The sequence below is a fragment of the Peromyscus eremicus genome, chromosome 4 (assembly GCF_949786415.1).
Source record: "Peromyscus eremicus chromosome 4, PerEre_H2_v1, whole genome shotgun sequence".
Lineage (NCBI taxonomy): Eukaryota > Metazoa > Chordata > Mammalia > Rodentia > Cricetidae > Peromyscus > Peromyscus eremicus.
This window is the reverse complement of record NC_081419.1, coordinates 83,586,012-83,658,100: the sequence shown is the minus strand read 5'-3', so window position 1 is coordinate 83,658,100 and position 72,089 is coordinate 83,586,012. Positions and strand designations below refer to the sequence as shown.

At 38.7% G+C, this 72,089-nt stretch overlaps 2 long non-coding RNA genes across 2 annotated transcripts; one reads left to right on the top strand and one right to left on the bottom strand.

Moving 5' to 3' along the window:
* The first annotated feature begins 23,379 nt into the window (after positions 1 to 23,379).
* Positions 23,380 to 44,722, top strand: LOC131908426 (uncharacterized). Its single transcript, XR_009378592.1, has 3 exons — positions 23,380 to 23,698; positions 44,204 to 44,421; positions 44,583 to 44,722. It is a non-coding gene; the product is annotated as an uncharacterized LOC131908426 (long non-coding RNA).
* LOC131908425 (uncharacterized) lies at positions 37,482 to 49,382 on the bottom strand. The gene is made up of 3 exons (XR_009378591.1): positions 49,257 to 49,382; positions 44,339 to 44,419; positions 37,482 to 37,683 (listed from the first exon to the last, which is right to left on the bottom strand). It is a non-coding gene; the product is annotated as an uncharacterized LOC131908425 (long non-coding RNA).
* Positions 49,383 to 72,089: the final 22,707 nt, after the last annotated feature.

Sequence of the window (72,089 nt, the reverse complement as noted above, 5' to 3'; positions counted from 1 at the left end):
TGGAGCCCCATTACTGACAATCACTGCTTAATTCCTCAGCATCTTTTAACATCACCCATTCGCTACAAAGTGTGATGGATTGATTTGGATTGTAAAGCACAATGTTTTCTCATTATTTCTCTCACTGTCCTGGTTGCTCCTTCACTGTCACCATTGCCCAGTTCACTAGCATCAAAGTGAAATCAACATCTGTTCCTCTTCTATTTCCTATCTACATAATCTTTGTTGTGATCTGATCAAGGTCCTTGGCCTGAATTTGATCTCAAAGCAGGTGGCTCTCAATTTTATATCTACAACCCTGACCTCTCCAACAAACTTGAGCCCTATATCCAATAGCCATTCAAGTGGTGACATTTAAGGAAACATACTCAGTTTCTAAGCCTTGGTCTTCATGTATCCAAACATGCTCCTGATAAAAGACCCATAACAGAAAAAGGCATTTTCCATTTATTAAGTCAAATGACTCAAGAGTATTCTTTTTGTTTTAATTTAAAATATTTAACATTAACTTTTATTTATTTATTTATATTTATTTATTTATTTATTTATTTATTTGTTTATTTAGTGTGTGTGTGTGTGTGTGTGTGTGTGTGTGTGTGTATGTGTGTGTGCATGCATGCATGCACCATAGCACATGTGTGGAGGAGATTGAGGACAACTTTAGGAGTTAGATCTCCTTTCCACCATGTGGCTTGAACCTAAGTTGTCAGGCTTAGTGGCATGTGCCTTTACTGAAACATCATCTCACCAGCCCATCAAGAATATCATTGGGATCTCCTCTGTTTCCCCTTCCCAAGGTGATCAGTACATCCCTCTTAGGGTCCTCTTTGTTTCCTAGCTGCTCTGGAGCTGTGGGTTGTAGTCTGATTACCCTTTGCTTTACATCTAATATCCACTTATGAGTGAGTACACACCATGTTTGTCCTTCTGAGTCTGGGTTACCTCATTCAGGATGATATTTTCTAGTTCCATCCATTTGCCTGCAATTTCATGATGTCATTGTTTTCTACAGCTGAGTAATACTCCATTGTGTATATGTACCACATTTTCTTTATCTGTCTTTAGTTGAGGGGCATACCTTGCTCACCCCTGATAAAGCAGGGAGGGGCTTGATCCTGCCTCAACTGAATGTACTTAGCTGTCCCCCCATGGGAGAACTTTCCCTGTTGGAGGAGGGGATGAGGGGTCAGGGAAGAGGTGGGAGGAGGAGGAGGGATGAGAGAGGGATCTGTGGTTGGTATGTAAAATGAATAAAAAAATTAAAAAATTAGGTAAGAATTATATAAAAAAGAATATCATTGACTCTACTATTTTCTACTATGTGACAAAGCAATCATGAAGTCTTATCAATGCCACTTATGAGTTTATGGGGGTAATTTTAAACATTTTGGATGTCTTCTGCACTAACAACTGATTCCAACTCATTCCATTCATCTCATTCAGTCCTGCTCTGGGACTGATGTAATATCACATCTCCTGATTCACTACATTGTAATCTGTTCTCCACATAGAATATTGGTGCAATCTAAAATATTAAAGTATTCTTCCAAGATGCAGTCTTCCTTCATAATTATTTTTTATAAACTATGAAATAAAACTATGATATAGTGTTTTCATGCCATTTTAAACTCTTCATAAACATAATTTTAAATGGTTTAATAGTTGTTACATGGGAAGAGGAACTGTTTTTTCTCATCTCCACATGTTCATTTGGACATTTGGCTAATAATTCTAATTATTGTCAAGGAGCACCTTGGTACACAAAACTTCTATTTACCACACTGGGTAGCTATCTAGGGATTTCTGGGTTAAACAGTATACATATCTTGAGGCTATACCTCTGGTTTACCTAAGGTTTCTATTGCTGTGATGAAACATCATGACCAAAAGTAAGTTGGGGGAAGGAAGGGCTTACTTGGCTTACACCTCCATATTGTGGTCAATCACTGAAGGAAGTCAGGACAGGAATTAAAACAGGACAGGACCTGGAGGCAGGAGCTGATGCAGAGGCCATGTAAGGATGCTGCTTACTGGTTTTCTCCTCATGGCTTCCTCAGCTTGCTTTCTTATAGAACCTAGGACCACCAGCCCAGGGATACCACCATTCACGATGGCTTGGACTCTCCTCCTTCAATCACTAGTTAAGAAAATGCCCTACTTCTGGATCTTATGACAGCATTTCCTCAACTGAGGTTCCCTTCTTTCAGATGACTCTAGCTGTGTCAAGTTGACATAAATGTAGCCAAGACAAGCTCCATTCATTTTGCCAAGTAATTTTCAAAAGGAATGTATCAGAATATACTCATATGAATAGTGCCAAAAATAAAATAATTCAAAAAACTTTGTCTAGATAAACTGAATTTTATTAATAACTTTATAAGATATATAAATAATAGATTAATTCAAAGTGGTTTATATTTTCAGAGTTTAACAAGGTGCATAGATTAGACTTTACTTGTTATTGTTAATCATGTTGATGCAGAGATGTCCACAGAATTCAGGGGGCATGGAGTGAAATGGCTTAGAAAATGAGATTTGGAAAGAGACACACAGGTTTGCATATTGGATTGATGGCTTAATTGCTTACTAGCCACGGATTTGTGTAAGTGACTTTCCATTTAGAACCTCATCTATGAAACAGGGATAATAAAGTCTATCATGCAGAAATGTTGTAAAGATTAAATAAGATCATGTATATAAATCATTCAGGATGAGAGTGGTACACATAAATGTTACTTCTTATCCATACTTCCAGAGCAATTTCCTTTTCTAGGTTAATAGTCCCACCATAACATCCACAGAAATACACGATAAGCAGGTCATTTCTCCTGTGGCTTACTGAACTCTTGTGAATACAAGAGAGGGTTTTAAATTCTGCTTTGCTCAGGGCAATTTACCCAGCTGTCATGTCAGGATGTGAACAGCACCAGGCAAGAGTGCCATATGGGGGTCGGGGCTCAGCAACTGGCTGGAGTCCTGATTCTGAAGGGTTCAGGTTAAAGTGTTAAGGGGAGAACAAGGGAGGCGAGCCGAGGGACTGATATAGGACGGTCCCAATGATCAAGTGAGAGCGGGAAGTGAGTGTGTACAGTTTGTGATGATAGATGCAATTTCTTGTCTTCAGGAACAGATGAGAAGGGAAATTTTGAGACTGATAACCGAAGGCACGGTGCAAACATTAAAGTTCAAAGCTTAAAATTATTTGCTTTGAAATGATTAACTATTTGGTAGAAAAGTTTTAAGAATTATATAAAAACTGTAACTCCTTTCTCAGCTTTACCAGTTCTGAATATTTTTCTCATCTGTGATCCATCATTCATGTGTGTTATATTGTTTTTACAGCATTTATTTTACTGGATGGCTCAGTCCATGATTGAGCATTACATTGAATTTTTACAACTCTCAAGCTTCCTTTAATGTGAAATGTCTTGACCTTGCTTTATTTTAATTTTTAAAATTAAAAACCAGTCATTTTGTAACGTGTCCTACAATTTGGGCTTTGGAGAACTAATATTTTGGCTCTGATTTTGAATCACTTGCTTCTCACAAATGATAGCTATTAGTCCCCTCCTGCAGATGTGTGCTGCAGAAGGATTCTAGCAGAGTGGTGGTGGTGGTGGGGGAACATCTGCAGCCTGTGGAGACAAGCAGCCAGTAGACACAGGTGAAGGGTCTAGGGTAGGATGGGATTCTGGTGGCTGAGCCAGGGTTATAAGTCCACATCTACTACCTGGAAGGGACCTTGAGGGGTCACCAAATCCATCTGCTCTGCCCTCAGCAGAAATGCTTTTCCACTCTCCCAGACATGCTTGCCTATTTTTAAAGCCCTCCAGGGAAAGTAATTCTGTGTGTAGCTTCCACACTAGTGCTCTTGTGCTTACAGCATGGTCCTCCTTGTGGCTTAGACAACATCCTTAAAGGACAGGACTTACTTTTTTTCCCATCTTGTTTTTAGGGAGGACTTATGGGACTGAGGCAGGCTTCATTCTGTTTAGGTGATTGTGTTAATATACTCATGCCTCAGGATTCTTTCCTTTAACGTAATCTAACTTAAGAAAAAGTTTAATGTGTACAAATAGAAGTATTGTTACAATATCAACAATGGCAAATAACAAAACAACATTTGATTACTATATATGTACTGTACATTATCATAACAATAATATATTTTCAAATTCAATTTATTTTCCATAGACCTGATTGCCAAGGGAATAATTTAGACAATTTTTTCCGTCACTTAAATTTCCTCTTGTATTACTGTGTATTAAACATTTATTATAGAATACCAACTCAAACATTACTAAAGAATTAAAGAAGGAAAACATCTCCTCCCTCTTTTTACTGTTCTAAAGTCCTCAAATAAAGACCTGGTTTATAATCTTGATTCTGAGAATTTCAAATTTTATATTACTTAAAGCCAAGTATACATTCACACAGATACACATACATATATTCTTCTCACAAAAATTAAACTAGATTTATACTTCAATTTGATGATATTTTTTGAAAGCTAAAACATGTTTCTTATAGAAAGTACCAAAGAACACACAAAAATTTTAAAAACTCTATAACTCCATTGCTCACATCTTGATGTTTGGCAAATTTATTGGACATTTTTTCTACACATATATGTTATCATGTCTCATTAAATTTTTGAATGAGTGCATGTGAATGTGTGTAATATATATATGTATATATGTGTGTGTATATCTATATATGTATGTGTGTTCGTCAGTGTGTGCATAAACATGTGCTCACAGTGGTTAGAAGTCAACATCTACTGTCTTCCTCTATTGATTTCCACATTAATTTCTTTTGGACAAGACCTCCCATTGAAGCTGGAACTCACTGATTCGTTGAGTCTGGCTGGCCCCAAGGATCCGTCTGTTTTGTCCTTCCCAAGGTCTTGGAGTACAGGGATGTGCTACCACACACAGCTTTTTACATAGATGCTGGAGATCTGAACTTGTGTCTTCACACTGTGTGGCAAGCACTTTACTGACTGAGCTGTCCTCTCAGCCCTTACCATCTCTTTTTCACTCTTCTCTTCCTTGAAGTATGGAACATCTCTGCCTGTTATTATTTTTTCTTCTAAATTTGGGCCCAACTGAATGTAGCCCTCCCATCAATTTCTATGTATAAAAAAAGAATAATAGAAAAGGGGTATTGTTTTGGGAAGAACAGCAGATGAACCAGGGCATTTCTGGAGGAAAGAAATACCTTATAGTTGAGAATAACATCATACCCACGAGTTTCTAATGAACAGGGCTTGTTCTGAGGGTCACAGTACAGTGTCTTCCCTGGGAGACACCCAAATCCTCTGCTCATCACTAATGCATCAGATTAAAAGTACTGGTGATAGTGCACTAGATAACCAAAGTACCCACCAGGATTCCTTTTCTTTTCTTCCTTGGGCAGCATTCAGTGGTGATGTCTCTGCATGCCAGAGAAACCAAACAGCTGAACCTCATTAACTTGTGTGCTACTTGAAGATGGGGAATTCTTTTTATCCTCTCTCCTTTAATTTTATGAATCTTCTGATGTAAAACTTACCATGGATAAGTCTTCACACCAGTTCTTTCTGCATTTGGTTTAGAGACTGGATCTTAAATATGTCCTTGTTAATAATAAAAAAAAGTGTTCAGATTGAAAATACTCTGGGAAGCAGAGACTATGGAATGTCCTTCTTTAATTGTCTAGATGGATTATGCCCATTCTCTGCCTCCTCCCTCCACTTACAAACCCACACATACTTTCTTACATTAACTCAGGCACAACACTCAGTTTTTTAATTAGTCCAGTGGAAAAGATGGAGAATTGTGATCTCTAAGTCACTCCTGAGACTTGGGTCTAGTGACTCTCGATCAATGCTGTCTATCATAATTTGGGTCACATTCTCCTCAACTCTGCCTCTATTCCCTTTTCTGTTCATCAGGCTTAGGATCTGAGTTTTCAAATCATGAGATTGTAACATCCCACCTTCTAATTCTCTTTTTTTTCCATTTTCCTCATTTTATCATAGAATAAGGATTTCTGTTAGAATTGTTTCTTTTTATCTGTGACAAGTGGCTGCATCTGACACAGACACTGAAATTATTCACTGCCTGTTTGGCTTGGGCTCAGAAAATGGCCCAGAATTTGTTGGCATGGGTGATATTTTTACTGTATGTTCTTTTGTCATGGTTTTAGAGCTCCCACTGCCCAAAGAGATCCCCAGTAACTGTCCAAGCTTAGTTAGCTTCCTGAATTTTTTTAGGCTAACCCTCACGAGCTCCATTTGTTAAAAATGAACAAGCATTTATTGCACCATTCTGCACAAGGGTTGCTCTAAGTGACAATGACACCAATGAGCAGACAGATTTAGCCCTCCCTTCCCCTGTAGCAGAGTTTACATTCTCGTGAGTTATGCGAGACTGCTACATGGAGTTATTACACCCCACTAGATACCAAGCTGCTCTTCCTCTACCCTCTCTTGGGTTCGTGTTGCAGCCTACTCCAATGATGTATTTTATTAGCTTTCCTGCTCTTGCACATTTTTGGTTTTTTTATATGCTTTCTTTCTAAATCTACCTAAGTTATTAAGCAAATGTTGACACTTATAAAGTAATTTATTTCTCAACATATTTAGCCCTAACTGAAGAGTTTTGTGGGCCATCATGTCCCCACTGCACTTTTTCATCTGATAACTCTAACCTGTTCCTCTTTTTGATTATTTAATGGATAGGAAAAGCCCTAGGTCAATGAAGGAAAGCATAGACATAAATGCTTTGTGACAAGTTGAAATGAACATCATGACACAATGAGAAAAATAATCATGCTGTCTGTGGAAATAATTTAAAATTTAAGAATGATGGTACCTAAAATCAAATGTAAAATTCTGTTACATGTGGAGGTTCCAGAAATTAGTGTTGAGAGTAAATTTCAGTTCTTTTTGGGATTGTCCGGGATGTCCTGTGTTTGTTTGTGCTATTTGTATTACCTTTCTTCTATGCTGTTTCTGGGATCATTGTGCTATTTTAGTTCTTACTTAACCATACTCCCTGTTGAGATGCTAAAATATCTTGAAAGTGGCAGTGCTGAGTTTTTTACATGCCCAGGAGGTGGAAAGTGCAGGGTTGATTTGTAATGACACTTTCCTGTAGAGTAAATTTTTAGCTGTAATGATATTTTGGGCTGCTTGATCCCACTAGATTTGGAGAAGTTTGAATTACCTTAAATAACTTGAACACAAACACTCCTCTGTTACCCCTGAGACACACTCACTGAAGCATGGAAATTAATTCAAATATGCATCTAAGCTTCATTGAATTTTAATCTAAGGGTTTATAGAATTATTTACTGATATTTGGGAAATAAAACTTATTCCATAAGGAAGGTCTGATCAAGGGTGGAAACCAGAGCAAGCCCATAGCTTAATCTTTATGATAATGTTCCCACTGAAGTAGGATCTACTTCTCCACTGCTTGTACCACAGGTCAGGCTGTGTCTGTTTCAATCAATGCAATATGATAGATATGATGCTGTTTAAGTTTTAAATACAGCTCTTTAAAAAATATGTATTGATCTTTATTTTACATGTGTGAGTGTTTGCCTGCATATATGTATGTGCACCATGTGCTTGCCAGGTGCCTAAAGAGGCCAGACAAGGACATCAGGTCCCCTGGAACTTGGGGTATGGATAGTTGTGGACTTACATGTAGGCGCTAGGAACCAATCCCAGGTATTCTGCAGGATCAGTAAGCACTTTTTAACTGGTCCTTAGATGTAACTCTTAAGTGGCTTGAAAGTTCTGTTTCTATGTAAAGGATATGCATTCCTAAATAATCCACTAGATGGACAACATAAGGACTCTGACACAGCATGGAAAGGAAGAAGGGCAAAGCTAAGGCCAACCTTACAGCTGTCTGTCCAGGTACTGGCATGTGACTGAAGAAGTATACCTGCAAATGAGTACTATTACTTTTACTGCAGCTGATGCCAAGTGGTTTGGAGACAAACCATGTATCTGAGTCTTTCTCAAATTCTGTCCCACAAAACTGAAAGGAAAGTCAAGTGGCTGTTTTAAGTCATTAAATTATGGAGTAGTAGATGAAGGAAATGGAAACTCTTGAATTCAATATTCTGCTTTGAAAAACCAAGCCCCTTCAAGGCTTAGGGAGCTCCACTAAAGAGGAGGCAGAAAAAAGCCATAGAGGATGGGTGACTTGAAGGAAACACTCTCTTCCAGACAGAGCAGGACCAAGGTACATTTGAATTCGGAGATTGTGGTAGCATACACAGGGTCTGCACAGGTTCAAGCCAGGTTGGGTCCCAGCCCTGAGAGAAGTGGTCATGAGATCCTACCACTAACCAAGAAGCTATCTCCAGCTGACATCTGCTTACAAAGGAAAAATTGGTTTTCTCAAATGGAATCTCATGGAGTATATTAATGTATGTAAGGTCAGGACACAAGTCCAGCAGTAGATGGCCGACATAAAACAAACTCAATAGTATTTTTGTAGACTTTTGTCTCATATTTGTTTTGTTTGGGCAGTTTTCTTGTCTTGCTGGTCTTTGTCTTGTATATTATGGTTTCTGATATTGTATTTTTATGAGTTTTGTTTGTATACATGTGTGATATGTATGTATTTTTTCTGTTTTCTCTACATTTTTATTCTGCTTTCTTTGTTTTTGTTGTTTGCCTATTTGTTTATTTTCTAAACAGTGAAAGCATGTGGAGTTGGGTGGGTGGGGAGGTGAAGAGGATTTGGGAGGAGTTGAAAGAGGGAAAAGAGTGATCAAAATATATCTTATGAAAAAAATTTCAATTAAAAAATTCCATTATGTAGCCTGGAGGTGGTGGCGCATGCTTTTAATTCCAGCACTTGGGAGGCAGAGGCAGGTGGATCTCTGTGAGTTCAAGGCCAGCCTGGTCTACAGAGTGAGTTTCAGGACAGGTTCCAAATCTATACAGAGAAACCCTGTCTTGAAAAACAAAACAATACAAAAAATACAAAAACAAACAAACAAAAAAAACCAGAAAAAAAGAAAAAATCCACTATGTAAAATAGTATAATACTGACATCATTAAAAAATGGATTGGATTAAAAAAATGTAGTTCTTTGACAATTTCATACTTACATATACTACATTTTGATTACTCTCTCCCCAGCAATCTCCATATCTCCTTCCCAAACTCATCATCCCCTCCTCCATACTAGTTTCTTTTTCATATATGACTTTTGGTCTTGTTTTGTGACCACTGGATTGGGGTTACTTATTGGGGCCTGGTGGAGTCACCAGTGGATACATAGCAGAAGGGGATAAATAGTTCCCTACTCCTCAAATCTATCAGTATTAGATAGTCCAGGTATGAGTGTTTGTACTTTGAGTACCTCCTTCACCTATGCCTTACTCTTGACAGGCTTATGATTCAGGACCATTCTTATATAGCCCCACTGCAGTGGTTGAATGTTTTTGATTTTAGTCACTGTGTCTTGCCTAAAAGCTGACATTTTGTAAAGTTCTCCTCCCTATTTTCCTTCTACCCCTTCTTCAACAATGTTCTCTGAGTCTTAGAGGAGATGGGATAAATGTCTTTTTTAGGTCTGAGCATTCAACCATTACTTTTTCTCGAAACCTTGTGCAGTCACCTCATTTTTGGAAGCTTAAATGATATAGGGAATGTGAAAGCCATTTGTAAGTAGTTATTTTTATAAATAAAGTCTTATTAATCCCCTGCCCCCTGTTTTGGTTTTTCAAGACATGGTTTCTCCATGTCATTTTGGCTGTCCTTGAACTCTCTCTGTAGATCAGACTGGACACAAACTTAGAGATCCACCTGCCTCTGCCTCCTGAGTGCTGGGAATAAAGGCATGTGCCAGTAGTAACAATAACAAAAGAGTTCAGAGATGAAGCAAGTAAATAATATTCCAAGTAAAAATTTGTATGTATTATCATGAATGGTAACCAACTGCAAGAGTTATTAATCTGGTTTAGATTATCTCATCATTAAACTTTAGTGAACACAGAGAAATTCTGAGATTGTAATGCAAAAGTTTGCATGAATACACACATACATATATGCAGATAAATGCATAATCACAGACCAAAGGCTGTCATTATATCAGGGATCTTGAAAGGTAAATAAATACTGTTCTCTATAAAAAGGTTATTGGATTAAATTAAACACTATCTCAGAGATATCAACATTTGGTGATTTTCTCACATTTTATAGATTAGAAATCATGTTGAAGAGGCTGATTCATCCAAGTTTAGTAAATTGGGTATGTACTTCCAGGCTAATTATTCTTGACTCTGAAGGTCTTTCCACCAAAACACGCATGTAAAAGGCCTTAGCTGTAAGCTATAGTAACCAGTTGTTTAAACAAAGAGGAAAGGTTCTATATGACTATGGGAGCTTACAAAATTTCTGCAAAGAACAGAAGACTAAAAATCATGTCCTATGATATCATGGCATGCATTTCCAGAACAAAAGGAAGTTTGTCATGATGGTGCATGCCTGTAATTCCAGAATTTGGGAACCAGAGGATCATGTCTTCAAGGCTGTGTGGTCTATCTGGGCCACTAGGGGTATCTATGAAACTCTTTTACAAAAACAGTTTTAAAACTATGCATTGTATATAATATATTTGTATAGTAACCATTTTGTATAGTACATAAAGAGATACAGGGATAGAGAGAGTTTCAGTGGTTAAGAGCACTGGCTGCTCTTGCAGAAGACCTGGGTTTGCTCCCCCTAGTCACAGGGTGGCTCACAGCCATCCCTAACTCCAGTTTCAGAGGATCTGATGTCCTCTTCTGACCTCCATGGGCACTGCATACACATGGTAGACACACACACAAGCAAGCAAAACACTCATACCCATAAAATACATAAATCTAATACACACACACACACACACACACACACACACACACACACACACACTAACTAGACCCAGCTAGCTTCTGGTCTTTGTTTCTGCTTTTGATTACGAGTGTTACCTGGGATTTCTGGTAACTCTTCACTGCTCACGTTCATTCTATCTTCTTTTCCTTTAGTCAGAGACTCAGTCGACACTTGTGAGATGGAACAAGATTCTTTCATTCTTGGGGGTTGAAACTTTTGACGGTTATGGTTTCTGATATATCAGCTTTGAAAGTCTTTCAAGAAACTGTAGAACATTACATTACACAAAAGGAAGTAGATTAAGAAGGCTCCCTTTTCTCTCACCAAACCCCCATTTGCCCTAATCAGGTAGATGAAGAGGCAGGTCAATGACTTCAGCAAACCTGGTAAGCCCGTGAGCCTACTAATGTTTAATCAACATAATGAAGCATCTGGAACGACCATTTAGCAGTCTCAGCTTCTAGCTGAGTGGAAATACTTGAGGGGACCCCAGTAGGATAACTTCATCTTGTGATACACAAACTTTAAACAGGTAAAGCGGCTAAAGTTATGTAAAGGGAGAAAACAAATATTCTGTGAGATACTTATTTATTTATTTTTAATTTATTTTACATCCCTACCACAATTTCCCCTCCCTCTTCTCCTCTCAATCCATCCCTCCCCCACACCCCTTCTGGCCCATCCCCAATCCTCTCCCCCTCTATTTGTATTCAGAAAAAGAGGCCTTGCATGGATGTCAACAAAACATGGCATATCAAGTTGCAGTAAGACTAAGCACGCCCTCCCCCCAGTATAAAGGCTGGGGGAACCTAACATGGGGAATAGGGCCCCAAACTCCAGCAGAAGAATCAAAGACAGTCCCTGCTCCCACTGTTAAGAGTTCCACAAAAGACCAAGCTATACAACTGTCATATATATGCAGAGGGCCTACCATGCAGGCTATTTGGTTGTCAGTTCAGTCTCTATGAGCCCAGGTTAGTTGATTTCTGTGGATTTTCTTGTAATGTCCTTGACCTCCCTGGCTCCTATAATCCTTCCTCCATCTCTTCAGCAGGATTCCCCAAGTTCATCCTCATGTTTGACTGTGGGTCTCTGCATCTGTTTCCACCAGTTGCTGAGTGAAGCCTCTGTGATTACCATTGGGCTAGTCAACAATCTATGAGAATAGCAGAATATCATTAGACATCATTATATTGACATTTTTTTTCTCCAGTCATGTTCGGTTCTATCCTAGGTCTTTCAGCCATCCAGGTTCTGGATCTTGTTACTCTAGGGAGTGTCAGGGTGGGGTCACTCTCATGGCATGGGTCTGAGGCTGGAACAGTCATTGGTTGGCCACTCCTACAATATCTGTGCCAACCTTACCCCAGCATAACCCATAGGTAGGACAGACTGTAGACAAAGGTTAGGTGACTGGGTTGGTGTCCTGATCCTTCCACTGGAAGTCTTGTCTGGTCACAGGAGATGGCAAGTTAAGGCTAAGTATCCCCTATTGTTTGGAGTATCAGCTGGGGTCATCCTTGTGGATTTCTCAGAGTTTCCCTTGGACCAGATTTTTATCTTGTCCCAAAATGCCTTCGTCCCCACTTCCAGTTGTTTCTTTCAGTACTCTCTTCCTCCACCCCTTCCTATCTGATCCCTAATGTTTCATCCCTACCTGCCCTGACTCCACTCACGGAATCTCTTCTATTTCCCCTTTCCAGGAGATCCAAGCATCTTCTCTTGAGTCCTTCTTGTTACCTAGCCTCTCTGGGTCTATATTGGTCTGTATTGTAATATGGTTATCCTTTACTTTACAGCTAATATCCACTTGTAAGTGAGTACATACCATGTTTGTCTTTCTGGGTCTATGTTACCTCAGGATGATTTTTTTCCTAGTTACATCCATTTGCCTGCCAATCATGATGGCATTGTTTTCAATAGCTGAATAATACTCCACTGTTTAATTGTACCACATTTTCTTTATCTATTCTTTGGTTGAGGGACATCAAAAATCAAGGGTTTGCAATTGCTGGCTATTATAAATAAAGCTGATATGAATGTAAATGAGCAAGTGTCACTGTAATATGATTAAGCATCCTTTTGGGTATATGCCCAAGAGTGGTATAGCTGGGTCTTGGGTGAATTGATTCCCAATTTTCTGAGAAAACACCACATTGATTTCTAAAGTGTTTGTACAAGTTTGCACTCCCACCAGCAACGGAGGAGTATTCGCCTTGCTCCATATCTTCCATATGAGCTGTTGCTTGTGTTTTTGATCTTAGCCATTCTGACAGATGTAAGATGGAATCCCAGAGTAGTTTTGATTTGTATTTTCCTGATGGCTAAGGATGTTGAACATTTCTCAGTATTTCTCAGCCATTTGAGAGTCTTCTGTTGAGAATTCTCTGTTTAGATCTCCATTTTAAAATTGGATTATTATTTTTTTTTTTACTTCTAGTTTCTTGAATTCTTTATATACTTTAGAAATCAGCCCTCTGTCAGATGTGTGGTTGGTGAAGATCTTTTCCTATTCTATAGGCTACCATTTTGTCCCATTGATGGTGTCCTTTGCCTTACTGAAGCTTTTTAGTTTCATGAAGTCCCATTTATTAATTGTTGATCTTAGTGTCTGCACTACTGGTGTTCTATTCAGGAAGTTGTCTCTTATGCCAATGCATTCAAAGCTATTCTCCACTTTCTCTTCAATTAGGTGCAGTATATTTGGATTTATGTTGAGGTCTTTGATCTACTCAGACTTAAGATTTGTGAAGGGTGATATACGTATATTCTTCTAAATGCTGACATCCAGTTATACCAACACCATTTGTTGAAGATGCTTCCTTTATCCCATTGTATAATTTTTTTGTAAAAAAAAAATCAGGTGTCTGTTGGTATGTGGATATACATCTGGGTCTTTTATTTGACTCCATGGATCCACCTGTTTGTTTTTATTGTCAATACCATGATGTTTTTACTATTATAGCTCTGTGGTAGAGCTTGAAATCAGGGATGGTGATACTTCTAGAAGTTTTTTAGTTATACAGGATTATTTTAGCCTTTCTGTTTTTTTGTTTTACCATATGGAGTTGAGTATTGTTCTTTCAAGTTCTGTAAAAAATTGTGCTAGGATTTTAATGGGGATTGGGTTGAATCTGTATATTGCTTTTGGTAAGATGGACATTTTTACTGTGTTAATCCTATTGATTCATGAGCATGGAAGATCTTTCCATTTTTTGATATCTTTTCCTATTTTGTTCTTCGAAGACTTGTATTTCTTGTCATACCAGTCTTTCACTTGCTTGGTTAGAGTTACACCAAGATATTTTATATTATTTATGGCTATTTTGAAGGGTATTATTTCTCTGATTTCTTTCTCTGCTCATTTATTGTGTGTATATAGGAGGGCTACAGATTTTTTTTTTGAGTTAATCTTGTATCCAGCAATTTCACTAAAGATGTTTGTTAGCTTTAGGAGTTCTCTGATAGAATTTTTGGGGTTGCTGATATATATCATTTGTGAATAATGATACTTTGACTCCTGAGATATTTAGAAGAATAATGAATGATGCACTTTGTACTCTTGAGTCTCAGACATGTCTTTCACACAAGAGAAAAATACTTCAGTCATTGTTCTAATGGCATTACCTATTTCCTTCAGGATAATGCCCAGCCTCACTAAAGGAGTTCTTTCAAATGCTATTATAACTTGTCTGAAACTGACTATTCTTTGATTTTAATAGATTAATTACTTTTAGAAGATACAATGTATATCAGGAACAGTAAAACTCAGGGGCAAGAGAAGACTAGTTCATATATAAAAAATTATTTTTTTGATCAGAAACAATGTTCTGTTAGATATCAAAATGGTGTATGAAGTATTAAATAGGACCACATTGTGGTAGTTTGAATGAGAATGCCCCCATAGATTTATATGTTTTAATGTTTGGTCCCCTGTAAATGGAACTATTTGGGAAAGATTAGGATGTGTAGCCTTATTGGAGTGGGTGTGGTCATATTGGAGGTGGTGTGTAATTGTGAGTGGACTTTAAGGTTTTAAATACCCATGCCAGGCCTTGTCTTTCTCTGCCTGGTGCATGCAGATGAAGATGTAAGCTCTTAGCTACTGCTCCAGGACCATACCTGCTTGCTGCCATGCTCCCCACCATGATGGTCATAGTCTACCTTTCTGAAACTGTAAGCAAATCCCCAATAGAATACTTCATTCAAAATCTGCCTTGGTCATGATGTGTGGTCACAGCAGTAGTAACCATAACTAAATTGCATGTGGTGATATGCTTATAAACAGATGGTGGATAGGGACAGAAATTCCAAATCTAGAGGACCTCTCTATTTCAGAAGGAAAATTTGCATAATGTTTATGTAGCTAGATGACATTATTACATTCGTGTTTGTGATGTTTTATCAGGGATACAGGCTCTGTTTCTGTTGCTGCATCCAGTTTAGCCTTGGTGAGGAAAAGCTCTTATAGTTTAGCTTATGTGTAATCTCAGTCACTGCTATTTGAGCACTGTTTTAATGAGCTGAATACATACAGAGTCTTTGGGAAAGCAGGATATTTGGCTTCCACATGTAGTTTGTCTCATTCATTAACTTTTCAAGACCATATTTCTTAGAGTGCGAATTTTTATTGAACATTCATATAAAATCAAGTATCTTATTTGCCTGTTCTAAAAAGTCCATTTACATAGTACTTTGTTGAATCATCCTATTATGAGTTCTTTAAATTCAGCCTTAGAAAATACTCTCTATTTGGTCACACTACTGTTCATGACCCATGACAAAGGGTGGATCTTTACAGCCTTCTTCTTTTCACCTGAGTGAATGAGATATTCCTTTCTTTCAACTTCCATACTCTATGTCCATCCAGAGCCATGGTCATCTACTCACGATTACTGCCACAATATTGTGTAGCGACTTCTGTAAGTCAAACCTTAATCCTTTTCTTACTCAGGCAGTAAATTGTTTATAGACTCCAGCAGTCCCTGACACAAAGGAAATAAAGCTACAATAAAGGAGTTATGCGTAGGAAAGCAGTTGCAAATGGAATCAACAGTTAGTGGTTTGAATCAGTGTCATTCTTTAAGTACCGTCTTCACCCTCAGCCAACACTAAAGAGAGACAAGACTATGTTAAATTCTCTATTCTACATACTTGATGATGGGGCTAGTCTGTAGAATTCCTTCAGCAATGTGCTTTAACCTTAGTTTTATATTTGGGGAAGATGTACATGTTTATATTGAGCCTTTCCACCTTTGATTTATTTATTGTAATGTATTAACACATGTTGAAAAAATTGAGGATTCGTTGTGATTGTTTTATACATATATGCACATATACTTACATATACCATGTGCTTTTGCTGTTCATATTTTCTTCTCTTCATTGCTCTTTTTTAGTTCTTTGCAGTTCTCTTCAATACAGTACTTTCTGTCATAACTTATTATTTTGCTTTTTCATTTCTGCACACAACAGAAAACACACAATACTTATCTTTCTGTATTTGGATTTTGCCAACCATAATGTCCTCAGTTTCATCTCTCTTCCTGTAGATTTGATTTCATTCCTTTTGGTCAAATAGTACTCCATCGTAGATATATGCCAAATGTTCTTTATCAATTGTCTTAGTAAGCACTTAGGTTTCTTCCATATATAAGCTATTATGCATAATGCTGCAATGACTATGGAATCCGTATCTTTTCTGAGTGAGATAAATAGTTTAAGTTTTTGAGTAACCTTATGTGGTTGTTCATTCCCATCTAGGATGTATTTCTAACTGCAAAGATCAGAGAGAGACTGAGAATTACAATATTAGAAACCAGTTGTAACTACATAAACAAGACATTAGGAAATAAGATGTTTGGGGATTACTCTCTTTATTCTGGAAATGACTTTCTGTCAAAATTTGATTAATATACTGACCCAAACACCATTATTTTTCACTCTATGTAAACATTGCAGTAGATACAGACACCCAAATATTGTATCGTTCATTCTAATCCATTGTTAATAACTTCTAAATATTCTACAATTTTCTTTTTAATTTCTCAGTTTACATTTTAATTGTCACAGAGCTCTTAAGAGAAACAGGAAGTGGACTAACACTTTGCTCCATGATTGTGATCTCATCTCTTCTTCATTCTGTGGTTTTTGAAGAGTAAACTTGTCATTGGACAATGCATATTACTATGTTTCAAATCTATCCTCTCATCAATGGACTTAGAATTATTTTGGTTATACCAGTCAAGTAGAATCTATTTCTACTTCAATTAGAGACTTCCAATCAATTCATGTTGTCAATGATACTAGAAGATATAAATTCTTCACATAAACTTTTCAACTCTCTAGACAGAGAGTAATGGTAGCCATATAACTACCACTGATTTTTGAAAGTCACTTAACATCTACCATCTCCAAGATCTTGGAATTAAGAAGCCCATTTCTACTGACATGTTACCCAGTGACATCTTTGGTTTATAGAAAACAGCTGCAAAATCACTTTCAACCATACTGGTATGCTTCTCATTAGTGCATTCTTGTTAATAAGAGGGTGTTTTTTTTTTTTTTTTTTTAGGTCTCTTGTAAAACATGTTGAGGTTTTGTGTATGAGTAATACAGAAAAAATTCATTACAGTATTTGAGTTCCTTATGTTTTTTCAATTATTTCTTCTACATTAAGCCAGCAATATAAGACTTTAAAAAATCGTTTAGCATGGGCCACTGTTGTGTTCAAATTTCAGTATCCTCATCAGTAATTCTATCCTTAGGTGGCTACTGGTGTTAGCACATTTAGACCAGAGCTGTTGGCAAATGCATTGAGACTGAGCAGGAGTGATGCTCTACCTCTGCTTCCATATAGTTCCAGATTCTTTGTTTAACCAATGTTCATTAGTCAAGTGTGGAAATAATCTTGATGTATCTGCTTTGTCTCTTGGTTTGATTTTGTTCTTTCTTTCACTAGAGCATATTGACATATGATTATAAATAAAGGACTGAAGTCACAGAGGTTGTGAACAAAATGGAGCATGAGTAACAGTACTTGTTTCATTCAAGACCACTTCCTCAAGTGGCTTCAGTATTTTATTTTTTATTCTTGATGTTTGTTGAGGGGAGTGGCAAACACATATGTGTCTGTGTGCAGATGTATATGTGAATGAAAGTACACATGCTGGCCAGAGGGAAACCTATGATGTTATTCCTCAGGCACTATCTACTTTGGTTTTGATGACAGGGTCTCTTATCAACCTGAAGCTTAGTAAATAGACTAGATTGACTGGCCAGCAGTTCAGGGATCTGCGTTTGCCTCCACAGCAGTGGAATTAAAGGTGCATGCCAGCACTTCATGTGGGTTCTGGTGATTGACCTCAGGTCCTCTTTGTGATTGTTAGGAAAGCACATGACTAATGAGATATCACCTCTTTGTGGTGATATTGTATCCCCCAATATATTGTGCACCCTAATAAACTTATCTGGGGTCAGAGAATAGAACAACCACTAGAAAATAGACATAGAGGCCAGAAAATGGTGGCACACTCACCTTTAATCTTAGCCTTCTGGAGGCAGAGATCCATCCAGATCTCTGTGAGTTCAAAGCTACACCAGAAACTGCCAGGCAAGGTGACATACACCTTTGATCTCAGGAAGTGATGGCAGAAAGCAGAAAGGTATGTAAGGTGTGAGGACCAGGAACTAGAGTCTTTTTAAGCTTTTAGCTTTTAGCAGCATTTCATCTGAGATCCATTCGGAGGAGGACTCAGAGGCTTTCAGTTTGAGGAAACAGGATCAGCTGAGAAGTTGGTGAGGTCAGCTTAGTGGTGGCTTGTTCTGCTTCTTTGATCTTTCAGCGTTCACCCCAGTACCTGGCTCTGGGTTTGTTTTTACTAATAAGTCCTTTTAGAATTTGTCTACAACTCTTTAATGATTTCAAACTAAGAAGAATTTTTCTTCAAAAAGGTATGTCGGTAGAAAGTGGTCATTCAGAGAGATTGGAAATTGAAAGTACCTGTTGAGTCCTCTAAATTGTCACCTAGACTTCCATTTAGTTTTCAGTATTGTGCCGCTTCCCATTTTGTTCTCTAACATACGAATGCCTTGGCTAAAAGAAAAAATTGACTAATTCCGAGTAATTCCTTGACCAAAAGGATCAACTTGTTATATTCCTTAAGTAAGCAAGAAGATTGTCCTAGTTTGTGACAATAATTCCTGCTCCATCAAACCACCTAGAATGTTTATAACATTTATATTGTTATATGGATAAAGCAATTGATTCAATCTTTTTTTCAGCCAACAATTTATTTCATGTAACCATCAATAACATTAATTAATCAGTGATAAATTAGTTAACATTTCACTGTTGTGCTATGTCGGTAAAAATCTGCTATTTATCAAGACATAACAGTGTTACCAAGACATGGGAGGAAAAAGTTCTTCCTAGCATGAGGTGAACTGTGTAGTAGATATATTTTCTGCACTAAATTGTTTCATATTGTACATGTTTCACTTTGGTGAGACATAAGCATGTGAGGAAGAATTTTGAAATAAATTATAAATATAACAGGACCTCTAGTATGAGAAATGTACTCAGATACTGGGTACCTGGATGATGTTAAGTATTTTACACCATCATGCTGTCTAAACTATATCAATAAAAATATCAAGGTAGACATAATATGAAACATAGTCAAGATCAATGGCAGAAATTCACATGAGAGGTAAGAATTATCTACATAACCTCAATACTCGATTTACTCTGAAGAAAATAATGTGATAGGCATTTTATGGGACCAAAATATTGTAACTTTGAAAACAAATTTCTGATATAAGGTCATGGTATAAATGTTTTATGGATTGTTTGCAGAGAATCCAAATGAGTGAAAACACATACCCACTTTTACTTCTCTTCTTTCGTTTCTATATGTATGGGATACCAATGATATAGCTTACATATACGTAAATATACATATAACCTATAGCACATACTTTTAAATACACAGGCAGACATGACAACGTTCCATACTACTGAGGTCACAAGGCTTTCGCCAGACTTGTTACACTTTGCCCTTCTCAGACACTTATAGGAGACCATTATCTGCACTCCCCCACAGCCTGAGCTTCGCTGCTTAGTTGTTAAGAGATTGGCAAGTGTCATGACCAATCATTAAAACGTAATCTGAAGAGAGGCGGGTTGCTGGCATGTTATGAATTTGTGTTCACTTGGTTGTCAGTTTCAGGTGACAGTTTTTGTGAATATGTATGCCAATTATGTGGGAGTTACTGAGTGGTGGTGTTGGGAATATCACTCAGGGCTTTCCACAACTGGCAGGACCTCACTATGCATGTGGATAGCAGGCTATCACACCTGAGCACATCTCCCATGAAACAGATGGGTGAGTTTCATGAATACACCCAGGGAAATTCCTCCTGTCCTGTTCTCTGGGAGCCTTTTCAGGAAACATGCCCATTGGCCTTACTAATGTAACTGACATTGGACCAGATTCATGCATTAGATTATTTGTTTTTGTCAAGTCTCCTTTTCAGTCCCTTATAGGATTCCTCTTTGTACCAATTACAGAAATGAATCAATGGCTATGTTTTTTTTTTCCTTCCATGTAAAACCATAGCTGTCCCTTATACTTCTATGTACTTATAATAACTTCAGTTGTCACAAACCTCTATGAAGTTGAAATTTAGTCCAGCGGAATTAGATCTTTTACTCTTAGATTAAAAAAAAAAAAAAAAAAAGGTAAGTACCAAACCCATGCTTTTCTAAAACCTGTGGACTTTCCCTAGTCCATCATACAAGGCCAATACAGTAACAAGGGGGCAATTCAACATTTATTAGTTTGCCATTGTTGTTGAATTGCTAATTCCTTTGGAATCAAGTTACTCCCCAAAGCTGAATATGGTGGCTCATGCTTGTAATCATAATACCTGGAAAGCCAAAGTAGGAGGATTACCATGAGTTGGAGGCTAGCCTGTGCAACATGGTCAGTACCGGGGCAGCCAGATAGAATCCGTCTCAGAAAACAAAAACACCCAAAAAAGTTGTTCTTATGATCCATTTTTAGGAATTGGGAAACTGCGTAGGTTGAACAATCTCTTAAACCAATTTTACCATCTAAAGAGAAAATCCCTTTAAAGTAGTTGGAACCTGGCTGAAAACATAACAAAACAAAGCAACAATTTCTATCTATGTTCATGTCAGAAAGGCTTAACTTAGAATAGCTTTTTGAGTGAAATCATTGACCTCATTTTTCTTCTTGTCCTAAACATAACCAGTTGGAGATAAGGATGTTTATCCCCAGTCATTTTTTCTGCTGTCCAGAATGGCATTATGGATCAGCTGCTTCTATGCCCTGTGTGTGCATAGAGGAACTTCCTGTGGCTTCTGTACTGCTAATTTCTACATACCACGCTTGTCAATTGGCATAGTAAAGAATGAAGTTCTCTCTGACTCTGTGGGACCATTTATGCATGTTTATTGAGAGTTTCAGAGATGGAACTTAATTTTCTCAAGGTAAGAAAGGTTTGAATACACAATTTATCTCCCTTTTTCTTTTGTGATGTGTACTACTTGGAGGCTGTTCCCCACTAGACTTTGAACATTCAATGTTGAGTTTGCAAATATGTACCTGTGGGGGCCCTGCCTGGGGCCTGGTTATCTTTTGCCTTCCCCTTAACCTTCTGAATAGGAAGCAAAAGCTTACTGGAGTTTTATTTTTCCATCTTTTGTGGTTTTATTTTTGGAAAGGTGTAGTCATTAATTCATCCAACACCTACTGGTATGTCTACTGCCTGTTGGAAACTGTGGCTGGTGTATTTTCCTCACTTTCAAGGAGTTCAGAGTCTAGTAGGATCCAAAGATGAATTACATATAACCTGATAATGTGCTTGCAGCTCTGTGGCGGCTCAGGGGAAGGAGAGGTCATGTCTTTAAAATGAGTCAATAAGAAAAAAGAGGATATTCTGGTGGAAAAGAGACAGACTTTTCTGTCAAGGGGTGAAATGGACTTGAAAGTGTGAAGACCAAAGATCATTTTGACAATCTGGAAAAGCTGACAGTATTGAGCTTGGATTAAGATGAGAGAGAAGGCAGGAAAGGTAGCCTGGCACCACATATGATCAGGTATGTCCTTGTATGCTAAGACAGGAATTTGGAATTGACTGTAGAGGCAAAAGGGAAGCTAAACAAAAGTGGCCAAGAAATCAAGTGAAAAAGATCTTTTTCATTTTCACATTAAGAGTAGGTACAGATACTATCAAAGAAATACTCACTTTCTGGATGATGAAGGAAGGCAGCAGGTAGAATAGGGCAGGCATCATTAAACCATGCAATGAGAAAGTCAGTTCTTTCTATGTTCTTTAATTTTGATTAGCATTTTATTTCTTTGATTCAAGTTAATTTATTTGAATAATTGCAAGATGGGCCTTTGGATCAATCTTTTCAGGAAGGTAAATAGGAAGCATGGCCATCCATCCATCTTTCTCTTTCTTCTTTTTTTTCTTTCTTTCTTTCTTTCTTTCTTTCTTTCTTTCTTTCTTTCTTTCTTTCTTTCTTTCTTTCTTTCTTTCTTCCCATTAAGCAATTCACTAGTGATTTACCAGAAGTAGGCAAACTACATCCATCTTCAGAATTTCCTGAGGGATTGAATCCTTGTCCTTCATTCATATCAGCAGTCTTATTAAGGATCAGATGTTTTTTTCTTCCTCCAGATGGTCTCAGGAGAAGAAGGAAATCCTATCTGTTATACAAGGTAGTTCATTGCATAATGGGTCATTGCATATTACTGCAAAGATAGAGGCCATGGGAGCTTGGAAGGAGGGAAAAAATGGCATCAAAATGTGATGTGTCAGTGGAAAACAGGGAGGCAGAGAACCATGGAAGAAGTGGGGCAACTATTTTTGCTTTCTACTTCTCAACACTTATTAAGTCTTAACTCTATAAAATGTTAATGGGGATACAATTTTCAAAAAAATGCAGGATCGGAAATTTGAAATGTAGAAAGCAAAAGTAAAATGCATCTTTTGAAGAGAATCCTTTTCTGTCTAGATGTGAGTCAGTTCATTCAATTTGGCAAACACTTGAATTTGTTGAACTTTGCCAACATGTCCTTGAAGACCTCAGCATTTCCTGGAAGAGTTGTACATGTGAATCACTGGCCATTATACCATGTGGTTAAAAAGATGAATCCAGTGCATAAGACAATGTTGCATATTTCCCCGTGTTAAGACCCAGTAAGAGTTTTTAAATACAAATACCTCAATGTTCGAGTTAGGGCTTGGTGATGAACTGAAATTTTCCATGAATGAAGCAAGGGTATTATGGACCTAGGAAACAGAATTGACAAATGGTTGAAGAATGGAAGTGTATGGTAGGGTATAGAAATAATTCTACTTCTTATAATTCTAGAATCTAGGAATTCTAGAACATGCCTGTATGATGACAGAGGTGGGGGAATCAGTTAAATTCTGGCATTACACATGAAAAATACAAATGGAAGACAGTGTACACACACACACACACACACACACACACACACACACACAAACACAATTTATTGGAAGCATGGGTAGTATATTCAGAATCTGGTAATACAAAAGAGCATGAATTCAAGAAAATGAAGCACTGGGGTACCAGAAAATTTTGGTGGACTCTTCAGGCATTCTCATTAAGTAAACGATGTTAATGCATACTCCTAAATGTCAACATTCAAGTCAGTTTCTTATTGATCCAACCTGAATTCCTCTTGTTTAAGAGAGAACAGATTCCCTTAATAGGCAACATCATGTCAAACTGAACTGATAGAGGTAAGTTGAGAGACTCCAAATCAAATGTGGTTGTTTACCAACTACACAGGACAGGTGACAAGTTCCTGATCCAAGTAATAAGTAGAGGGTTTTCTTTTGTAAGCTGAGTCTTTGAAAAATATTTTAGACATAGAATCACCAAGGCTTCATGGAGTCAAAGATAGCTAAGTTTTATCATAGATGAGTATATGGAAAGTAAGTCTTATAATTGAGATAGTGTCAGAGGTGAGTGACAAGTCTATTTTGAGAAGTCTGACAAATATGTATGGTAAAAATGTACTGAGGATATGACTAAATATATCCATATATATATATATATATATATATATATATATATATATATATGACCTTAAAATTGTCTAGAATCTCCCCTGTAAGACTTAGCAAACATAATAATCTATATACATCTCACCCCAAAACAATTAGTCAGTTCAAAAAAAACCCCCACAAGTGGTCAAAATGGATGTTAGGGAAGACCAGTGCTACTTAAATGTTTTAATCACAAATATTTTTCAAAGGCTTCTCTTGGAGACAATTTTTACTTCAAAAGTATTGATTGTAACCCCCAAAATCAGCTTTCTTGGCTTGTAGACTATTAGGAGAAGCAGATTGCTGTGAATGTGAACAGGAAGCCCCTGACAACTGCTTCCAAGGGTAGCCTGACATTGAAGAAGGGGAGAAAACATGAAGAGTCAAAGACTGCAGAGGGTCAGGGCCAGAGGGCACAGCTCAGCAGTAGAAGACTGTCCTGGCCTGTGCAAGGTCCTGGGTTTGATAGCTAACACTGAAGAAACAAAGCAAAACCAAACAAATGAAATTTTAGAGCTCTAAAGACTGTGGATCTGTCATTGCACAGCCTAGAGGAAAGCATTCTTACATAGGTAAACACTCTACAGTACCAAACAATTGGTTAGAATTTTGAAACACAAAACCCAAAAAACTCCACAGACTCAATACCACAAAGATGATTTCTTTTGTAAAGAGTACTAAACTTAGTTGCTGTATATGTCCACTGACCTGGTATGATGATTCATTATGTTAGGATATTATATATTGGTCAATTTTACAGTTATTTGTAGGTAGGTCTCTCTCTTTCTCTCTTTCTCTCTCTCTCTCTCTCTCCTCTCTCTCTCTCTCTCTCTCTCTCTCTCTCTCTCTCTCTCTCTCTCTCTCTCTCTCTCTCTCTCTCACGCACACGCACGCACGCACGCGCGCGCGCACACACACACACACACACACACACACGTGTGCATCTGTAGTACATATTTTGAATCTGACACTTTCATCACTGAATGTCATGTAAGAAAAGCTCTGTACGACCTTACTCTCAATTGAGTGGTTTATCTTAAAGAGGCACACACATGTCTATCACTGGATAGAACTAAACATCCACCCCTATCAAACTACTTCTGATATGTGCCAGAATAATAGTGAGTCCAGATGTGGGGGACCTTCCTGAAAGATATTCCTGTGCTGTAGGCTAGCATAATAATTGAAGTTTACTGCAACTGGCATCATCTCAATAAGGTAAATCACGTTGGCATGTTACTTTCAAAGGAAAGAAAGACCGTAAGGCACTTACAGTATTTATTTTTCTAAGACAGAGAAAGTCTTAGTTCATGTGATGCTATCTGTCTTCACACAACCTTCTAATTAATTTACAAAAATTAAAATAAGTAAGTGTACAAATTAAAAGGAACTTTCTATATGAGCAAAAAGGCTTCTGTTTTGGAGAGCAGGAGTTAGAAACTTGTTCTGAAAAGAGTTATAGAGCAAATATGCTTTTTCAGTCTCTTCTTCCACTATTCAGATGCCACCAGAGTATAACAGCATAGAATTAATGGGTAATACTGTGTGTCACTGACAAAAACAGCTGACACTCATCATTTACCACCCCTTAATCTAGAAAAGGATGGCAGGTTACCATCTTGTCATAGAGAATCTCATTGATGATCAGTTCCTGGAAACTCTGGGGTTTTCCAAAGAAGTCCTAAAAAAACAAAACAAAAAACCTTTTGGAGTAGATGATGTCAGTTCTTTCCAAGTCTAACCTTCTCTTACTTACATGGTGTTACACTTGGTTCCTTTGCCTCCATTTTCTCCCTCCCATTAATATCCTCACATTTCTAAGTTATTTTTATATTTGGGCACCACATGAGGATCTATGACTTCTGTGAAGTTAAGCTTGAATAACCAGTGGTAATTGTTTCTTCTTAAATCAGGTGTTCCTTTGCTTAGATTTTTGTGGGTTTGAGCTCTGGTTCCCACTGGATTTTAAATTTCTAAAGGACAAGAATAGTGTGTATCAGATCTGATGTTATGACCTAATGTATTATATGTCTCCTTTACTCTCTTAATGCAATGTATATTTGCTTTATCCTCTTACTCTCACATAAACTTCCTGGATGATAGAGTCATAGTCTCTCCTACTATTTCTATCTTCTTGATTGTTCATATTTTACTCAGATCTGTGTCTCATCTTCATCATTTTGATTATAGCTAATGACCTCTTTATTGTCAATGAGCCATTAGTATTTTCTTGTCAGAAAGTGCCCATTTGCTGTTTTTATATTGGGATCTTCCAGAAACACTGACACTGATGACCACTCACTCTTTTAAAACACACTCTCTTCTTTTTACACTCCTTTTGTTTTGTTTTGTTTTGTTTTTCGAGACAGGGTTTCTCTGTGTAGCTTTGGTACCTTTCCTGGAACTCACTTTGTGACCCAGGCTGGCCTTGAACTCACAGAGATCCACCTGCCTCTGCCTCCCACGTGCTGGGATTAAAGGCATGAGCCACCACTGCTTTTTACACTCTTGATACCACAGTTTGTTGTATTTTCCCCATCCATTCTTTCTCAACATCCTCACTGAAGTCCACTTCTTGTCCTTAAATACTTTAGTTTTTCAGGGGATCTTGTAGTTTCTTTAGTTTATACTGTGTGCATTCATCCTGATCACTACTGTTATATCTATTTTCATTGAACTCTCAGCTCCTACCCCAAAATCTCTTTTTCTTGCGAACTTACTTTTAAGGGTCATACCTATAAATAAATGCTAAGGAGACATTTTGATAACTTACAACCCTACTCACTGTCTGTAAAAATAAACCTTGCTAGTCTTTCCTCAGTCCTACTCTTTATTCATTTTGTGTTGAGGACAAAGAATCACTATAGACTGATGGCTAAGCCAGAAACTTTGCAGGTAGCCTGTCCGCTTCTGTCCACCTTCCAGATGTCTCCGTGTGTGCTTGCTTTCCTCTGCTTCTCATCTCTTGTTCCTTTTCTGATTCAATGTTTATTATAGAAAGAGTCTCCCATCAGCATATTTTCCTCTTGTGTAGCCATTTTAATTAATTCTATGCTCCTGTTATCTAAAATGAAGATCTAACTCATAAAAATATTCTATGACCATCACAGCTTTAAGATGTTGTTGAACTGATTGCACATTGTATGCTAGGTTCTTGCAACCCTGATCAACAACCCCTAGTTTCTTGCCACCACCCCCCTTTGGATTCTGTCTAAAATTCTCAATGGTCCTCCTGGAATCACACATCCCAGTCTTTACCTGGTTAATTCCTATTTGCTATGAGTTTTCTAAACCCTACTTCTGAGGAAATGTTCCGAATGCCTCATGAATGATCTAGGATGATGGCAAACATTATGTCCACTATTTTATCTCATTCATTAGACACAAAAGTTAATTCCTTTTTAATATTAATGGAGCACTTGTTACATACACACAGAAGTGCTAAAGCCTTTGGAGGTAGGATGGCAAATCTGGCATGTATTTCCTTTTCTTTCTTAGCAATTTAATGCATAGATTTGTTCATCATATATATATATATAATGAACAAGTGGTCATGTGGTTGGGTTTACAACCAATGAGAAAGCAGAACAGAAAGTCTATATAAAGACTTTAACACAGGAAGTAGCTCTTTTTTCAGAGATGTAGGACCACTGCAGGAGGAAGGGTAAGGTTTTAGCTCTTAGCTCTGACATCTTGGCTTTCTTCTTTGCATTGGTTCTGTGTTTCTTATTTAATAAGATGGTTGGTTACATCTACATATCTGCAAATTCTCAATGTGATTCCTATTCTTGGCAAATGAAAAACTTTTACCTATTCACTTAAAATGATTTACAGTTTTTCTTTGGCATATTCCATCCTCCAACATCATTACTCTTATTGTTTATATCCATTGCTAGATAAAATAAGGTTTATTGGGGGCTATGGAGATAACTAAGTTGTTCAAGTGTTTGCTTCAAAAGCAGGAGAACCTGAGTTTAATCTCTAAAACTGGTGCATAAATACCAGGTGTGGTGACACATACTTGTAGTCCCAGCCCAGGGGTACTATAGACAGATCCTGAGTTCACTAACTAGCCAGTCAATCCTAATTGGTATGCTCCAGGCCAATGAGCAACCCTGTCTTAAAGGAGGTGGGAGTATCCTTGCTGATGACACATAAGGCTGTCTTCTGGCCTCCACATGCATGCACACATACATGCAAGTGCACCTGAACACAAGTGTGTACCTGCAGACACACATACATGCACATACTTACATATACCCACCTCTCTTCCTCATATTTATTTGAACACAATTATTTACTAGTGAAACAGTTTATCTAATGAATGACTGAAATGCCACCAAGTAACTAAGGGGTGGATAGTATGTATAGTGTGGATACAATGGGCAAAGTCTGACTCATGTTCTGATGAGGTGAAACAGAATCTAAAACATTTCATCATGATACTGGGAAGAATGAAACTTACTAAACCTTTGAACTGTTTAAGGGATTTTTCATTGAATGTTCTTAGACCACAGTTGACTGTGGAGATCTGTAACTGCTGACACTATGGAGAACTTGTGATAGCTGAATGTCCTGACTCAAGTTCTCTTTGTCCCATAAAAATGGGTTAGGCAGCTATCAGCCTTACTAGGCCCCTTACGGTATACCTCTTGGATACACTGTAGTATGTGGTCACATGACTTGCCTTCAACAATGAAATATAAGCTGATACAGTCACATCTTGTCAGGAGGCTTTAAGAGCCAATATGTGATAACCCTTTTCTCTCTGAAGGCAAACACCCTAATCTAGTGGTTTAAAGCTCTCTTGGTCTGGGAAATTGACTGAAGATATTTCTATCATAGCGCATGCCATGTAGGAGTTACATGGAGTAGAGTGCAACATTAGGTGTGGTGAACCACTGTGTTCAATGCACTGAGTAATAATCTAATCTAATCTCTGTTTATTAAAACACAGAGGCCTTCATTTACAGTATTTTAATTTACAAATACACATGTGTATCTAATTTACAAATACTATATCTAGAATTTGAATTCTAATCTTTTCCAGGGAGAGCAGCATGCTGCACAAGTCTCTCCTGCAATGCTGGGTAGCAGAAGTGGCCTGCTTCTCCCAGTGAGCCACAAAGTCACCAGTAAGAGCAACTGATAGGCCTCAGTGTGCTGCGAGGCTAAATATTTCAGGTACTAGTATTTAATGAATTATACAGACATTCAGCATTTTATTATAAAATTGGCTTTGTATTAGATTTCTTTTCCATCTATTATATGTAAATGTTCTGAGCCTGCTTAAGGTCGTCTAGTCTAAGCTATTTTTGGTAGGGTAGTTGTATTCCATGTGTTTTTGGCTTAGTAATACTTTCGGCTTACCACTGGTTTAAAAGGAAGTGATCCCACCATAGACAAGCATCTGTTCAATGCTCTTTCCTGTGCAGTGTGATAGCACTCATCCCTTGTCCTCTTGCTGCATCTGTGTATTTACCAGTACACATGGATTCTGCCTTCATTAATCACCTTTGCATCTTCAGCTTCTAGCAAACATCTGGCACTGAAGAACAGTGGTCATAATAATAACCATCTCTGCAGTGATTGCTTGTATTCTGATGCTGTACTACCATCCCTATCCCAGGGGAAAGGTCCATTTCTAATTCCTACTTTGCAGACAAGGGAATAAAGTCACAGGCAAGTTGAAAGTCTTGTTCAATGAGATAACACAACTGAGAAGCAAAACCAAGACAAGAAAGTCAGGCACATCAAGATCCATACTGTATTTTTAATCACTGTGCTACACTTTCTTTCTTAGTTAAATATTTATTGTGAGAAATGACAAATGAAAGAATAAATTGATAAACAGTTGGGAAACTTGTTTTCTTATAAATAGTACACATTATTTTTATTCATTCCTTGTCTTGTTCAAAGCTACTCCATGCTATGCCACTCAACTAGGCTGCTATAACAATGAGTTATGCATACTTCTGCTGAACTGCTGTAGTTCATCATGCACACCCCCAATATTGGACATCTGCCTCACTGAGCTATGAGAAAGAAAATTATTGGTTAGTTTTTCTTTCTCCTTTCAGATGTGGAACTATTTAAGGTTACTGACTAGGTCATGTTTGTCCATCCTATCTAGCTATTAACTCAATGCACAGGACATTATAAATGATTCAGGAACATTGGATGGATACACTTTAACTGAGTAGATTAATAGCATTTTCAGAAACATGATTTCTCAGCAGTGTTCTATCGACAATTCACGCTGGATTGTTTTTATTATGAGGGTTGTTCTGAACACTGTTGGATATGTAGCAACAAGTCAGAGCCATACCACCCATCATTTTCTATATGATAACAATTATAAAATGTCTCTGAGCATTGCCAAATATCTTCTGACGTTTTTGAATGACACATTTGACATCTTTTCTCCTTTGAAGATGGTTATATGCATTAATTCTCTTTTCTCCTCCTCTTCTGTGTTATTTAGAACTTTACGTTGAGTAGGATATAAACCTAACCAGAGTTAGTCAAACCCAAATGGTTCTCTGTTATGGAAAACATTGTGTTACTTTTCTTGGGGCAACAATGAGAGATCAAAATAATAATTCCTCTAACTCTGGCTTAGTGAACCAATTTCACTGGACTTACTTATATGAGCATGGACCCTCAAACACTGAAAAGTCTTACTCTAGTATGGGTGATAACCTCAGTAAAGCTATGTCATAGAGTCCTGTAGACGAATTTCTAAATGATCTTATTAAATAAAAAATGCAGAGCCAAATATAGGGATGAAAGCCTTAGAGAGATCAGGGAAATAGGGAAAGCCACCAGCCAACCTTACCTCACCAACTCTGCAGCTTCCAAATGCTAGTTACTTCCTGTCTACCTACGCTTTATTGCCTTGCCATTCTGCCATCTGATTTGCTGTCTCTGTTCAGCTACATCACTTCACCTTCCTATCCAGCTCTGTCACTTCCTGTCTGTCTGTACAGACCTCTAGACCTCCGTCATTAATTAGTGTTGGAATTTAAGGCACGTGCCACCACACCTGGCTCTGTTTCCAGTGTGGCCTTGAACACACAGAGATCCTGCTTGTCAAGTGATAGGACTAAGGGCATGTGCTACTGCTGCCTGACTTCTTTGTTTATTTATAATGGCTGGCCTTTTCCCTCTGATCTCCAGGCAAGCTTTATTTATTAAAGCACGAATAAAATATCACATTTCAGCACAAATAAAATATCACCACAGAGTCCTGTCTTAAGTTAATCTTGTACATCTTGTATAATCTAGTATCTCCTTAGATCACGTTCAGGTGGGGAGTGTGGAGAATTAATGGCTGAGGGTCTTGTGACACTGTCCTTCAACTGGGGAGTAATAGTTACCATATTACCATTACTACAGGCCCAGATATCACTGAAGTATTATTATTTCACTATTATGATCATGGGGCCAAAGACATCTCTACTGAATGGTGATTGATGGCCATCTTAGGACTAGGGAGAAAACACAATACTACACCAATGATGCTGGGTTTTAAGACAAGCTGGGCCAACAACATTGGCTTAGTTTGAATCAAACACCTATATCCCAATTAATCAGCTGTGGCCAACATTAGTGGGTGTTCTGAAGCATCACAATTCTTTCAGGAATCATATGGATAGATTAAGGAATGGGAATACTGGAGAACTATTTGCAAAAGACAAAATAAATACATAAATAAATAAAAGAAAAAAGAAAAGAAAGAAAGAAAGAAAGAAAAAGAAAGAAAGAAAGAAAGAAAGAAAGAAAGAAAGAAAGAAAGAAAGAAAGAAGGAAGGAAGGAACCTACAGGATTTCAGTAAACTCTCACCAAAGCTTCCTTCTAGGATAATCCCATTGAAAACTACATCTGGATAACTTCCTCTGATGGGGCAAACATGTCTCTTAATTTCAACATCAGCGTTACTCATTGGATACCAGTAAGAAAAGCATAATGTTTGTAGCCACAATGTCGCTCAGCTTGTTTCCATAGGATGTGTGGGGTATGTTAATGTAATTCCCCCAATAGACACGGAAACCCTGTCTCCAGGAACTGTGCAATTTTGCATTCTAAATCTGGTCTGGATCCCAGCCGCACTCTTTCCATGGCTTCCATGCTATGGCTCTCCCACATACTGCACAACATTGGATTGTTTACCTCTTTGCAACAATCCAGAGTCTCACTTGCCCTCAGCTATGTACAAATTGTTACCTCTCTACTCTGCCACAGGCTTAGTTTACCCATTTAAAAAAGTTGGCACAGATAATGCTTTCTGTTAGAGATGGCAAAACAGATGTGTCTGCCTCCTCCTCCTCTGGTTTAGATACTTAACAGAACTTTGGCTTATGTTTAGGCAATGCGTATGTAGCCTTTCATCTGCTGGAGAAGAGAAGGGCACAGAAACCTACCACAGCAAGCATCCTTTCATCTAGGGAAAATTTTAAAACCTGAAATCTTTCAGAGAAAGGCTATGCAAATTTCTTCTCTGGTGCCTGGAGTGATGTTCCTTTCCCTGATTCTGGCGTGCTGCCCTTAAAGATCTCTCTAGATACCTTTTCTAATGCTGACAACACCAGTTAGTTGTACCAGTTACTATAGAGAAGCACCACAGAGAAGTCATAATACAGCTGAATTATGGTGGCCAAGTTTGGTGGCCAAACAGAGTTCTTCATCTGGTTCTAGTAGCTTCTGTGGTATTGACAAAGAGTTCTGTGGTATTGACAAACAGTGCAGTGGTAAAGTAGGAGGGAACACCTAGGGTGCAATATCAAGCTTTGAGAAAACAGCTTGGGTTTTACAGAGACATTTTTAAATCCCAGCCTAAGCAAAGATTGTGTTGCATACAACCTCCATGGGTGGACTCAGGGAGAACTCAGCTTGCCAGCCTCTGGCACCAAATGCTACTGTCGGTAGTCTGCATGTGCAACATTCTCCCAGACTGTGGCTCTTCTTGTGCCACTTTCTCTCAGTTGCTCACATCTCATTAGATGTTTGTCAGAAAGTCCTGTGTGGTTGTCTTCACAATCCATCCTGGAACTGCCTTGCCCTCATATCTTCTGACCGCAATGGGAAATTGGCTGCACACACACACACACACACACACACACACACACACACACACACACACGCACACACAGTATCTTCTCTCACAGACAAGAGTTGAGAGAGATACATTAAAAACTTGCTTGTTTCAGTTTGGGGTGCCTGAAAAGAAGAATGGACGAGTAAACATTTCTGAGTACAGTATGCATGATCATGGAAGTGAAGAAGGCGATAGAGTTGTGGGAGCATCTTAGTGGCAGGACCTCAGGATTCTCTGAACGGTGACAGTTTAGCTGTGACTTGAGGGAGGAATAGGGCCAGTGATATGAATTTTCTCTCCAAAATGCAGATGCCAGTTTGTTGCAATTTACTATCCTGAGCTAATCAAAAGCCAGGAAGAGATTATTCTGCTCTTGGGCTCAATGCTGGACAAGTCTGAGGACCTGAATTCCATCTTCAGCACATAAATACAAGGCTGGATGTGTATTTATGCCTTATTCTTTAAACCTAGTGCTAGGGGACAGGGGAGTAGACAAGCACAATCTTGGGGCTTGATAAGCAGCCATTTCAGGCGAGATGGTAAATTCTAGGTTCAGTGAAAGACGTCTCAAGAAAAGAGAGATTGAGAGAGTTGGACACCCAACATCCTCCTCTTGTCTGTGTACACATCCTGATACACACGTACACCTACACCACACACACACACACACACACACACACACACACACACACACACACACACACCACACACACACACACACCAAAAAACAAAACAAACTCTTTGGATGAGCCTTAGTCTTTTCATCCTAATGTTTTGACATTCTGTGCATCATAATTCTTCCATAGTTTGCTTTTCAGTTCTGCCCTTGAGTCTTATAGACACTAGAAATTTCAGACAAACCCTTAACTTCCCTTCATTTTAACTCTTTTAATCCATGCGATAAAGATATTAACACAGAACTTGGAGGAATTGAGCTGTAATTAATCTGGAACTTCCTTCCTGAGGACTGGCTCTCATAGCATCTGAAGGTTCTATGCAAGCTGCCTAGGGAGAAAAGCAATGAAGAATTCTACCCAGCTGGGATTTCTATAGTGCAATAGTAGCTCTGATAACTTGGGGATAACCAACAGGTGTGTAATTGGACTTAGGGTCAGCTCAAAAGAGGGAAATCACAGTGGGTACTGTAAACCTAGCCAAGTACCCATGACTAGTAAGATCATTGACCCCAAGAAGAACCTACTACTGTTACATTCTTAAACCAGCATCATTTCTAGCCATACTCCCAATATTTAGCCTTATACCCACAGATAAGTGAAGATCTTGTCCCTCATCAAGGAGCTTCTTTATATAGTTGGTGGAGACAGTGACAGAAAAACACAACTGTTCAAATGCAGAGAACAACAGGACATAGAGTGCCCAACCCCAGTCAATACACAACTACACTGCAACCCCTAAACCTAAGGTTCAGGAAGCATCACAAAAGAGATGGGTGGAAAGAATATTAAAGGCAGAGGACCAGGGTACCTGCTGCTGAATAGTGTCTTCTGTACATGACAGGGAAGTTGTACCTATGAAATCTCAAAGATGGAGTTGACAAAGCAAGACCTGCATAATTACATCACCAATTGGCATGCTAACTTGGATGAGGGATATCTTGTAACAACAATTAAAGAAGTCACAATTTTGAGAAGAAATGGGGGAAATATAGGAGGAGTTGGAGAGGAGAGAGAAAAGGTTAGAAATGATGTAAGTACAGTGTGTGTGTGTGTGTGTAGGAAATTCTAAAAAAAAAAAAAACAGAAAAAGCTTTAATAAAGTGATAAAGATATTAAATGACTTGTTTCATTAGGATTTTCCTTCTGATCACAAATGAGATATTCCTTGATGCATTGAGAGTAACATCTGGGGAAGAGAACCATTAATGAACACATGGAGAGGAGAAACATGGCACATGCACCCATATAATCAAACAACTTAGTCTCCCACGGTCATCACATGCATGCCACATTTGGAACAATAAAGCATATCAAGGTCTCTTAATTTTAGTTGATTTATCAAGTAAATTTTAGTATAATATTGTCTTAATTTATACTAGGTCTTCTTAAGAGAGTAGGTGATTGTTTATAAATCAATGCAGAAATACTCTTTCTGTGCAAAATGATGTTATTTAATAATATACACAGACATAATTTCCCCAAACTTGAAATACCCCTGGAGTAGGTTTCCAGGTACAAGGGAGGATTATTTTGGTTCTTTACCAATAACTCTGGGGATCCTGACATTTGAAAAGCAGTATGATTCTAAGGGTCTGCATGCCAGCAATAATGTTAGCATATGCTTTGCACACCTTCTTAGGGCTTTGACTCACTATATTTACATCTTGAAAATCCTTATAATAATTTTTTACTCATATTTCAGAATTTAGTTAACAAATGCTAATGTTAAAAAACCCTTCTTCCACTCTGAAACCACTCTTCAACTTAGCATCAAATACATTTTATCAAGAACAGGAAGTGTCTCAAGGGTACTGAAGGCAAATTTTCTTCATCGTCTGACTTGTTCTCAAGGTTTATACAACTGTGACAAACACATATGTAATTGTTTTACAGCTTATTTCGTGAGATAATGTTTCAATCTTGAAAAAAGAATGTTTATCTATTTACTGAGCCACTCACCTGTAATAACTACTAACACTCACTAGACATGATCTTCTAAATTAAGTGGCTGCAAAACCCATACTCTTAAATAATGAAAAATCTTAGGACATAAAATACAGGTACAATAAGACCATAATGCAAGGACACTCAGATACAATAAGCAATTAGAAAAAAAGTATCATTTTCTAGTATCTTTAAAAAATTATCATTATTAGTGCATATTAATTACTCATATTACTGGGTTTTACTGAAGGAGTATGTATTATGTTTTGCTAGTATTACACTCCAAATTTCCTATCTTACTCTACCCTGCCTTTATGCACTTATAAGCACTGTTGAAAAAGTATCCAGGACTTAGTATCTAGCTGAAGAAAAAAAAAAATCTACCACTTTGAATTTGGTCATATCTTCTAGGAAAGATACTTAAAACGTTTGTTTTCTAGGGATGGTATTTAGCAGTCCATCTGTTTGATTTTCTTTTTTAGCAAAATGAATGCAATTTTTTTCTTTTATTTATTTTGAAGGAAATGTTTTGTACCACATGTATTTGAAGACCTCTAACACTGACTGAACTTTATTGTGAAGACATTTATATAAGTTACTAGGTAGGTTGCTGGCAGGAAAGGGAGTCATCAGCAGTCTTATCTGAACCTTGTGAACTACAATAATGACTAAAATGGCAAGATACGACCATGGATACAACAGTCGCACCAGTGCTGAGAGAGTAATCAATGCTTTCTGCTTGGATGTAAGGCTGACTCCACAGGAGGAAACACATGCTTGGCACTGTAAATCGAGCCAAGAATCGATGGTTGGGGAGGTCGCAGTCCCAAGAGGAGAACCTACTACTATTATTCTGCCAAATGGCCATAGTATCAACCTGGCCTCTAAGTTCAGAACTCTATACACATATATTAATGCATTTCATAGGTGTTACCAGAGAAATTTCTTTGTGCAGTGGATGTTGGTTAACACAGAAACTCACAACTGGTCTAAATGCAGAGAATAAAGGTCAGTGAATGCTCAGCGACAAAAGGTTCATCTATGTCACTAACCCTCCCAAGGCTTAGAGGACGTCATGAAAGAGGGGACAGAAAGACTTTAAGAGACAAATGTCAGGGGTGACCTGATGGAAACAGTGTTTTCTGGACATGACAGGACCACTACACTCATGAATTCATAGAAGCTGTAGTTGACTTCTCAAGATCTGTACAAGATAAAGTTAATCAACATTGTAGCATGTTTGAGGTGGTGGTTTATAAGCTCCCACCCCTAATTGAGGAGCCATGGATAATTGATGGCTTCTGGGGGAGGTTTAGTAAGTTTTCTTTAAGGGTGGGTTTATCGTATTCAATGGATAGCCCCACATCCATGAATATTTGGGCAACACAAGTGGAATTATTGAGTTGTTATAAAAATAAGAGGATATGAAGTTGGGGAGTCAGGGAGTTAGAGGTAGATCTGGGAGGAGTTGGGGAGGGGAATGAACATGACTAAATACATTGTATTAAATTATAAAAAACTAATAAAATATTAAAACATTTATATAACTATTTTATTATTTTATTTTGGAAACATTTCAAAACAACCAAAGGAATATTTCATTATAACTATTCAATAATTATTTTAGTAATAACTAAAATTAAAATATTACATTTATATCTCTCAAAAAATAGATATAAAGATGTTTCACTCAGAAGCACATTGCAGAGCACTACAAAAGACAAAACAGAAATGAAAAGAGAGCAAAAACACCAATTTTTTGTTCTTGAGTGCAATTTTATTAGCAATTTCAAATGCATATATGCTGGGCTGAAGAGATGGCTCAATGGTTACAAGCATTGGCTGCTCTTCTGGAGGATTTGATTCTCAGCATCCATATGTTGGCTCACAGTTTTCTGTAACTCCAGTGGCAGGGAATCTGATGCTATCTTCTGACTTCTGAGGACACCATACACACCTAAGGTTCATAGGCATACACGGACACTCATACAATTTGAAACTATTAAATGCATATAAGCCAGTCACATTCAGTGTGCCCTGGATTCAGATATTGACTTTATATCCATTGATAATGTGGCCATGGGAAAACCATTTCAAGTCTTAACGCTTCAAATATTTTGTCTTTGCAACACAGACAATGATAATACTACTTTTTGGTTGCCATGGATATTACGTAAGGTAGTGTTTTCAGGACTCTTACATAAGTGATGACATACGAAAAGTGCCATGTTTACTATCCTAATTACTTTTGTTAGAGGAAGTTTTCATGATAGTGATTGATGCACACCAAATGCATGAAGTTAGATTCAAGAACAGAAGGGGAATACAACACAGGCAATTTCAACATAGTATGCATTCTTTCTTTTTGCTTTTGTTTTTAGTGATGAGTCTTAGTGTGTTTCACAGGCTTGTATCAAAATCTTGGTTCAAGTAGTGCTTCTGTCTATTTGAGGTCATATTTTATTTTCTCATAAAAAGAAAAAAGGTCCACAGCCTCTATTAAAACATAATAACATTTGCTAATGTTATTATTCAACTGTCAGGTTCAAGAACGTATTTTAACATCTATTATATTATGTTATATTTTATTTTTAATTAAAAATTCATGCATAAATTTTAAAAACAACAGAAGATATGAAAGAGAGCAAGGAGCTAATGACCATGTAGATGCTCTTACTATATAAATATAGGGTCATTAGTACAGCATTGCCACAGGTAAAAATTATTAAGTGAAAAACAATTCTGTGTTATTGAAAACTCTTTAAATCACTAAAATTCTACCTAGGTGTTGTAGCAGATAACTTCCCCCACACTAACCAGCAGCTCCTTCCTTTTTGCCTGGTAAGCATATATTGGAGATTGTTAATTATCTCCCAGAAATCTTACATAGTAACAGAAGTTTCCATAAGACTGCAGGCTATTGATATAGGCAATGTTTCCCTGACTCTCTTGCAGCTAGATGTGATCAAGTGACTTGTGGTGGTTTGAAAGAAAATGGCCCCCAAAGGGAGTAGCACTAATGGGATGTGTGGCCTTGTTGCTGTGGGTAAAGGCTTGTTGGAGGAAGTATGTTACTATGGTGGCTTTGAGGTCTTCTGTGCTCCAGCTACACCCAGTGAGACAGATAATTTCTTATTGCCTGTGAGTCAAGATTTAAAGACTCTCAGCTACATCTCCAGAACCATGTCTGCCTGCATGCTGCCTTGCCTCTTATTATTGATGATAATGGACTGAATCTCTGAATATGTAAGCCACCCCAACTAAATATTTTTCCTTTATAAGAGTTGCCATGATCATGGTATCTCTTCACAGCAGGAGAAACCCTATTGATGTGAAGAGCCTAAATTGTATGTATAATTTTTACATTCTTCACCTAAACAGAAAAGACACATTCTCTTCATTCATTTCTCTGTTTTCCTGCATTAGAGGACTTACTTGGTTGTGGTAGATGGAGCTATAGCAGCCATTGTAAGCCCAAAGATGAGAGCTTTATATTTAAAATGATACAACAATAAGGTAAATGAATCCCAAGTCTCTCATGCTTTCAAAACAGAGAGATGCTGCTTTGTTTAAATTTACACATAAGAGAGAGATGATCTTATGTGTAACTTGTTTCTAGTTTTGAGTGAAATTGAAGTAGTAGTCTAGCTAATACAGGCATCAATTGTTGTGACTTGAATATTTAATGTCCCTCATAGGCTCATGTGTTAAACACTTAGTTCTTAGCTCATGTTCACTTTTGGGAGCTAGAGGAAGTCTGTCTTATGGAGTATTCTTTAGAGATGTCCATGGTCCCATTTTCCTCTCTGTACTTCATGGCTACCTTTGCTTGTCCATGCCCTTTCTTCTCTGATGCTCTATCTCATCGCAGCCCAGAAACCATGAGCTGGTGACCATGGATGGAAACCTATGAAATTGTGAGCCAAAGTCAATCCTTCCTTTCTTAAGTGGTTCATGTCAGGGATTTTGTCACAACAGCTGGGGCTGCCCATCTTTCAAGGAAGCTGGCAGTCAATGAGCTTTATCCCCAAGCCCAGTACTGCTTGCTGCTATACTGTTTTTTTCCTTTCTTTCTTTTCTTTTTTTTTTTTTTTTGGTGTGTGTGTGTGTGTGTGTGTGTGTGTGTGTGTCTGTGTTTGTACAGTTGTTTCAAATTCAGATCCTTGTGTTTGCACAGCAAGCATTCCTACTTACTGAGCCTCAGACCTTGTGATAATTTCTTCCCTCTCACATAAGATCTTGTGTCCTGAGGCTATGTCCTTCAGTGCAAACATCCTAGCAACAAGGTGTCAGATTGCTTCTCACCCAACTTCAGGATAGGCAGTATCACTTGGACTGTACCTTTCTGGTTCCAGTCAAGTCAAGATTTGAGAGGCACCCATAAAAGCACAGATAAAGGAAGCTGTAGATAACACTGGGTCATCTTAAAAGACAACTTCTCCTGTTTTCCTGCCCAGGAAAACTCCAGCTCCCCTTTGATCTGTTTATCTAGAATACTTGATCTCTATTCTGAGTTGTGAAGAAAAATTTGAACACAATGTTTCAAAGAATTGCGATTTATATTCTTCCACTTGTCGGCCTCTTTTCACCTGAGGGTTATGGCTTTCCAGCCCTCCCATCACGCAAGGCTACCTTTCTGTAGAAGCTTTTGTCATCTCCAGAACAGAAGAGAACACACAGAGGAATCAAGGTCTGGATATAACGTAAGCTTTTCTGAAGAAGCACTACATGTTTCTTTATAACCTCCACCCCTGTAGACTTCAACATTGTTGTTTTGAGAGAAAATGTTTCCAGCTGGTAAATTCTGAACCTCTAGATACAGGTAGAAAATAAAAGTGTCCTTGATCACAGAAAAAGAACTAGCTGGATTCTATGCTAATCGGAGCAGACCTCATTCTTTGTGAAGAGGAAAACATTACTGTTGCTGAAGCACTTTGAAGTGAAAGCTATTTGAATGATTTTTCTGAATGACGCAAGACTGAGTTTAGGAGAGGCAGATCAAATCTGGTGAAAGAGAATGAAAAGTTAAAAACACTGAATGTCCTACTGGCCACAGGCTTGAGATAGAAACTTCCGAAAAAAAAATCTTTTTGAAGTAAAAGTTCTCCAAGGAAAGTAAACAATTTATATTGAGAGAATGATCCCCATCATTAACATGCAAATATATTGGCTACAACTTAGTGACAGAACTGTAGGTTTTTCTCACTTGAGTCTAGAGGCCCAATCAGGCCAGGCATGCATGGAAGCTCACTGTTGGTTAAATATCACAATTGCTTGTAAAAGACTGTCACCATTTAAAAAAAAAACCAAAACTTTTTTGTTGCTGTTGTTTGTTTTGTGTGTGTGTATTTTCTACTATCATACACACATATATGTATATATATAATATATATTAACTATGTATAATAATAGGTTCTGTTATACTTCAGTAACTGTATATATTTACTTCCATTGTTTTCTCTTGTAGCCCTTTGAATCTTCTGGTAAAGATGTAATTAACTCAGTTTTTAAAGCCCTATTCTATAGAGATAAAAGTGGGCTTTGTCACAGTCAGATTTCAGGGGTCATTCTGGTTAAAGTAGTCTAGCTGGAGTATAAGCTAGGAAAGTCACTTGGGGCTTCATCTAAAGCAGGCTCTGTCCCAGAAATAGAAGAGGAAAAGATATAGTCCAAGAGAGCTAAAGACAAGAAGAAAGCATGTGTGGGTTGGACTTGATATCTGTCTGTATCGTTTCTTTACCAATACAAAGCAAATAGACAGAGGCTCCAGGAAGGCTAGCTGGAAAAGAATCTCAAGCAGACAGTAGATGTTACTTTCAAACCTAAGAAGCAAAGAATATATTGCAGAAATAAGAAGAAAGAAAACAGAACTCTGCCAACAAAATGAAATGAGTTCTCCTGTGGCTGAAAGGAAAAAAGTTGCAGCAAACATGGGTCTTAAAGTAGCCTGGATAGTCAGTTTTAAGTGCAAAATGTAATTCCTTGTTCAAATTCTGGTTCTCCCTTTAGAATTTGAGCCCTAGGAGGGATATATCTGTATTCATTTACTTAGGAGATCACAGAGCCTGGTACATGTAGGGGAAAGTGATAGGCAGGCTAACAAGAATGATCTGATATCTAAATTAGGAAGAGGCCCATAATGTAACACACTACCACTAAGTAAAACCATGGATTACAAATGTCTGAAAGTAATAGATAGTGTGGTGGTTTGAATAGAAATGGACTCCTCAGCACCATGACTCCTACATGCAGTCATGCTTCTTGCCATGACAATAATGGACCAAACTGCTGAGATTATAAGCCAGCTCCAATTAAATGTTTTTCTTTATAAAAGTGGCTGTGGACATGATGTCTCTTCATAGCAAATGGAAACCCTGACTAATATAGAAGATTGTACCAGGCACTGGGTATTGCTGTGATAGGCCTCACCATGCTTTTGTTTAGAAGAATGTGGATTTGAGGATTTTGGATTAGGAAAGCAGTGGAATGCTTTAACTGGGACTTAATGTTAAGTTAATGTTAGTAATAACATGGAAGATAGTGGTGCTGAAGATGATTCGAACTGTGGGGCTCAAGAGGTTTCAGAGGAGAAGAATTTTAGTATGTGGCCCAGAGACTGTTTTGTGATATTTTGGCTAAGAATGTGGCTGCTTTTTTAGCCTTGTCCGAAAAGTCTGCCTGAATCTAAAGTGAAGAATTTTGGATTAATTGCATTGGCAAAGGAAACCTCAAAATAATCTAGTATAGACTATGCCATGTGGTTATTAGTGGCTATGCTTATAAAGACCTGTAATAAAAAAGGAGCATGCTGACCAAGGAAAGATACAAGATGCACAATTTGAGGAGAAAAGGGACACTAGAAAGTGGAATGGAGCTAAGTCCTCTGTTTAAGGAGATAAACAGATTAAAGAAATGCCTGATATTAAATGGAATAAAGGGAGTGGAGACCTCAGGGCAAGATCCCAGCTGGGCTTCCAATTTGTGGAAAGGGATTAAAGAAAAGCTCAGAGCCTGGTATGGTGGTACACACCTTTAATTTCAAAACTCCAGAGGCAGGGGCAGCAGGATTTCTGAGTTTGAGGCCAGCCTGATCTCCAGAGCATGTTCTAGGACAGCCGAACTCAGGAAACTATCGAAAACAGAAAGATGGTGAAAATGTAATTAAATAAGGGAGCCATGTTCCAGCCCCAATAAGAAGCAGAACATGTCAGTTTCAACTGTGTGGTTCTGGCTTTAGAATCAAGGATACAGGAAAGAGGTTATGGAATCACCCTCCACAACTAAGGAAAGCTGCTGAGGTCAGCTGTATTGCAGGTGTGTCCCTGAATGGAGGCCCAGAGAGTCAAATTGTGTGAAGCTATGAATATGGAGCCTGGATTGCCTTGGAGATCCCAACATTTAGGACATACCAGTGTTATGGGATACCTGCCCCCCAAAAAAAGCTGCTAACACAGAGTGGAACGAGCTCCAGAAAAAGAAGTGTGTTGCAGTCAACACAGATGAAAGGAATTGAAGATTTGAAGAGCAATTTGACGTCAGACATGGAGATGCAGACTTTGTTGTTTTCCCAGCTGGTTTTTGGTTTTGTTTTGGTCCAGTATTTCCTCACTAAGGTGCCTTACCTGCCTTTTGGGATGAAAATGTATATCCTGTGGCATTATATGTTAGAAGGATGTGATCTGCTTTTTGATTTTTGATTTTAGAAGGGATTGTGCATTAAGTTTAGAAGAGACTTTGAACTTTGGTACATTGTTGAGACTATTATAGACTATGGGGACTTTTGAAGTTGGACTGAACACATTTCTACTTTATGGTGTGGTTACAAGTCTATGAGGGCCAAACAGTGGATGTGGTGGTTTGAATAGGTATGGCTCCCTTGGACTCATGTGTTTGAATACTTGGCTCATAGGGAGTGGCACTATTAGGAGGTGTGGCCTTTTGGAGCACACATGTCACTGGAGACAGTCTTTGAGATCTCAGACTGTGTTACTGCCTGCAGATGAAGATATAGAATTCTCAGCTACTTCTCCAGCAACATGTCTGCCTACATGCAGTCATGCTTCTCTCCATGACTATAATGGACTAAACCTCTCAAACTGTAAGCCAGCCCCAATTAAATGTTTTTCTTTATAAGAGTTGCTATAGTCATGGTGTCTCTTCATAGCAATAGAACCCCTAACTAAGACAGATATTAATGTTCAGTGTGTGGATTGCCCACTTACTTCTTTTTATTAACACTTCAATAGACTTTTCAGGAAAGAATATTGGCCCTGAATTTCAGTATTCCTAAAAGTACCTGAAAAATGATGATATGTTATCAACAAAAGGTGTAGTTAAAACTTCATGGTCATAGATGCTGCAAGTAAAACCAATCCTGAATAATTAGGGCTTTTTGTTTCTATGATGAGTAAATCTGATGAAGCCTTTTCCTTGCTTCTTAACCATGGAGTATTTGCTACATGCCTATTTCGTCTCAGCTGCAGAGATCAATGGTTGGCTGAGGTGGAACTTGTTCCATGGCTACACTAATGGTGAAGTTGAATATATACAAGAAACAGGACATCGTGGCTCTCCTCCCCCAGAGCTTCAAAACCCCCCAGAATCATTCTTACCACATCATTTGGAGAAACCAACAGGAGCCAGTCAAAACTAGGATTCAAGATGTCAACCAAGAATTGAAAGAAAGCCTCTCCCTGTAAGACAAAGAATTATATTTATGCTTCTCCACAATTTTGTTTCTGTTTCAACACCTTGTATTTCTCTATGGCTTTCCCCTCCAACTTTCAAAATGGTGACAAACCTCTTGCTTGCCTTATTTTTCTCTCTGATTAATGAGTATCACTATTTCCTTTTCAGACTCAAGTCCTCAGTGTCACCTTCCTTGAAGTTTTGATACACGATCTCCTTTGCCACTTGCCCACTCTCCAGAGAAGACTGGCATCTCACTTTCTGTGCCTCTAAATTATTGTATAGAATATTCTGGAGGACTCCTAGAATGTTATTTGTTTCTCTATCTGTTCTCAGTGATAGCAAACAGCAGAATCCAGTCACACACTAGAGGAATGCACATAAACATGTGTAAATGCATGCACACACACAGACATGCAAACACACATATATGTATTTTAATTGGTATTCAATGATTAGCATTAATTTTGTATGCTTTCGTGTATGGTATATGCACACATGTGTGTATGGATGTGTGAGCTCCTGTTGTACAGAAGAGAATGTCAAGTGTTCTTATTGATTAAGATAAGAACCAATTATCTTAATAACTACCACTCTCTACTTTATTCCATTGAGACAAAGTCTCTCTGAATGCTGAGAGATAGCCTTAGAAAACCTCCTGTACCCACCACTTCACAGTGCTATGGGTTCATACCTAGCTCTTTCTGCATATTCTGGGGATTCAGTTTAGGTACTCACACTTACACACTTACCCACCAAGCCACAAATGTATTTTGTTATTAGGGAGAGAGTTGTTCAAATTTATTTCTGTTTTTTTCTTGACTTCTTTACTAGTGTGAATAATTAATTTAGGGTTTCCAATCATAAACCTATTTAAAATTTTAATTTATTTACTTATGTGGTGTGTGTGTGTGTGTGTGTGTGTGTGTGTGTGTGTGTGTGTGTGTGTATAGGCACATGCCATGGAGTGCATGTGGAGAGTCAGAGAACAATTTAAAGGAGTTGGTTCTCTCCTACTTTTGAGTATTGAACTCAGGTCTTTAGGCTTGGCAGCAAGTCCCATTATTTGCTGAGCCATCTCTCCAGACCAACCTACAAATGTCCTTTTAATCAACCAAGTGATGAAGAACTTCTGTAAAGGAATCACTTGAGTACAATGTTCACTTGAAGTACAATGTAAATATAAGAGCAAGCCCTTTCAAAATAGTATATCAATTAATAGCTGCTATTCATGAGTGTGGATGCATGCATGCAAATGAGCAACTGAATACTAAAGCTAGCTGACAGTGATCCTTGCAACCTAATCTCGTTTATCTGGGAGAATATCTATACCTGACCTGGCAATATTAAATGAATGGTAGGTTAATAAGAGAGGTATCAATTAAAGACTTCCGATCCAGTATTTTCAAGGATGATGTAGCCTGATATACAATGGATACCCATCTATAAAAAACACATAAAGTGTATATATGTAAGTATCTATGCATACATTTACTTGTTACTGAGTGAGGAAACTAGCCTTATTATACTGTGCTTTTCTATTACACATATATTGATAGATACCTATTTTCACCTTTCTCATATTCTCTTCCTGTGGGATAAATATGAAAAATGAACTTACATTAAAAAGGCAGGTGAGAATGAAGGGTTTGCTTTAAACTTCTTGGTGCTACTGGTAGTATTTGATCATTGACCCCTCTGGATCTCGGGATAAAGGTCTCTTATTTAGCACAAAGAGAAAGAGACTAGCTGGTGATCAGATGGCTAAGAGTCAGAGGTCTTTGATCTCCCCTCTGTCTTATTTAACCAGACTGTTTGGATAGTCAGAGGTGATTATTTGAACTGAAGCTGGGTTAAGAAGAGGTCTATAGGTCAGTTAGCAGAGGTATTCATCTGGACAAGAGCTGGTTTGAACAAGGGCCCCAGAAGGTGTGTGAAGGCAGCCTTACTAGAGAGAAGACACAGAAAGCTGAACACTTAACAGGATCCTGATGCTCTCTGAGAAGGTGGAAGCCAAGAAGATGCCTTGGCACAAACTCTGAAATATCAAAGGAAATTTACAAGACCCTCCTTGTCAATTTGGTGGTGTGAATAAGGTCATTTAGAAACTATTCAGATGGGGGACTGGAGAGATGGCTCGGCTGTGAAGAGAACTTACTGCTTTTGCAGAGGATCAGGGTTCAGTTACCAGTACCTACATTAGGCAGCTCATAAGTGACTGTGACTCCAGTTCCATAGTATCCAATATCCTCCAGCCTCCACAGGCACCTGTGCAGTTTATGTGATGCACATAAACTTACACAGACATTTCTACATATACGCAAACAAAAATAAATACGTAAATGTATTCAAATTAATCACTAGGCTTACTTACGAATTCCCTCTGTAAATTGTCTAAGATTCCTACATACTTGGGCCAAAAGTTCCAGCCCTATTTCTGGTCTTCAACACAATAGAAAGGCTAGGAAAATGATCAATATGGTGTCGGGCCCTGGGTTCTACCTGTGATACTTTTTGCTGTTATAAAACAACTTCCATAAAAAAAAAAAAAGAAAAAGAAAAAAGAAACCAACTTCCATAGGTTGATGCATCTTTCCATCCCACAGGAGTGCTGCCATTTCTGGTCCCAATCCCTCAGGCAGTTTAAAGATTTTGCTCATTTTCTATAGCCTTGTTCTTCTGAGAATGTCCCTTTGGATCTCCTGGGATCACAGTTTTCTAGTTGGTGTTTACCTATATTTAAAGCATTTCCTAGCCAGGAGATGATGACATGCTGGCCATAACTTTTTCCAGAACTATTCTTTTGAGCACAGCCTCAGATCACTATCTTTTCACAGCTAATAAAATTGAGCACTATAAAAGTGAAGAATTTGCTTAGTCCATATGAGGTCAGGCCATGAGGAATTGTGGGTTGGTTTCTGGTTGAAAGTGTCTTTACCACCATCCAGGCTACCTCCAGTCCTAGTTGTAGGCACACTTGTTTGAAAACAGTGATCTTTCAGTTAAGTATACTACACAGAGCACTGTTACAATAACTGTGTGTTCTGTTTGCCTCTGCAAAACCAGGCTTACTGGGGATAGTAGACAAAGAACAGAAAATGAATAATTTATATTTCACTCTCTCACAGAGGCTCCCCACTGGGTTGCTTTCTAGGAAAAATATTTCTGGCTTGCAGTCTCAGCATGGGAACATGTGCCAAGCCCAGCCCACTGGCCCCCTCTTCACACTGTCTAAGATATTAACCAGATAGAAATAACAGACTGCGGGGCTTGATTGCTGCCTTTATATCTTGGTCTCTGGTAAAAGGAGATGCTTTCTATTAACTAGGGGGAAAACCCCTCCACATTCTGAGTGTTTATTTGTTGTCAAAATGATCCAGATGGTAGGCAGACATGAGTAGTGCTTCTAGAAAGACCACCAGAATTCTTATTTGGTATTGCATGTGAATTTCCCTTCGGAGCTCAGCTGTAGGGTATTTTATTAATCTTTGTTGCATACCAGCCTCCATATGCTGAATTATAGACTGAGTAGAGACAGACCTGATAGATTTGTCTATTATACATTGTTTTTGTATGCTGTTATGAATGGGTTACTTGGGATGTCCAAGCTGTCCAAGAAAGGACAGCTTTAAGATGTTCTTTATGTTAGGACTGTGGATTCTATGATCCACTGAACAGAGTAATTGAGGATATCAGTCGTGAGGATATAACCCAAATGCAGGCAAGGCTCAAGCAAGTGGATAGCATGACTTAGATTTAGTATTAAAAAGCTCAACCAAACACTGACTTTTATGGGTCTAGCAGTTCCCTTTCTGTAGTGAACTCTTCTGTATTATAGAGCATACCTCATTGTAGCATTGAGAGAAGAACAAAGGAGTGAGCAAAGTTATGAGTAAGTCATGATGACTATGAAGAATCAGGATTGAAAAGAAAGTAAAAGGAGAAGCAAAAGATAAAAAAGCAAGAGGCAGAAATAGATGATAGATGATAGATCAGTAGATAATAAATAGATGGGTAGATAGATAGATGATAATAGATAAAGAAGCTTAGTGTCAGCTACATTAATAATAGCCCACTGGAGACTAAAATTCCAAGACATATGCTTCCTAGGTCCCTAGAGCTTCAGCAAAGGTAGAATAACTTTTTCTTCTAGTTTCTTTGTATACATTGTTTACATTTGACACATTGAAAGTTCCGTTCTCCATTATCTGGTGAATTTTTCCTTACTTCATTTGTAAAATTATCCTTGTATCATACAAAATGGCTCTAATTGTAATATAATGTCTCCTAACTAACATAATATAGCATCCTTAATTTCCCATCATTTTCAATCTAAGAATCTCCCATACAGCTTTCCTGGGAAACATTGATACACTCTCTGCTTAAAGACCCATTAGTATTGGCATGCTCTTCATCAAAACAATGCCCATCTCATCTTCAATCACATTATAAAGTCATTTTTGAGACCTTATTCACTAACCCAGGTCCTTCATTTTTTTTTAATTTAAGAAATTTTTAAAAATTCATTTTTTCATACCAACCACAGATCCCCCTCTCATTTCTCCTCCCACTTCCCCAAAGCCTTACCTCCAAAAGGGTAAGGGCTCCCATGGGGAGTCAGCAAAGCCTAGCAAATTCAGTTGAGGCAGGACCACACCCCTCCCCGCTGCATCAAGGCTGAGCAAGGCATCCTACTGTAGATAATGGGCTCCAAAAAGCCAGCTCATTCACCAGGGATGGATCCTGATGCCACTGCCAGGAGCCCCTCAAACAGATCAAGCTACACAACTGTCTCCCATATGCAGAGCAGTCACTTCATTTGTAACATTTGTCCTTACTTACCCTTTATCCTTGAACTCCCCTTCAGAGTTGTTTGCCTATTCATTTTATTTATGAAATATGTTGACCCTACCATTACTTCTAACCTTAAGATGCTGTTAACCTTTAATTTTGCTTTTCATTCTAGAATGCATCTATTTACAGTTGATTCCATGGAAAACTTCATTGTGCATCTGATAGTCTCGATTGGCTACATTCTAGCACTAGATTCTAAATTCTCTTCTCAAAATTGTTTTATCCTTTATTTATTTAATATCATAGGTGGGTTGCACCACAGATATATTTTCTCTTGATTTTTTCCTTAGGTTTATGATCTTACAGACTTAGATAAGGCTAGAACTTCTGGAAGAATCTTCAGCCTTTAGTCATTTAGTGTTTAATATGCTGCAAAGCCTTATGAGGTTACATATGAAGAAATAAGCTTCCTCTTTAACCTGTAAAAACATTGACTGAATTCTTCTTTTTTAAATTCTAATTCTATTATATCATAAAAGTCATGAGTCAGCGGTAGCAATGGGAAATCTGTGTCTTTCTTGACCTCACAGCTGAAGAGCAGCCAATCAAAGATAATATTAGCTGGATCTGTGACTTCCGTTGTCCTGCCTCTCTGGCTTTGCTTCTCTCATTGTTGGCAATTGTTAATTCTAAGTTTCTGCCTACCTCTCAAGCCTTCCTTTATTGTCTTCAATATTTCATTTAACACAATATTTTTTTAATATTTCTTCTAAAAATTTATTACAATTTATTTCCATCGTATTCACTCGCCACTCCTCCACCTACCTCATTCTGTGTCCATTTCCACCTTTCTAGCCCCATCCTCCCAGGATGTGGTGACTACACTTATCTGTGGGTATAAGTTTAGGATTTAGAATATGGTAAGAAATTATGCTAGTCTATGGAAGTGGCTATAGCAGATCCTTTTCTAAGGTCCATATCCTTGCTAGTAATGGAAAGCTGGCTAGGTTTCCAGTATCAGGCATGTGTTCCTCCTGTTGAGTGGGCATTAAGTTCCCACCAACAAGTGAGTGCTACTCATTGCACCTTTATGACTATCTCGCCATTCTGGTAATTGTTGTGATTCATAGGTTTTGCCGCTGGTCGGACTGTTTAATTGCTTCCCTTGGCAACTTGCATAGCATTTTCTGGAGCCATTAAGTGAGACCGAAGAAACTGCTTGAATCATCTAAGTCCTGTGTCCTGAGTGTAAAGTTCTTCAGCAGTAGGGTCCTACCATCAACCCTTAAGAGGCAACCGAGGGCTATGTTGGTACTGTTTGGGGAATTACTTGGACTATTCTGACCAAGCATTCTAAAAGAGGTTTTCTAATTCCTGGTGCTGTGGTTTTTGTAAGGAATGAGGGACAAATCACATACCAAGGTTGTTTGATAAAACCTTAAGGAATTATCTTATTTTATATTTATATCAATACAAGTAAGTATATGTGTACACACACACACACACACACACACACACACACACACACACACACACACACATTAATTTTCATTTGGGCTGAAACATTGCTCTCCATAAGAAAGTATAGACTAACAAAAACCATAGTATCAAGCACAAGAAATCCTCTTAAAAAATAACCCATCAAATCTAGAGTGTGCTACCAATTCTTCTGGGTGTGAGCACATCTACAGGAGCACGGTTGATCTACCAGAAGCCAAGGAAAATGGAGGTTTTAGTGGGGAGAGGCATGGGAAGGTAGGGGAGAGGGAGGTGTTTGGAAGGGATAGCTAACACTAAAGATGTTTGAAAAATCTATATGGAAACCCTACTATTTTTAAAAGCTTCCTAAACACACACACACACACACACACACACACACACACACAGAGAGAGAGAGAGAGAGAGAGAGAGAGAGAGAGAGAGAGAGAGAGAGAGAGAGAGAGAGAGTTAATTAGAATTGCTCTACATGTGGGATTATGGTCCTGACAGAAGGCATAGATCGCCAAATGAAAAGCCCAGTGCCGAGCATGGTATGTCTCTCCTCTAGTTGTTAGCTAGAGTATCCCATTGACATACCCCAAACCATATATGCTATTGACATTATTTTTGGTTACCCACCAGAACTTGAGGGTAGGACCCGATTTCTGAAGATACCGCACAGACTGGTCACAAGATACAGAAAAATCAAGCAGATGCAGACCAGGAATCTTCCTGCTTCTTGAGCAGCTTTCATAGTGTTGGAAGGAGTAATGCAGACTGCTGTGGCAGGGTGCGGGGGTGGGGGTGGGGAGGGTCATCAACAGCCTCATCCACCTCTGAACTCTATGAACTACAGTAATGACTGGCATAGGAATAGCCCATGATTGTAATAGTGTCATTAATTTTATATGAGTACCCACGTGCTTTCTGGTTGGATTTTAGTCTACTCCACAGGAAGAAGCATGGTCTGGTGCTGCAAATATGGCCAAGAACCTATGGTGTGGGAACTTACAGGCTCCACTAATATTCTGCCAAATGTACATATTATCCAACTGCCCTCTGAATCTGTACACCCACAGATTAGCATAGATCTCAGACTTCATCAGAGACTCTACTTTCTGCAGGGCATGGTGGTTAAGCCACACAGAAACTCACAACTGGTTAAAATTTAGAAAATAATTGTCAGTGGAGTGCTCAGCCTCAAATGGGACATTTATGTCACCAAACCCCCTCCAAGGCTCAGGAATGATTGTGGAAGAATGGCCAGAAAGATTGTAGGAGCCACAGCTCAGGGAGAACCAGAGTGAAACAGTATCTCCTGGGCATGACAGGACCACTACCCTCATGAACTCAGAGAGCTGTGTTTGCCTGCACAGACGCACATAAGATCAAGCCAATTGAAGGCATTCACGAGCCCCCAACTCCTGACTGAGCAGCAATGGATAATTTATGATTTTTGGGGGAAAGTCAGTTTTCTTCAACATTCTTTATTGTCTCCAACTTTCCAACAGATTTTATTTCCCAGCTTTTGATGCCAGGGAACATTTTTTTTTTCCTTCCCTGGTTTGGTCTACTCTTGGGTGTTCATAGTACTCACTTTGTGTTGTTCACTTCATAGCTCTTCCTCCTCTCCCTCCCTCTTCCTCCTCCTCCTCCAACAACAACAACAACAACAACAACAACAACAACAACAAAATCTGTGAAGAGGTAGATAGAAAATGGCACTGTGTCTGCTACTGTGGGAACTTAACAAACGAGCCACACATTTTTGCTCACGAGGGGCTGTAGGTGTCTTAAAACAGAAAATTAATTTTGGTTTTAGTTTGTCTTTGACTTCTGAAAGGCTTAAATTATATTAGCTGCTAGGCAACAGAAAACAATATGGCCCCTACCAAGGGAGAACACTGTATCAAGTCACAGATAGCTTATTAAAACAGACAGACGGCTTGTGCCTTAAAGGCATTGCTATAGCCTCCCGGGAGAATGTAAACTTGCAGTTAGTAAGTGTTACTAACAAAATTTTAGCTTATATTTCTATGTATGTATGTATGTATGTATGTATGTATGTATGTATATGAGTGTGCATGTGTCTGCTTTTGTATTTTTACACAATTCCAGTCATGTTCAGTTGAACTAAAAGTAAGTAAAAGGTCATGCTTTCATTTTGTTTCATGTATTGATTCTTAAGTGTTTATTGAGTACCTGTTTCATGTTGTAACTGTACCAGGTTCAGGGGTTAACAAGGGAAATGAGATAGATGTAGCTCCTGCTCTCATGAGATTTGTAGAACAAAAATCTTCTATGGGTCAAGAAGAGGTTGGGAAGACAGATATTCATAGGGCAACACACCTAAAGGTGATGGACTGTCAATACCTTAGGACACCTTAGAAAACTTTGTACAGTTCTGTTTAATCCTTTGCTACCAAGAGTTGCCTCCTTTGAAAGCTTTCTTATTTAAATCCAACAAAGATGTTATTTATTATTTTGTTGGAGTCTTGAACTTCCCCTCTTTGCACACTAAAGTTTTTATAAAAAGCTTTATTGGTTGTTATGTAGAGGTTCCTTCTAAAATATTCCCAGCATGAGGTTCACCTTTGTGTGCTTCACTTACAGGTGAACATATGGTTTTTCTTCTTTTTCCAGATTATAACAGTGTTCTTCCTGTTCCTGTTTCAAGTCTCTCTTCTTCATATTTTTGCATTTTGTATACATGTATATAAGTTCATGTGTGTGGACGTGTGTATGCAGGTGTGTGCTATGTATGCAGAAGCAGGAGTTGATATTGAATGTTCTCCCTATTGTGCCCACTTTTGTTTTTGGACATAGTCTCTCCCTGGATCTCGAGTTCACTGATAGGCTAGAAGAGGTAGCAAAGACAGTTGTTGGGACTCTCATATTTCTAAGTCCCCGGGGCTAGTGTTACAGGTGCCCCATGCCTGGCTTTTTACATGGGCTCTGCAGATATGACCTCAGGTCCTTATGCTTCTCCAGCAAACACTTTACTGACTGAACCATCTCAACAGCTCCACAATTCTTCTTTCTGAAGATCATAATCAGCAATATGGCAATGAATGTATAATCACTATCTCTACAAAAGTGTGCACATTTGTATATAGTTACATATATTTTCATGCTTATACATTTATTAAAATGTTCCTGACAAAATATGCACCATGTATACAACAATAACACATGCAGTACTCTTTTCAGTGAATGGCATAGTCTCAACTGTATCTTGCTATGTTTATTTGACCAACTCTTTAATGCTTACCTGAGCCAGTTGTTATTAATGGTGCATAAGCATAGCTCCATCCTGAATGTTATTTGATCTTTATTAACTAGTAAGAAGAAAGTGAATATAGAGTCATATGCTAGAACTTTATTTACCAATGAAGTATAGGACTTTTTTACTGAAGTCAACAAAAGCTTTAAAACACTGATTATTTGCTTAAGTAGCTATAGACATGGCATGCTTTTAAAGTATAGTCTATATCACCAACACCTTCATCATCTCATTCTCATCTATCTATTAAACAAAACAACAAACCAAACCTGATTTGGAGCCTTTCCCTATTTCTGTGGTATAGACCACATAAACCCCTATTGTGACTGAATTAAGCTCCCAGTATGTTGCAGAATGCAGAATGGGAAATAGTGTCCAGCAGTGTTAGTATTTTTTGCTTGGAGATACAAAATCAGGGATGATATTCAGTTTGTGGAATCATTAGTAGTGATGGGCTTTCCATATTGATCATCTTTTAATCTGACTTATTTTAACTTTAAATTAATACAATGAAAACTTTAACAATGGCTGTATATAACAACCAACTTACTAAATTCCTCTATATTTAATCACAGCCTTTGCAAGTAGTATAAATCCCAACACACCAGTCCAGGTAGTGTTTGGTTTTAGCAGAGTATTCTGGGACTCTTTTCTTTTCCTTTCTTTTTTCTTTTCTTTTCTTTCCTTTCCTTTTCTATTCATTTCATTCTTGCATTTTAAAGACAAAGTCTCCTGAACCCAGTGCCTCATATATGCTGGGTAGGCATTTTATCATCTGAGCTACAACACTCCATTTTTCTGGCTTAACATCCCAGAGCAGAATGAGTGAGATGGAGGACTTCAGTAAGGGTAGGACTTTGCCTTCCTGTACTGTTATTTCATATCTTCATCCTTGTGAGACATCGAAGTCTCAAAATGCTGACTTGTGAGCAGCAAACAGTTTGAAGTTGAAGGCTATTTGGGTTTTGCATATGCTATCTTTGCTGAAGGCTTCTTCACCTTGCTATAATTTCAGAAAGAGGGAAGAGACTCCAGATCCTACATGTACTCATTGCTCCTTGATTCACAGTGGATTCTGTCTTTAAAAGAATTCTTGAAGTTTTGTTCTTTCTTGTGAGACAACTCAGAAGTTGTAATGTACAAGTAAAATGTGTTTACCTAAGTATGGAGGTTAAACTTCAACAGGAAGAGCTGTGAAGAGGATGGTCTTGTTTGCTAGCACTGTAATACTTTCATGAACTCAGTGCATTTGAATATAAATAAACAGGAAATGCTTGAGTTAACTAATAGTCTTGGAGAATGACTGCATGGTATTGAACATATTAACCCAAGTGTCAGCTAAGGGTAGCCATTGTGTAGTCAATGTTCTGTAGAAGAACAAAGGTAATGTATTAAAATATGATTTATTAGGTGCTGGAGAGTTCAATAATGGCTGCCTGCATGCTAGAGAGAATAGAGCAGATGCTCAGTTCATGGACCTCAGCAGTCTCAGGTTCCAGCCAAAGAGTTGAGGGTTTTTGGAGAGCTCCTGGTCTTCATTCCATGTTGGAAGCCTATAGAAACTGGGATTTGACATTAGTAAATGATGACAGAAGTTGCAAGGGAGAATAGATGCACTCACCAAACGGAAGTGAAGACAGGAAAACAAGCATCACTGGTTTGTCATCAGACCTCCTTATATCTGGTCTGTCCACTTGTGGATAAGAATCTGCTCTTTTCCTTTAACCCCTCCCAGAAATACCCCTTTAATCCAACCCAACCCCCTGATTTCAGATCCAATCAAATTAATAAACAAGATTAATAATTATACCCTCCCCTGAACTTCAGAAAAAATGACTTTATGCTCCCAAACTTACATCTGCATGTACAATCTCTTGATAAGAAATACAATCTTGTTGGCACGTTGGTTTGATAGTAGTAAAGTCCTTTTTGTACCTCAGACATTCCGAACACACACTAAACGTGTTTTCCTGAGATTGAGATTATGGTACTTTGTTATATTCCAATGGGAAGCCTTCTTTTCCTTCTGGGGAATATTTTGCACAGGCAGAAGAGAATTACTGATGGGGCTGTTTCCCATTTGCTCCAATTGTTACATGAGCATACTCTAGGTTGTCCAAAGGAGCTCCCTCTCCCTTCCTCCCTTCCTCTCTTGTTCCTCCCTCTCTCTCTCTCTCTTCCTTCCTTCCTCCCTCCCTCTCCCCTCTCTCTTTCGATCGATCTCCCTCTCCTCTTCTCCTCACCCCCCTCCCCCAAATGGTGACTTAGTTGGCTTTTGCTCTGTGATCTCTCCACACTGGGCTTTTTCTGACACCTAAGCACAACACACCTTAAAATCCCTGAAGCAACCAGGAGGCTGACTTTTCCTCCTGGCCCAAGGCAGCGCAGCACAAGCCTGCCAGTGGGGGTGTTTCCTCAAAGTTGCAGCTCAGGCTGTTTCATGGTGGTGCTTATGTGACAACTCCATTAGAAGGGTGTGTCACACAGCCATTATCCAGTCACATCTTAAGTGCAGCCCGCTGGGCTCAAATACCACTTTGGGAAGGAACAAACAATTTTGTGTTATTGGCATGGATCGCTGCAAGCTTCCTCCCGCTTTGGCACTCGTTTCTTCGGTCCATTGCTGTTACAGAAAGAAAACCCAGCATTAAACGTTTAATTCTGAAATATATTTCCTCAAGAGGTATTCATTTGAGCTCCCTGGATTTCGAAAGTATTTTTTCACCCTTGGCTGCAAGCTATATCAGCCCTAGGCATCCCAGCCGCAGGCCACTGAAGGATGAAGAATGAAATGATTGCTTTGAAGAGTGGGTGATCATGGGTCTCAAGCACTTTGTCAACAGCATCAACGGCAGAGGGCAAGTGGGGAAGCTATCTCTGCTCTTCTGATGGCTAGAGGCTGGGTTTGCTGCTTATAATCAGGAACTGCAACCTTTCTCTTCTGTGGTGTGGATACTAGTAACCACTCAAGTGGAGTTTGTAGACACATTATGCAGATTTGGCTGTTGAAAAGCTTAGTTTTTTTTGTTTTTTTTGTTTTTTTTTTTTTTTTTTGCTCAGATCTGTTTGGAATTGCAGTTCGTTTGCTTTCTAGCTGTGGGAATTCTACAAGGTACCTCTTAGGTGACTTAGGGTGCTTGCCTGTTAAATGGTAATAATGTAGCCTTGGTGAATTTCCTATGAAGGTCAGATACAATGGCATTTAAAGTACCCATGGCAGTACTTCCCACTGTTCATAAATATGTGAGCAACTTCATCAGGACAGTCCCCTAACTCCTTTTGTCAGTTGAAAAAGGTTAAAACCCAGGCAGGCTTTGGTGTTTGCTTGTGGAGTAGGTCACATGCAATGGACTACAGCCAGTTCTTGGGCTCTCGGACTCCACAGTGAAGCTCAGAATTCCCTAGGATCCTGTTAGGAATACATACACCTGGGCAGCCAATATCTCTGAGGATAGCACTCAGGAACCTCTGCTTAAGTTAGCTTTCCAGGTGCTACTTAGCATGCCAAGGGGTCAAGAGGCATTGTCTGAACTGAAGTCACCCAAATCTGTTTCCAATAAAGCATCTGCATTCTTACCCCCAACTGCAGAGTGAGCTCTCATCCTGGACAATCTGATGGGACTAGTCAGTTTGGGAAGCCCCCAATCCATCCTTCCTCTGCTTTGCTACCCCCAGGTTATTTAATGTGAAAATGAAACCTTACCAGCCCCAAGCCAGGAATTACAATGTCTGTAGGGTAAAAAGCACCAAGGGGAATTTCTTTGCCCAGTTTCACACTGGCAAAAGTGTCCATGCTTCTGGGACCCTGCAGCAGCACAGTGGGGAGTTTATGCCATGACCTCACTCCACATTGTCTAACACTTTACAAGATGATCCAGGACAAAGGGCCTATTTGATGGGTGGCAATGCTGGGACAGGATCTTGATTTCTGACATTGATATTAGACACCCAAGTGATGCCCCTGGTGTCATTTGTTTATCACATCGAGACACTACCCTTTGGACTCTACATTAAGACTACTTTATACTAATTTAGTGTCTGGACTTGAAGCTGGGTACATTTAGTTTGGCCTTTGCTTTGCAACTACATACATGTGGTAACCTATCTAGGAATTATTTACAGCTCTCAATGTTATCATCTTTTGCACACGCACACGCACGCGCACGCACATGCACACACACACATACACATGCATATACATTCATACATATACAAAGAATAAAAATCATATAATAATGACTATGATAGTAAGAACATGCATTTATTATAAAACTCTTATTACCCTAAATTCTTGCATTATCTTACTTAATTCTCAAAACTAGTCTTGCTAGGTCTGCTAATTTCTTGCCCTCATCTTTTCATATAATTTTTGGGCTTTGAAGCAGAGTCTTGGTAACATAGTTCAAGTTGACTTCAGACTTGCAAGATAACTGCTTCAGATTTCTGAGAGCTAAGATGATAAGCATTGCTTCCCTTCATGAGTCTGTTGCCTCATTTTATCCCAACAAGTCAAGGCACACAATAAAAATTTGCCTATACTAACACATTTCTAAGTGGCAGGGCATAGACATGAACTAAAGCATTTGGTAACACTATTTCCCTAATGCTGCATAGAGTATGATAGAGAAGAAATATCCAGTGAATGCTCAACCTAAGTGGCTTTGAACCCTGATCAACCTCCAAAGGGTTTGAGTTTCCACCTCCTTTGTTGTCTCTCTGCTCCTATTCTTCATCGAAGTCTCCACCTTGGACCATCTACTTTGACTATTGTTTTGAGGATCTGCTCCTGATTCTACGCCCTTGCTCTGTTTCTTTTGGCTTCAAAGTATTCCAGCTACTACTTCTACAATGTCTTCAACCTATTTACTGACTTCCACCAACATCCTTCTTCTTCTTCTTTTTTTTTTTACATGAACTTCCTCCTTTTCTTGTTGGTAAGTCAGTAATTCTGATCATAGACGGAGGAGACATACAAAGTGCGATTTGATTCCAAGGCTAATAGCTGTCAAGAAGTCTCCAAAGGATCCAGTTGCTCTACTCCATGGTTTAATGCCCCGACTTTTATTGCTGCTGTCCCAAGTATATCTGATGGCTCCTCTCTCTTCCAAGAAAATATAGAACAAAATAGAGCCTGGACTACTTTTGGATCCTTTTAAGAATCTCCCTTGTCATGGTGCTGAATTCCTTGTAATCAAAGCGTTAGTGGTTTGCTTACACCCCAAACAGATCCTTACTACCATCCATCCTTCCCACATACAGCGAAATGCAGTAGCTGGCATAGGCATTCTCTTTTTTCTTTTTTCTTTTTTTTCTGTTTTTTTAGCTCTTCATTTCTAGGAAAGTAGGACTGACTATGATAGCTCTTAATGTGTACTAGGAAAGCAATTCTCTTATATTGTCAGTATGTTGGGAAATAATAATGGCTTAACTATAGTTACAAGATCTACTGTGTACCAGACAATGTTCTAACATACTAGAAGACTTTTTAAACTAACAACAAATTCATTACCAAGATCAAGCATAACCCAACATTGAGAACTGAAAACCCAAATGGAACATTCATAAATGAGTGAAGAAGGAAACATTAAGGTCAGGAGTAGAGACAGAAAGGGCAGAAAAAAATATTGTTGGAAAGTCAAGTACACCTGAGAAAAAATCTGGTTGAACAAATTTGGGCAGAAGAGAGGTCAGAGAAAAAGAAAAATGTCTACTGAATGCTTAATTCCTAGTATTCATTTCCTATAGAACTGCATTTGGTTCTGCCACCAAACACTCTCTTGGTCATCTTGGGCTTCCAAAACAAAATGTCATAGACTGTAGCAAGTCTTTCTCTGTCCTGCCTGCCAGCTCCCAAATAACTACACATAGCCTTACTATTAATTATGAAAGCTCAGCCTTAGCTTAGGCTTATCCCACTAGCTCTTATAACTTAAATTAACCTGCTTTTATAAATCTGTGTTTTACCATGCAGCTTTTACCTTTCTTTCATTCTGCAAGTCCAACTCTCCCCATGTCTCTTTGGTGTCTCCCCAGCTCCTTGATTATCTCTTCCTACTTCCTCTCTCTGCTTAGAAGTCCCACCTATGCCTCCTGCCTAGCTGTTGGCCATTCAGCTCTTTATTAAACCAATCACAGCAATATATCTTCACACAGTGTACAAATATCCCACAACAATAGACTAGGTGGCTGTCTTATTTAGGGTTTCTATTGCTAGGAAGAGACACCATGACCATGGCAACTCTTGTGAAACTTTTAATTGGGACTGGACTACACACAGTTCAGAGGTTTAGTCCATTATCATTAGGGCAGGAAGCATGGTGTCACCCAGACATGGTGCTGGAGAGGTAGCTGAGAATTCTACATCTGGGTCTACAGGCAGTAGGAACAGAGAGTGACACTGGGCCTGGGCTGAACATCTGAAATCTCAAGCCCACCCCCAATGACAAACTTCCTTCAACAGGGCCAGAATTACTCCAACAAAGTCACACCTCCTAATAGTACCACTTTCTATGGCCCTATGGGGGCCATTGCCATTTAAAACACCACAAAGGCTTAAGCAACAATTTAGTTTCACAGTTGTGAAAGCGGATACGTCCATGATCAAATTTCTTGCTGCTGTGACTCCTGGAGAAAACTTTGCTCCTAGCTTAGCTTTTCTGTGTCCATACACAGCTTCTGCTCAGTGCGTTTGCACACAGAGAAAGACCTTTCTTCTTATAAAGTCACAATCTCATTGCATTAAGAGCTCACTCTTGTGGACTCATTCACATTCTCTAAAAGCCATATCTCTAAAATATGGTTACACTGAAGGCTAGGGACTCAACATCATGAATTTGAGGAAGCACAACTTAATTCACAGTGGGTCCTATGAGAAAAGGTATTATTAATTTCACTGGAAAGATGAGAAAATTAATGCTTAGAGATGGCAATAATGTGGCCATGACCTCAAATATGAAATTTGGTGAACTGTGGATTAAACCCAGAAGCTATGACTCCAGCCCAGGCTACCCATTATTCCCAATGTCAAAGGGCACTTTGCAAATGGGATAAAGTTCAGAAAAATTACGTGTGTGATGATACTGTGTCCCCCAATATATTGTGTACCTTAATAAACTTATCTGGGGTCAGAGAACAGAACAGCTGCTAGATAGACATAGAGGCCAGAAAATGGTGGCACACAAACCTTTAATCCTAGCATTCTGGAGGCAGAGATCCATCCAGATCTCTGTGAGTTCAAAACCACACTGAAAGCAGCTAGCCATGGTGACACACGTCTTTAATCCCAGAAAGTGATGGCAGGAAGCAGAAAGGTATATAAAGCATCAAAACCAGGAACTAGAGCCTGGTTAAGCTTTTAGGCTTTTAGCAGCAGTTCAGAAGAGATCCATTCGGATGAGGACTCAGAGGCTTCCAGTTTGAGGAAACAGGATCGGCTGAAAAGTTGCCCAGGTGAGGTTAGCTGTGGCCTGTTCTGTCTATCAGATCTTTCAGCGTTCACCCCAATACCTGGCTCCGGGTTTGTTTTTGTTAATAAGACCTTCTAACAATTTGTGCTACCCATGTGGGTTCCTGGTGACATGGTACTAAGTCTGGCCTTTTGTATCATGTCACTGTGTAAATCATTGCTAGCTGGGTGTAGCCGTATGTTTCTCTGGCCCCACCTGGCCCCACCTGGCCCCTGTGTTCTGGTGTTTCTCCAATCTCACCCAGCCCGCGGTCCTGTAGACACTTATAAAATAATCATTCAGAGACTTACTATTGACTGTAAATTATATGGCCTATGGCTCAGGCTTCATACTAGTTAGTTCTTATAACTTAACTCAACCCATAACTATTAATCTACATATCGCCACATGTTCTGTGGCTTTACTTGCGTCCCATTATATGTTGCTCCTTGGAGGGCAGTTGGGTGTCTCCTCCAACTCTACCCTTCTTCCTCTCATCTTCAGTTTGAAAGTGCCATCTAACCTACCCTGCCCTTCCATAGGCCAATGCAGCTTTATTCGTCAACCAATCAGAGCACCACATACTCACAGCTTACCAAAAGACATCCCACAGCAGCTTGGCATGGCTTCTCTATTACTCTTTCTATGGCTCTGCTTCTGTTAAATGGTTGGTTCCAGTAGGTGTTTTGTCAATCTATAAAGAAATTGCAAATGCTGGGAATTCAGAGTAGCCTTCTATAATTCTTTTCTGCCTATGACAGCAAGATTAAGCCTTTCAACATTTCACTGGATGCCACCAGAAACCTGGTGGCAACTGCTTTAAGCATCCTTTCTAGTTGGCCAGGTTTAACCTTTTGTTATCTGTAGCAGTATATCAAACAAGAGACTCTCTGATGGAGATCAACTTTGTCCCCACCCCCACCCCCATGATATATATCTGCAGAAAGCTTTCTTGCTTGTTTTGACAGTTTTTTCCCCCATGAGGGGACATAAGCAAACATCCATCCCCTTTTTATAGACCATCAATGGCAAACTAAAGTGTGATTCTACTGAAGTTGTTGCAGAACCAATGAGTTTATAGGGTTTATTTATGGACCATGGGTGATCCCCAAAGCAGTTGTGCCACCAGAAAGTCTCATGCACCACTGGATGATGATTTCTCTATAGCTGCATATAAAAAATCCCTTCTTCTCTCAACTATCTGTGGTGTATATACTCTAGTGCCTCCTGGTATCACAAGGCCATGTGCAATTGAGGCAGAATAATATACACTTGGCCGAGTAGTATAGGAAGGAGCAACTAGAATCTCTGGGTGAGTATCCAATAACTCTTTCAACCCTTCCTTCTCTGAGGGAACATCAAGAGTCTACAAAACCAACAAACACTTTGGGGGAGGGGTTCCTGTCATCATGCTCCTCTGACAAAGATGATGGCTGTTATGCTTGGAGGATAGAACTCTACAACTTTGCTGTACTAAGAATATTGTAAGCAAGAACTCATCTTTTTTTTTTTTTTTTTTTTTAAAAATCTATTCAGCCTGTGAATATATGCAGGGGCAGTGTTCACCTTGTCAGGAAGAATCATCTCTTGCTGAGGAGAGGAGAATAAATCACTTGGTGAGGTCAGCCATTGCTATATCCTTCAGTGCTAGATGTAGACATGGGGGCATGGGAAACTAAGAATAGATCTCCTGCAAATAGACCTTAGAAAGGTACATATCAAATGCAAATCAAGGAAGAAGAAACAGTGCCACCCTTTATTAGGATGGCAAAGATGTTTTTAAAACCATTCAGACCTTCAGTTTTGGTGAGCGTACATTAGATTGCTCTCTGAATTTATTTGTATAGCCTTTCCTGGGGGCAATATAGCACCATGATTCAAAAGCCTCAAAGGGCATCTGCCCTTTGGAAAAATCCAGTCTACTTTAGAAGAGTATTAGAAGGAAATCATATATTTGAACAAATATTTTGTTGTGAGCACAGCATTTATAAGCCTGAAAATTGGAGTAGGGAAAGGCTAGCAATGCCAGAGTTAAGTAATATATGACACATTACAAGTAAGAAATATCTATATATAAGAACCTCATCTATTACATTTCTACCAGTATAGGAAAATACTTTCAAGAGTTAAATTAAAACTCAACACAATACCAGTTAGTATTTGCAACCTGACTTACTGTGTGTACTAGAGGCATTAGATATATTTAAATCCAGAAATTTATAGATTTAAGTTGCTCAATAGTGGTTTCATATAGCAGTTTTTCTTTAATTTTCTATTTATTTATTTAGCTATGTGTATTTTTCTTTGGGTGTTTCAACTGGTGTGTATGTGCGTATGTAGGAGGTTGTTAGAGGTCCACCTCGTTAGGAGCTAGTTTGTTTATCTTATTTTTTTTTGTTTTGTTTTTGTTTTTGTTTTTGTTTTTCGAGACAGGGTTTCTCTTTGTAGCTTTGCACCTTTTCCTGGAACTCACCCAGGCTGGCCTCAAACTCACAGAGATCCGCCTGCCCCTGCCTCCTGAGTGCTGGGATTAAAGGCGTGCGCCACCACCACTGCCCAGCAATCTTATTTTTTGAAGTAGAGTTTTTTGCCGAGACTGTGGGCTCACTATTTTTAGGCTGGGTCGGTTGGCCAATAAGTTCCAGGCAGAGCTCCAGCCTCTGCCTCCCCAGTGCTGGAATTATAAGCACGTGTTGTGACCATGCCTGGCTTTCTTTGTATAGATGCTGAAAATACAGCTGGGATTCCCATGTTCCCGAGGCAAGAACTTTAATAGCTAAGTGATCTCCTCTGCCCTGTCTTCTCTCGATCTTTAACATATGTCTCTGTTAACTCTCTCTCTCTCTCTCTCTCTCTCTCTCTCTCTCTCTCTCTCTCACTTTTATCATGTAAAAACAAATTTACATTAAACTTATAGAAACAAATAGTCATTTAGAAATCAAACAGCTCTGCAGACATGGACAAAGAATCAAGGCCCATTCATTGTTTCTTCATCATCTCTACCCTCTTGCCACCTTCCATCTTCTCTTTCACACTCCAGATCCTGTTATTAACCATCCATAGCACTGCATAGTTATCCGGCATGGAATATTAGAAACCTTCCAGTGATTGTGTATGGCTTGGGAATGAAAAAGTAAACACATTTACTAAAAAGATGGAAACACAAGATGGGAAAACCTCATCTTTATGTTACAAACAGCCGTAATTTTTCACTCCTTTACATGTAAGAAAGGACTATGGTTAACATCTGAGCTCTTGCTAATGTTCACACTATGAACATGGTGAAAATTACTAGTATAAATTATATTTATTTCTGACTGATATTTGTGCATATTCCTCGCACTAGGGATTCTAGCTCAGCAGTGAAAATATATCTGGACTATACTAATATCATCATACTAATATGTTATTATTGAAATATATAATTAAACATAATCTATATTATTATAAATTATATTCACAATATTATAAAATATTATTAGTATTTTAAGATTAATTATATTTCCTCTTCAGGAACAAATCTACAAATATTTTGAGATCATAACTTCAATTAAAACAATCCTTCCTTTGCTATCCTTCCTGAGTTTACTTGCACCTGTTTAAATCCCAGAACTAGTGGTAGAAAATTATTTGACTTCTATTTTTCTCTTTTCCTACCCTTATGTTATTTAAAACCATCCGTGTGTCCCTAAAGGGTGACACCACTCAGTTTTGCAATGACAATGTTAGGTTGTTTTCTGTCACTTCTATTTTCTCCTCTGGAATTAATTTAAATGAATATTAGCATAGCCCTCCACAGAGTCTAATCTATTTAAGTTCAGTAAAGTTAACTAGACTAATTTCATTATGTCATCATTGATGATGCAGTTCTTATCCTTGGGGAGGCCAGAGTTCTTTGTTTTGAGAATGTCTTGGGATTATATCAGTCTGGAATGCAGAGATCAGTTTGCTAGGCTGGAGTTTGTGTTTTAACGGAGCTGCTCTGCTGCCCACACCATTTCTATCCCTTTAAATCAGCCAGTTGTATCTATGTACTTTCAATTGATTCTAAATAGCTCTGACCTCACCAAAGAATTATTATGGATATTCCCAGACCTGCAGTTCCTGCCTCTTTCTTTTCCTCCAATTTGCCTGTGTGCAAACTCTGATCTGTAGTGGGTAGCTGTTCCAACTTTGACCTGGAAATACTAGCCCCAATGAGGTTTCCAGTAACTGTCACACCTACCTATGACCTGCCCCTGAGGCAGGGCTGAGACAGGAGCCCTTAAGACCCAAGATCTAGATGTGCCAGCTCCTCTTGGTTCCTGGTGATCCTGGATGCTGGATGGTCGACTGAGTGGAGATCTCCAGAGAACGCAGCTGGACTGCACCTCACCTCTCTGGATCCTGTTACCAACCTCTTTACTAGCTTTAAGTTACCCCCACAAATAAACTCCCATTTTAGCCATGTGGAGTAGCCTTAATAAATCCCCCAATACTGATCCTATGTAGTTTTGGATCTAACATTTGTATCTGTCAAGACTCAAATGCCAACAAAACTGTCACTAAAGGATAATGGTATAAGTAAGCTTAAAAGTAACAACTATGTGGTTTGGTTACCTGTTGTGTGATATTTTATTTGTGTTCTGACAAATAAAGCTTACCTGGAGATCAGAGGGTGGAGCTAGCCACTAGTTCACCATAGAGGCCAGGAAGTGGTGGCTTACACCTTTAGTCCCAGCACTTAGGAGGCCCATGCCTTGGATCCCAGCACTTGGGAGGCTCATTCCTTTAATCCCAACACTTGAAAGGCTCACACCTTTAATCCCAGCACTGGGGATGTGAAGACAGGAATATAAGGCAGGTGGAGATAGAATGTCAGGCCCATTTTGTCTGAGGATCTAGAGAGGTAAGAAGTCACTAGTGGCTGCTCCTTTGCTTCTCTGATCTTTCAGGTCATTACTCCAATATTTGACTCCTGATTTTTATTGATAAGACTAATTAGGTTCATTCTCCATATGAACCTGGCATGGGCAAGACTTTCCACATAAAGCCTGAAAAGGCTTTAAAAAGGATTCTAAACTCTCTCTCTCTCTCTCTCTCTCTCTCTCTCTCTCTCTCTCTCTCACACACACACACACACACACACACACACACACAAACACACACACAATGGAGAAAAAACTCAGCTTCTTAGTAACTACTTTTTCTTGAGTAGACTTTGTGGTGGTATTGTGTTCCCCAAAATATTGTGCACCCTAATAAACTTATCTGGGTTCAGAGAACAGAACAGCCACTAGATACAGAGGCTAGAAAATGGTCACACTCATGCCGTTAATACTAGCATTCCAGAGGCAGAGATCTACCTGGATCTCTGTGTGTTCAAGGATACAGCCAAGCATGGTGACTCACGTCTTTAATACCAGAAAGTGAGCCTTTAATCCCAGGGAGTGATGGCAGAAAGCAGAAAGGTATATAAGGCATGAAGACCAGGAACTAGAAGCATTTGGCTGGTTAAGCTTTCAGGCTTTTGAGAAGCAGTTCAGCTGAGATTCATTCAGATGAGGACTCAGAGGCTTCCAGTCTGAAGAAACAGGATCAACTGAGGAATTGGCAAGGTGAGGTAGCTGTGGCTTTTTCTGCTTCTCTGATCTTCCAGCATTCACCCCAATACCAGGCCCTGGGTTTGTTTTTATTAATAAGAACTTTTTAAGATTCATGCTACAAGACTTTGTTTGCTAGTGGCAAGCAAAGGTGAGGTTCCTTTAAGAGGTTGCTTCCTGACTCAGTGCAAAAACTCCATGGCTCTTTTAAGAGGCCCTGCTAACAAACATCTAAATGGAGTTTATAAACAGTGGGCAGCATGCTGCTCAATGACAGCATGGACCCAGAAGCTCCCCAGAATTGGGGTGGTGAACATGGCTCTTGCCAATGCCTCTGCCGTGAAACTGGGCTCTTAGGAAACCAGGCAGGGCAGAGCCAGTCACCAGGGCAGAATTGGAGGCCTTATCCATGCCACGTAGCAGTTTAAAGGCTCATGTAGTCAGAAAAAGATAGAGATATGCAATAAAGACAGATTCAGATGGAAAAAAAAAAACTCTAAACAGTTTACAGTATGTTTGAAAAATGTGCATAGGCTTGGGAGAGAGAAGACAAAGGGTAGAAACAGTCATAGATTTAAAATGATTTAAAAATAATAGTAAAGTCCTTCAAAAGGGAATAGAGCAATAAAAATATGATAAGCCATGTAAAGATGTAAATTACACGGAGTCTGGACTCTATATTTTATTGTATTATCTTTGGATTTTTTGACTGTTAATGGGCAAATAATAACTGCTAATAGAAATTTAATTGTGAAAGCTACTAAATTAAACCAACCTGTATATTTTAAAAACTATCTTGACTTCAAAATTTAAGTCAAAAGATATGTTATTTTGAGAAATAGGTTCTGCTTTTATTTCCACAGGAAATGAGAGGCTCTGGATTCATTCTGGGTTGAAAAAAATCAGATTTGATTGAGGAAGACCCCTGAAAAACTTTCAATGGGAGCAGATGGTCCAGATGATCCAACATTTCAGAGTGCCTCTGTTGCAATTTCCTCTGAGTTCTACATCCAGAGCAGTTTCAAGGCTGCTGGCTGAGATAATCCAGCCTCACAGAATTCTTTAGTCAGGACTTGACCATAATCCTGAATTTTCTCAGGGTCCCCAAAGATTATCAGCACTCCCAATCAGCAGGAAATAGTCTAGAGAATTATGCCATGTTCCCAAAAGATGGGTCATCAATATTATCATTTAAGGGGGGTTGGGTACAAGTTGTTATTGGTAATGGTCAAGAAAAAAAGCTTAACAAAGGAGAGTAGATTCAGGGATCTTGTTGTAAAAAGAAAAGGGATGATATAGAAATATGGTAATGCAAGTTAGGAAAGAAAGTTAATTAGGTACAAAACTTTGGACTCACCAAGGTAGGATAGATAATGGAGTATTTTCTCTGAATTTCTCAAATGCTAATGAACTAGATATTGTTAATATAATTATTGACTGTATATATTTGTATATAGTTATTGTACTTATTGTGTATAGTTTTTCTATGTTAGTTAAAACCTTCACTTTTTATTTAGACAAAAGGGGGAAATACTGTGTGACATTTTGTTTGTGTTCTGACAAATAAAGCTTGTCTGGAAATGAGTGGGTGGAGCTAGCCACTAGTTAACTGTAGAGGCCAGGTGGTGGTGGCATATACCTTTAATCCCAGCTCTTGGGAAGCTCATGCCTTTGATCCCAGCACTTGAGAGGCTCACACCTTTAATTCCAGCACTCAGGAGGTAGAGACAAGAATGTAAGTCAGGTGGAGACAGGATCTCAGGCCCATTTGGTCTGAGGATCTAGAGAGGTAAGAAGTCACTAGTGGCTGCTCCTTTGCTTCTCTGATCTTTCAGGTTATTACCCTGATATTTGACTCCTGGTTTTTATTGATAAGACCAGTTAGGTTCACACTTCAGCAACCCATATCCCTCCACTACAGAATATACTGCTAGTAACTGTGGACTTCTGTCTGCTAAACCCAGGTGTGGCCTCTCATCATTCTCAATAAAGCTCTTTAAGTCATCACTACCAATTGAGTGGATGAGATATGAGACAAATTCAACTTCTCTTCTTGTTTCTGGACTGATCCTCTTGGTATTTTTTTCTCTTTTTATACAATTGCTGATATAAATTCTTCTTTGAACCCTTTAGAACCCAGGCCCACCATAGACCACTTGGTAGGAGCCCTAGTCTCTTCCTATACTGTAGAGATCTTTGAAGAATTAAACTTTTGATTCTAACCTGAGAACTTCAGATCATAGATCCTTGGCTTGAAGGATACCTCACAACTTCAAAGCATGACTTGTTAAGTGAAATTGTCAGCTGATGAAGCATATCCTCCTTCATTCCCAAAACCATACACCTCTTATTTTTTAATGATTAGACATGTCAACTACACTATGTCCTGGCACAGTGGGAGACACAAATTAACAGGATACCGTTGGTTCCACTGTAGAGTTGAAGGAAATCCATAAGAGAGGGCCTAGAAAGTACCACATTATATAGTAATCTGAAAAGATCTTGGAGGAGGATTGGAGACTTTTAGAAGTTCAGAGAAAGGTGACCAAAAGTAGGGATGTTGGTCACAGGTGAGGGAGCAATCAAGGTATATGTTGACTCTGCTGATTACCAGGTGTGTGACCTTGGCTATGCTAAATGTGCCTTTCTGAAACTTGGATTCTTCAATTGGAAATCTGCAAGTAATTGTAGTGAGGAGTAGATAAAGACAAGAAAATGAAGAGAACAGTTAGCTGTAGATAGCTCCAGGGTTAAGTCATAAGAAGAGAAAAAAGTGACCTTTGATACTGGTGCCTCCATGTCTCTGCCCAGATCAGGCACCTGGGAAGACCAATGTAAGATCTGTGGGCTACGTAAGGAAGTATGGTCCTTGTTAGTACCTGTGCCTAAGTCCCACCCTGTCCCTCAGATTCAGTAAGAGGCACCTTGGAAACAAACACATGATAGTCGCTCAATCAAATGTTTCATTCAGCAACACAAAGAATCAAAGCAAAGCAAGTAGCTGTGCCCTGGCTTGACTTTGCTAGGCAGGCTCCTTTTTTCTTGTCCCCTATCACTGCTTATGTCCTCCTTCAGAAGCTTCTGCCGTGGAGACTCTGACGAAGAGGAAGACTAGAAGAAGGGAGACAAGCAGGGGGTAGAAGAAAGGTTGCAACAGATAAAGAGCAAAGAAGGTTGGTCTCCTTGAGCAGCAGTTCTATCTACAACAGCTGAAATGTCATGGTTGAGAACCCTTTGTGAAAGGGGCCTGCAGTCTGGTCCACAGGGAGAAAGCTCAGCTTTCTCTTTTACTTCCTCACATGGTTGGTGTTGCTAGGTATGGTGGTTTTAGAAATAGTCTGTACTTAAACCACAGGAAGCAAGTCGGCAAACCCTCAGGCACTCTCAACTGTTATGGAAACGAAATGTTTCCTGTGACCTTAGACCCTCTTAGTCTTCTCTACGTTAATGTTTCTCCTTAAATCCATCTCTTCGTAACACTCTGAGACTGTGTGACCTATTGTTGGCTTCACGTATCTTGCAAGGACGATATAAAGATCCGATGCCATGGAAACCAGTTTGGTGACTGAATTCAGTATGCCTCAGTTCTGGCAACCTACCAATTAGATTCGCTTATAAGTCATTACAAGTCAGGATTACATCCCTTAGGGTTTTGATTTAATTTCTTTAGGTCAAGACCCAGGACTGGGTCATGTTAAAGGTTCCCCAGCAGATTCTTCATGTACAGTTGGGGTCTAGCATCATTAATTTGATTAAACTCATTCTCGGAAGAAAATGCTTAGCCATAATTTGCCCATTGATCATGCATGTTAAAAATGTTGGAGAAAATTAAAGTAGAAAAACAAACTCTTCCTTATTTGTTGGAGATATATAATCACATTTTTAAAAAGCTAAGCCAAAAGGTAGCATTCATATCTAAGATGATCCTACACAGACATTTTTATTTTCCTTTTTTTTTGTTGTTGTCAAAAAGGTTTGGCTTATTATTTGTGGTATCGTATAAAGATAGAGAAGCTATGAGGATTTGAAACTGGTCCTAGGATTAAAAATTTGAAAGGATTTGTGTTGAATTACGAAACAAAAACACTGTCTAAATTTAGCAAAAGTAATTTCCCAATGAGTTATTGCTCAATATTATCTTTACATATTAAATCTTTGCCTCCCTAAAAGAGAAATAGAAGGGCTTTATGATTTTTTTTAATATATAGTGCAGGCTCTGAATATATACACACACAGAAGAACTCAGACTTGCCTTAAAAGGAGAGACAGATCATCTGGTTTTTACCAGTAAATAAAACAAGGGCCTGAGAATGGAAGATGGTGTTAGGAAGGCAAAGCCAAGTCATAGCTTCTTCCCTCTGCACCATTTCTTCATGTTGTTGAATTAAGCATTTGATGTTTATAAGTGACTGCTTTGAACTGGTTCTTAGAAGTAGGACTTAGCTAGGCACATGGATGAAAGGAGAAATTGTGGTAATAGGAAGGCCACCACGAACTCACATATCCCACAGTTCTTATACTGGTCTTATCAAATGCATGTCTGGGCAGAGACCATGGTGAGGCTAATTCATCTGTACTGTTGGCTTTTTTGATAAAGAGGAATTGGGTTTAGGCTCTTTGGACTATGGAGGAGTCAATCTGACTGACAAGCTCTGTGTACAGACATAAGGCAACTCTAACTCTAAAAAATTAGTAATTTTTAAAGAAACTAAGCCTTTGAGTACATCACCTTTTCCCCAAATCAGACTTTGTCTGATGACCACCTCTGAGGAGAAGACTATCAAGACTATCAGGTATAAAGGACTCCAGTTCAACTGAAATTTCATATACACAGCAAATATGTTTTAAAGTATAGTGTGTTTCATTTTGACCCAAAATGTGTATGCATAAACAAAACAAAACAAAACAACAACAACCAAACAAGCCTCTATTTTTTGTTGTCTTGAAATTCAAATATAAATATATTTAAACAGTTTCTATCACTCTTCTTCTTCTTCTTCTTCTTCTTCTTCTTCTTCTTCTTCTTCTTCTTCTTCTTCTTCTTCTGCTGCTGCTGCTGCTGCTGCTGCTGCTAAATTTTATAATCCTATCT